General features: G+C 36.2%; 2 protein-coding genes across 2 annotated transcripts; one reads left to right on the top strand and one right to left on the bottom strand.

Moving 5' to 3' along the window:
• Positions 1-3,868: 3,868 nt before the first annotated feature.
• LOC131061378 (taxadien-5-alpha-ol O-acetyltransferase) lies at positions 3,869-5,707 on the top strand. Its single transcript, XM_057995023.2, has 2 exons — positions 3,869-4,453; positions 4,736-5,707. The coding sequence occupies exons 1-2, from the start codon at positions 3,986-3,988 to the stop codon at positions 5,660-5,662; spliced, it is 1,395 nt and encodes a 464-aa protein (XP_057851006.2). The 5' UTR covers positions 3,869-3,985; the 3' UTR covers positions 5,663-5,707.
• Positions 5,708-16,377: 10,670 nt separating this feature from the next.
• Positions 16,378-67,761, bottom strand: LOC131063054 (uncharacterized). Its single transcript, XM_059214770.1, has 3 exons — positions 67,741-67,761; positions 67,297-67,635; positions 16,378-16,767 (listed from the first exon to the last, which is right to left on the bottom strand). Exons 1-3 carry the CDS (start codon positions 67,759-67,761, stop codon positions 16,378-16,380), a joined length of 750 nt encoding a protein of 249 aa, XP_059070753.1.
• Positions 67,762-72,089: the final 4,328 nt, after the last annotated feature.

Below are 72,089 nucleotides of genomic sequence, written 5' to 3'. Positions count from 1 at the left end.
GCTTTCATTGGGGGTCGAGACCCAAAGTGGTCTCTAGGGTAACTCAATGAGAGTTTTTAATCAAGTGATAACCTAATTAATGAACTTGGCTGGGTAGCTAGTTCACATTAATGAAGATAATTCTTTGTTGCCTCTTTTTCCTGCAAATGCTCGTATAGGTTTGGGGTAAGTAGAGAAGGGTCTGGAATTGCTTCCACCAAAGTTGTTTCCATGAAATGTTGGTGTGGTCCACTAGTGTATGTATGGGGGCCGGGGGTTGGGAGAGGTCACCAGGGTAACCCAGGATGGGGGCCAGGACCTTGTGAAGACCTACCAGGGTAACTCATGACAACCTAATGATGACACTCTTCCCTATTGCTACCTAGTGGCAACTTATGTTTTGTTAACCTTCTGTGAGTATTTTTGAACCTCTGGAAGTTGGATGATTTACTTTTGCCTCTATTGTGATGTTACTATTATGAGCCTCATGTGTAATCTATCTTGTTGATTCTTTTGTAAGCCTCATGTGTATTATGTATTATGGATTCTATTATGAGTCTCGTGTGAGTATAGCTTTGTTGATTATTTTGCTAGTCATAATGGTACCCTGGTATGTTTTTCTTCCATCTTGTGGGTTTAGTTGATACCTCATAGCACGGGGGGTGGACCTTATGGTACCACATGGTTGGGTGGAGTGTTATTCACAACCATTGGGTTGTTCTAATCTTGCATCATGAATGAGGAGGCTCGTGAGAAGGTCGAAGACTGTGATTATTGTACTGGATTCATGTATTTGTCCCACCATGGGACTCTTGGAGATTTGTATCTTGAGGATCCATTGTAATGTATTTGATGATCATATGAATATTCTTCAAAAATGTGATATGTATATTGCACCTATGTAATGATGAATGTTGTTATTTGTATAGCAGTTCTTTGTTGGGATTATGGATGATGGGGCCTTTAGGACAGTTGTTAATTGTTTAATGTGTATATTATTTCATCATGTTGTATGTATGTATATGCTTGTGTAAAGTAATATGCTTTTAAAAAAATAAAAATTATTCACATTTTATTGTTCATTATAGTTTTGTCCTTTGGGCCTCATAGCAGGGGTGTTACACTTTATCTTTGTTTGTCTTTTTGTTTTTGTCTTGTGTACCCTTGCATATGTTTGAGTGAGTTAAGATCCTAAGATTGGGGGCTTGATCCCTCAAAATTAATGATGTCTAATACTCCTTGTGATTATTCTCTTCATTGCTCCTCTTCTTCATCTCTTCCTTTTGTCTAATTTGTCATGAGTATCTGCATAGGCTCATACTCTTGCTAAAATGGGGGTTAAATGTAGCATCCTAAATTGTAGTCTCTTACAAATTAGTCCACATTTTGTCCCTCCTCTTAGTGTTCATGTCCCAAAGCCAGACTAGGACCTAATTTTGCCCATATCATTCAATTCTGGCCTCATTTCCACTTTTCACATCACTGGCCCCTTGATTCTCGCACTAAAATGGGGTAGGACTAGGGTGTGACTCCATGGTCCTCATTGGGACTAGGGTGTGGAATCTTGGTCCTTTCAAATAGGACCTTAATTTAGTCCCTCTCAATGGTCACATTGATTTGACTGGAGTGTGATCTCCATGTCGGCATATGTTGGAAAATTAAGGTGTTTTTCAATGGGCAAGTATATAAGGAGGTCCATAGTTCTCATTTGGATATACACACACATTAAGAGGGATCACATAAGAATCACAAGGAAGCTACTCAAGAAATCCATCATTCAAGCTTTGAAACATTCATCGTCAAGCATTTCTAGAGATCTTCAAGGCTGCATATTCTTCATTTATCCACTATGGACCAACATTACATCATTCATATGCAAGAATGTGTGTGTGATTAGGGTTTTGTCATGTTCACGTCATTTCATAACATATGTGGTTACATTCAAGAAGCAACACATCATTATCAGTAATTGTAGAACTGAGGTATATCTTCCTATTATTTATTTCACTATTTGCAACATTTCATTCAAGGTTAATTCCTAAACTAGGGTTTGAGTTAGGAAAATCCTATTCCCAACCTATTTCCCCTTCTTTCTGTGTGCATGAAATAGGTACAAAGTTGTGATCTTCAGAATAAGCATTGTTTATAGTGACAAATCAATCCCCCATTGGAGTACGAATTTTTTTGAAGGACCAGGGCATGGGAAAAATGGTCTTGACATTTTAGGAGCTCTTTTTGGGAATAGGTTTGAATCTGGTTACAATGCTCAAATCCAAGTTCATGGCTCAATCTCACGACTGTAGCTTATTGCTTCCACATTTTACCTTCATTTTCAGCAATTCAACTCACAAAAGAGGTTTATTCATCTAAACCCCCAATCTGATCAAAATTCACACTCCTAATCCTTGTCGGTTTGTGACTAGATCTATTGGATTGTAACCCTCTTTTGAATTTAATGGTCTTAAGTCCTAAAATTAGTGGTTTTCATACATTTAATGGTGGAAACCCTAAATTTTTCACCATTATAATAATATTCACCTTATCTTATATAAATAACATTTAATTAATTTAATAAATTCATATTAATAATAATTATCCTAATAACATAACAAATCTCAATTAAATTAAATCAAATCAAATAGAATAAAAGGACGAGACACAAACACTCACTAACCATTAATAAGACCACACATCTTGAACAAAGACTAAGCCAATGATAATGAAATCAAGATTAAAGATCAAAGCCAAAGACACAAACTAGGGTTAGGTGTGGTAGGGCCTTAGTGTCACCTTCGATCAACTACCATTGGGAAAGGAGACATGCTCAAACTTGTAGAACCGGGTGGAGTTGGTCCCTAATACCTGCACTCTTGCACAAAATCATCAAGGGACAAAGCATGTGCATATATATATGTTGAACATAGTCAAGTGAAAGAAAATGATAACATCACATCTTTCTCATGATGAGTGATGTAATATCATCCCTTTCATACTTGCAAATAATAAAACATCATGATCATAAATATATCATAATCAAACAACTATCATCCATATCCAAATGAGATTATTAGAATTAGGATTAGCACAAGATATAACATCATAAATAGTAAACATAAATCATATCATCTAAGAAATACATTATCACAAGATCCATTAAATATGAAACCCTAACACTATCAAATACCCCTAAATATAAAATCATCATCATAAATATCATAATGTATCCACTGATATGCTTGAAAGTATCTCAAAGCATGAAAGAGCAAAGTAGGAAACAAGAATTATGAAGACATGAAAATAATCCATAAGAATCTATCACAATCATCAAGAATGATGAATCATGGAAGGAAACTACAAAATTAAATTGGAGGGGCACTACAGAATTAAATTGTGGAATGTCGGTGATGAATATGTGGACCAGCCATGGCATTGACAAATACAAAGTTGCATTGAAAAATAGGGTTTAAGGGCGGCATGGAAGGCAGCTCTTAATGTACTCCACGTCGAATGTCATAACTTCAAACGACTTCAAACAAGTATTCAAACAAGTATTGACTTCAATGTATGGCTGGTGCCGTGTTATATTGAAATGCGTTAATAAGTACAAAGTTGGGCACTACAGAATTAAATTGTGGAAAGTCGGTGATGAATATGTGGACCAGCCATGGCATTGACAAATACAAAGTTGCGTTGAAAAATAAGGTTTAAGGGAGGCATGGAAGGCAGCTCTTAATGTACTCCACGTCGAATGTCATAACTTCAAACGACTTCAAACAAGTATTCAAACAAGTATTGACTTCAATGTATGGCTGGTGCCGTGTTATATTGAAATACGTTAATAAGTACAAAGTTGCGTTGAGAAATGGGTTTTAAGGGCGGCACGGAACAGGTTCTGGCTATGGGGCCGATAGAATGCACCGGCTCCATAGACGGCGCCTTCTTAATATACTAGGGATAATGGGAGTTTTACTTTGAGCAAGTTTTCCATTCCACGTCTATAAAAGGCATGGGATGTGAAGTGATGGTGAAGAACACGATGGAGTTGCAACTTCAAGTGAAGTGTGGGGAAGTAGTGATGGTTCGCCCATGCCTTCCCTCGCCTAAAACCACTCTCTATCTTTCTAATTTGGATGACCAGTCCATGTTAAGATTCATGGTTCGTCAAATTCTTCTCTACAAAGTTTACAACAATTCCAATTCCAACTCGTTGGGCAATCCAGCAAAAGTAATTCGTGAGGCTTTGTCCAAAGTATTGGTATATTATTATCCAATGGCAGGGCGTCTGAGAAGCAGCCACAATGGCAAACTTCAAGTGGAGTATAACGCAGAGGGAGTTCCATTCATGGCTGCCACCTCTGACAATAATTTGTCTGTGCTCGGAGATTGTGATGACCTCAAACAGTCATTTCATCAGCTGATTTCTACAATTCCTTTCGGTGCAGAGACTGAGAGCATTTATCCCCTCGTTCTTCAAGTAAATATCCCCTAGCCTCTTTCTTTCTATCTTGATCATTTTAAGTTTTTTGGATGATACCCATGATCATAACTTGTTGGTAACGCTTAAACATTGGAGATGTACAGTTCTTGTCTTGTTATTTGTATTCAAATTTTGGCTAACCTAGCGAAGGGAATGTGCACGTTGCTCACAATATGCTGGTTGTTTATGTGGACAGGTTAATTATTTGATATAAGATTAGAAAGGTTTTGATTTTGTTTTATATTAGTGTAATAAAAATACTTTATGGTTTAAATGTAGGTTACTCAATTCAGTTGTGGAGGGTTTGTTTTAGGATATGGTTCGAATCACAGTATATGTGATGGATTAGGAATGGCACAGTTTCTTAATGGGCTTGGAGAGATGGCGAGGGGAGTTGGTAAGCTCTCAGTGCAACCAATATGGGATAGAGAACTTCTCAAGCCAAGAAATCCACCACAAGTGATGTTTCACCATTCAGAATTAGTTACAGATAGTTTCATATCTTCATTTCAAGAGCATGAGGAATGCGTTCATTATTTTCATTATTTGGATTCCAAGACGATAAAACAAATCAAGCAACGGCTTATGGGAGAGTGTAAAGAAAGCTTCTCTTCATTTGATATTGGGGCAGCGTTGTTTTGGAGGGCAATGACAAAGGCCCATAAAATCCCACATAGCCATAGTGTGAAGCTTGTCTTTGCAATGAATTCAAGGAAATTATTCAAACCGCCACTCCACAACGGATATTATGGTAATTGCTTCTACCCTGTATGTGCAACGGCTAGAGCTGAGGAACTTTACAGTACCTCAATTTTGCAAGTAATCATGATTATAAAGAGATCAAGGCTGTTATTGAGTAATGAGTATTTGAGATCAAGCATCGACTTTGTAGAGATCAATAGGAAGGTAATGAATCAGCATGTGCATGTACCAATGAAGAATGTCGTGTTTATGAGCGATTGGAGATTTCTAGGGCTCAATAGTGTGGATTTTGGATGGGGTGAAACATCAATTCTAAGTCCAATAGAATGGAGTGGATTTTTCCATGCAAATTTTATTGTCTTCATTCAACCTCCAAAGGGTAAGGATGGCATAAAAGTATTGTTATGCATGCCCCAAACAACATTGAAATTGTTTGAGATAGAAATGGAAGTAGGAATTCTTTCCAATTCTATGGAAAAGGATATGCAGCGAAGCTCGCTTTAAGATGTTGATCAAACACAAGAAATACGAAGTTAGAAACTTTGAATTTTGTTCTTGTAAATTTACATTTTAATTGTATTTTTAAAACATTATAAATTGAAGTCTTAATTCTTTGTTCAATGATTAACATATATATTTTTTAATTATTAAAATATCATAATGATCTATCTTAGTAATTTCTTTATCATCATTGATGTCTTTTAAATTGAAACCAATGTTGATAAACTAATTAATAGATCAATAATTTGTGATAAAATTAATCTCATTATTCAACTTAATCAATCTTGCTTAAATTTAAAAAAATTATGTGATTGTGGTATTTTTATTAATGAAAAGAAACACAAATTTAACTTCCTATTTTTTTTTAAATGATGATTGATTGCTAAAAGTAAAAATGAGGTTATCATATATATATTTCATGAGAACCACATCTACCCATATATGATCAAATATAATAATAATAATGAATTGTATGTTTAATTTAAATATATGAGATCACATAACTAATAAAATAATAGAAAAATAAGTATAAGAAATACATTTAGAGGGTTGAAATGGTAGATTATCATGTCTTAAGACCACCTATTGGGTATGCTTGCCATGCATAAGAGTTTCACAACCTTCATACTATTCCTAAACAACCAATGGGATAATAATACCCCAAATTGGTAGTGAACTAAGTCTCCAAGGATAACAATCTTTGTGTAACTAAGTCTCTAGAAAAAAGGTAGACCAAGCATGCTATTACATAATATATGAGGATAAATAATGTCAAGTACAAGTGTACCCACCTATGCAAATTAAAATTTAAGGAATGTTATAAGTCACACCATTAGGAGAAACTTGTCTCATAGTATAGAAGATGAACCCCCAATGTTTAAGCAATTCTTGAAGATGTTGAAAATTCTAGGGTGATTTTTTTGGTTTCAACTTATTGTTGTAAGTATATAGAGAAAGTTCTATATTCACTCGTTTCAAGAAAATATAAATTATAATGAATTTAAAAAACAAAAATAGTTTTATGTATAGAATTTTGTAATTAATAAATAAAAAAATTGAAAATTGAATTTTTTAAATAATAAAATCATGCTAAGGTGTTGTATACATGTAAAAAGTAGTTAAACAAAATAAATTAGAATGAAATAGAAAACTAAAGGAATGAATCCATTTCTACAACTATTTCTCATATATTAAGTTGGGAAAAGGATCTTAGATCCTTACAACTAGGATTATTGAGCATAAGAACAAGTGTAGAGTATATGTTAAAAATTTAAAATTATTGACAAGCTAGACACTTGGATTAGAGACTCTAATATTTCACACCAAAGCAACCACTAATAATAAAGGAACCAAAAAATGAACTATCTCAAGATAATATCTCACCTAAAAAAATAGTTTGAGTCTAAATACCCAAGTGTGAGAATAAGGAAAAGACATATCAATTTTGATTCAACTTATTAAGATCTAGGGAGGAAAGAGGAACAATCCTTTGTAAAATACCTAATGTGTAACAACTATACACTATATAACAATATTTTTTCCAAGATCCCGGAGGGTAAAGCCTTAGTTTCTGATGCATAACATCAATGATAATCTCTATATGAAAATAATGGAGAGAAAATAACATGCAACAAGATGAAATTTTAATTACAACATAGGCCATGGTTCCAATATATAGAAGAGTTCATATATTTGATTGTGCAAATGACTTTTCCTTATAATTTATGACCTTTAACCCAAGAGTTACTACCAAATTATTTTTTGAAGTTGTGATGAAATGGGATAACCATAAGTTATTCCCATTTCTAAATCCACCACGAGCATTATTTAGAAAGGGTTTCAAGATATCAAAAAAAAAAATCCAAATGAAAGAGCTTTGAACCTTTAGTAGTATTTTTTATGAGAAGATGATGAAGATAATTCCTTTCCAAAATATTTCTTAATAAAAGATGATTAAAATATTTAATATAATGTATATGAAGGATATCTTAGAAATATAATCCTTTAATGGCAATGCTATAATCCACTTAGATCATTGCATTGCAATACCTTACCTAAGAACATTAATAGTGATCATGTACCAACTCTATTTTGTGGTGGGTACCAAACATCTTAAGACATAGTGTGAAAGCCACGAGATTGCCTACTATGAACTCCCATTGGAAATATATTATGTGTTTCTCCTTGAATTATAATGAGAATATAACTATATGAAGCCTAAAAAGGTAATAATAGACACGGATGGTATCAATAACTTTGGTATAAATATATAAGGGTATCATATAAGCTAAAGTGGCATGAAAATCCAAATAGAAAGTTTAGTTTTTGTTGATGTGAATAAGGATATTTCCTAACTAGCTCTTGGTTAGCACCTATTCACACCTGTTAATTTTACTTAGGATATCTTAGTTTCCACATGAAACAATTATTTAATATTGTTCATGTTAGTTATAAAGATGAGTCAACATCTTACATTTAATTTTGTAACAAGTTAGCTATAATTACTCCATCCTCACTTGTCTATATAAGAAAGCTCGTTGTACATTTGTAAAACATCTCAATACAATTCATTATTAGAAACATTAATGTCATTGCACTAAAAGATCAACCTATTAATGCCCGATACAACTGTGAGATTTAATGAATTCATGGGAGGCAATTAAGTCATGTCACAAACTCGAGCACTATGCTGCACAACTTAGGGAGAACAAGGGAACACACCTTGCAAAAATCCCCCCAATGCAAGCGAGGTGTTTGAACCTATAACATCGTAAATTGTCATCGGTTCAATTTACACCTCATTTTTGTGCTCCTACTTTAGCGTGTACTATCCCCATTTCCTTTCTAGGTCCGTTTTGTGCCCATTCTTCAGCTTTGAGGCCATGGAAAAACTTTTGTGGGTCCTACCATGGGATACCTACCCTATTTTAGCTCTATTTTGGTCCTGATTATGGTGGCACCAAGGTGTAGAGTGCCCTAGTCTAGACCATGGCACCCCAAAATGCCATGATCCCACTCAATTCAGCCCCAATTTGAAATAGGGTTAGGGCTATATCTCATTGATAAGATTTGATCCCCTAGCTCGACATGACTATTTGAGGTCGACCTAATCTATAATTTACCTAAAACCCCTATATAAAGATATTGTATCAATTTATTTTATATCTAATACTTCATCTATTATCTACCTAAAGTATTGGTGCATCCATGAAACATTCATCAAGTATTTTCAGAGATTTTCAAGGCTACATATTCATCATCAAGCATTATGGAGTAAAGTCATGTTAATTTTTATGCAATTGTGTGTGATTAGGGTTTTGTCATTTCATACATTTGTGATTACATTCAAAGAGAAAACCATCATCATCATAAATAGTTGCACATTTGAGGTATATTTCCTTAACAATTATTTCATTATTTGCAGTATTCAAGGTTAATTCCTTAACTGGAATTTGACTTAGGCAAACCCCTATTACTGACAATTTTCCCCTTCTTTCTATGTGCAGGAAACATGTATAGAGTTGTGTTTAGGAGGATAAACATAATTCACAAAGACGAATAGGTTCACCTTTTGATGGCAAAAAAATTAGAGGACCATGGTGAATTGATACTACTTGGTCTTGAAAAATCAGGGAATTACCTCTAAAAACTATGTACTAACTCTACTTACTTAATATCAAACACTCTTTTTTGTATAACCAATTAAAGTCTTGTAATCTTCTAAATATTATCACTAAAATTTGTATAAGTTTATCCTAATGACCTATGTTTATTTTTCTAATGAGTATGTCCTTGATGATATATGCATAATTTATATTTTCATATTATCATGTATGCTACTTCTTGTTATCTTTTAGTGATTTAAGTGTTTGCTTGAGAGATTTGATAGACAATGGTAGAAATCTAACAATGCACATCTAGTGCAAGAGTGACAAAGGATGATGTGATGCCTACATAGAAGAAATATTATGCATATATGTGTTTAATGTACCTAATCTACATGTACTAAAGCTAGTGATGGATTCATACATATGTACAAATTTTGTATAACTGTAAGGACATATGGAAAATTCCCTTCAAACCCTCAAAAAAGGCCAAAATTGGTTTGAAACCAAAATATAAACTATTTTATATGAAAATAGGGAGTTTCAAGGCATTTTGGACTCAAATGTGATTTTTGTTTAGCCCCAATTATACCCGACAATTTCACTTACTCAAAACACCCTCTAAAATTTGAAGGAGTATTCAAATCTAGAGCTCTAATACAATGTAGGAGTTGATGGTGACTCCTCAAAACCCTCAAGAACCCTACAAGACCAAAATAACTTCCATAAATAGCTTGCTTGATTATTTATGCAAGAATGGATATGAGAATATACATGAGATGCTTTGCTTATAAGGCAATGTGAGAGGTAGGATTAGACAGGATGTTGGCATATGTCTTAATCCTATACAATGAGACTTAGGTAAGTAGAATTAAATAAAACTCATAAAATGAATATATTGTTGGAGAAGCCAAGATCTAAAAGCACAATCTAATCATATCTTCCACTAGTGAAACAATAAACACAAAAGTATGCCTATTATATATTATGAAGAGTGTTTGAAATGTACATAGATTCCTTGCATATATAGGCAAGGTAGATGAGGTAGGAATATAGGACCAAAGCTATGACTCACCCTCCAAAGATGGAACACTTGTAAGCTCACTTGACAAGTGTGTGAGCAAGTTTCAAATATGAATGCAATAGGTGTCTCAAGTGATGAGTAGATTGTTAGAGTAACTGGGTCTTTACTTGATTAATTAAACAATATTTGTTTAATTCTTTAAGTTCCCAATTATCTTTTTACACTTAAGCTAACATTAGGTGTATATAATTAATTATTTTAATTAATTATTATGTGCAAGCCTAGGGTTTTCCCTTTTTAGGGTTTCTTTACCTATTAGAGGTTAATTTTTCTTTTCATTGTATTATCTTTTCACAATACATTTTTGGTGAATTGGAGCTCTCATATTTTGAGAATACTTTTCTGTGTTTTTGTGTGTTCTTCAGATTTTGCTTCATTGCCTCTCCTCGTAACAGGTTATTCAGCTTGCAGAAGATCTTCAGGCTACTATGGGGTTGTATTTCTCAACTCCTATATGGTAGCAGAGCTTCAAATCTACAGTTACCTGTTCTTGTTTTGAGATTTTTGGCTTTGGAAGCAAATCTAGGGTTTAAGGAATTATTTTATGTACTTAGGGTTTGACCTTTTTTTTTTTGAGCACTTTGGGCCTAAACGGACCTCACCATCATGCTCAGAAGGCTCGAAAACCCCTATGGTCATATAAAATTCAACCTATTTTGGTTCCTGAGCCTTTGGGTGAATTTTTTTCTCAGATCTAGACCAGGTTGTAGGGCCCTGGCACGTAAATTGAGAAAAAAAATTTAAAAAAATTATTGTTGGATTTTGCCAAGATCAAGAGGTCAATGAAATGTACAAGATAGAGACATAATATGGGACAAGAATAAACTGTATTCTCATCAATAAAAAAATGATCAACAAATTGTTCAATAGTTGTTGTTACATACAATGTAGATGAGCCTGCTTATATAGGCAAGGCTAGGGATACGTATGAGCACACAAATATGACATGTGGCTCAATAAGAAACAAGGGTAGGTAGGAAATAGGTGTGGGTAGGTAGGAGAAATAATATAATATTCCACATGAGGTGGATCACCCACCGAAGGTGGAATTATCACTCCACAATAAGTGGATATGATAGTGTAATAACAAGATCAACACCATAAGAGGTGGAATTTCTCCTACACACACTATCCCAATGTGGCACAAACACCCAAGTGTCTCATAACCAAACTACTATGAAATGAATTATCCTAAGTAAACTTAAGTAAGTGTAATAATATCCATGATGAATAATTATTTACACCAACACCCCCCCTTAAGTGCAACATAGGGGAATGCACTTAAGTCTACAATGCAACTAAGCAATGCAAGATGGGTCCCGGCTACGAGGCCATGCTAGGTACCCATGAACAAATGCAAATGCATGCAAACCAATGCAATGAAATCTCTCACAAAGTGGGGAAAGAGAGAAAAACCCAATGGGAAAAAACCCTCCCCAAAAAGAGAGATGAAAGCTATACAAGAGAACTCTCAAAGAAGTATGTGAGGAACAAAACCCCATGTGAGGAAAAAGTCCCCCCCATATGAGAGAAGAAGAGAAGTCAAACTGTGATCCTCCCTTAATGAAGAATCTACACCAATGATAGAAGCTCGATGTATGAAGAAACTGCTCCACGAACATCGAACAACATTCCTCCCCTTAGGAAGAAACAAAACCAAAGGTGTATCCATGAAGTCTCCCCAATCATGAAGGGAAGATGTATGAAGAAAACTCATGATGAAAGGAATCTCTGAAAACTGCTCAAGTGTCCCCATGTCGATGCTGAAAGATACCCCCTCCAAAGGTGGTGAACTGCTCCACACTACTGAAAAAGGAACTCCAACATCTAGTGGAGATGGATGTAGAACAATATCCAAAGACTCATGTGTCTCCTCAAAGAATAAAGAGACCTCCTCCAACTGCTGTACATAAGTATCCACAATCATGTCAACCTCGAAAGAATGATCATGTAGAGAATGAACAAGAGGGTCAGAGTGTGCCCTCGCAACAATCGAAGAAGGATCATCTTCATCAAAGAGAAGATGAATGTCATCAATGATGTCTCCCAAATCTGCAATGTAGGATTCCACAAACAAACCTGCAATATCTGTCAAGTAATCATCCCATGAATCTGAAGCTGGAAGACAATGAATATCCTGCTGCACTGAATCACATGAAGGCAAAACTGTCGCACTATCTGCATCATCAAGTGCAATAGGTGGTGTGATATCAATATGAGGAGATGAAATACAAGACTCAAAAATGGGTTCACATGTGAGAATCCCCATGTTCAAGTGTCCAAAGTTCTCCTCAAAATCTGAATCATCACAATAAGTGTGATCATCATGTGTAGAATCATCAAATGTGAAATCATCATCATCAACAAAATCTGAAAAGGTGTATAACCGAGATGCATGATCAACCACCCCAGTCGCAATGATAGCTCTAGTCTCCATGTCTCTAATAAAAACTGAGTCAAGTGTGAACTCCACAACTCTCTTAGTTGCGCCATGTGTGATTTGATAGATAGAAAGGAGATTGTTTGTCAAGTGGGGTACACACAACACATCATTGAAGGAGTTATCCCCAATGTCAATAGATCCTTTCCCAATCACATCCATGTATGTATGATTTCCCATCAAAATCTGTGGCATGGTGCAAGGCTCAAATGTAGAGAACATAGACTGTGAAGATACCATATGATGAGAAGCCCCTGAATCTAGAAGCCATCTCTCTGAATCATGACTGATAGTAGCACATAGAGCTTTTCCTTTTCTTGTTCCAAAAGAGTGAGTTTTTCCACTTGTAGAAGCCATGAATGCTTGCCCTTTTCCTTTTGAGTGTGAGGAAGTGGAAGTTGATGAATCATCCTTCTTGTAGACTTTAGGCAAATCAATGTTATGCTTTTTGATGATGTGTGTAAGCTCATCAATCTTCTTAGTATGGCAACAATGTTCCTCATGACCAATCTTTTTACAATAAGCACAAGTAGGTCTCTCTCTCTTTGGTGAATTATCTTTCTTGGAAGAGGATGAATCTCCTTGTTGTGGAGAAGATGGTGCTTTTTCTTTAGGCTTTGATTGCCATTTCTTCTTGTTTGAGTTGTCCTTTCCTTGATTTCCTTTGTTTCCTTGATTTGCCACTAATGCTTGAGACTTAGAAGAAGCCTTAAGAATGCCCATGCTTATCAACTTAGTTTGTTCCATCATCAACATTTCATTGAAAGCATCAAATGTAGGCATTTTGTAGCTTGAACCCATTGTCATCCTATGAGTTTGGAAACTAGAAACAAATGCTGCATATTCTTGTGGAAGTTTCCCTATCAAGTTGAATATCAATTGAGTATCCTTCTTATCAATGCCACAATCTTTGAGTTGTGCCCTCAACTCATTTGCCTTAGTGACATAATCTTGTATAGTATCAAAGTTCTTGGGATCTAACATGGTGAGATCACTATCAATTTGATATCCCCTAATCTCATCAACTTGACCATACAAGTCTTGAAACTTTTGCCAAGCATCCTTGATTAGAGTACATTTCTCAATATGAAAGATGAGATCCTTTGATACATACTTTCTTAAGGTACCAACTGCCATGATATTTTTAGTGAGCCAATCTAAGTGACCAACTAGATCAGCCTTAGGATCAGCTGGAGCAACAATAGTTCCATCAATGTAATGAGTGAGTCCTTTTTCCATAAGTTTACTCCATGCATCAATTTTCCAAGTAGCATAATTATGTGGAGTTAAGAGAGGAAACTTAGAATAACCCATAGCAGCAAAAAGGAAGGAACACAAGAGAAAAAAAGCACAAGAGACACCCCCCCAAATTCAATCAATCAAATTACCCCCCCTAAAGTGATGATTTTGGCACTTTATACTTAGTGCGATTACAATGAGCCACTTGCAAGACAAGACAAAGTGGACTTATGATGCAAATTTTACAACTTCTCAAATGAGATACAAGAGACTTCAATCAATAGTGCAATGAATCTAACTGAGATTCAAGCAAACATACAAGTACCAAGAGAGCCAAAAATGGCTAAGATCTGAAAGTACAATTTATACTTACAATGACATCAATCTGATAGCATCATGTGAAAGTAGATGAAAAAATACGCACTTTCAAAAAAAATAGCACCTAAAAAGGAGGTCGTATGACCCCAAACGAAGCCTCTGAAGTTGCAAAAACAAGGATTACTCAGGGACAGTCACCAAAAACTGCATTTTCTGAAAAATCCGTGCATCAAAATTAAAAAATTTCTTCACCACTACGGAGAGCACAAAATTCTAGCCCATTTCAAAAAAAATTGCACCCAAAAAGGAGCAAAAATGAGCAAGTTATGGCCATTTGAAGTTGAACTGCAAAATCAAAAAGGCAAATGAGAGGGGGTCCAAAAATTTTCAAACCCTGCTGATGTGGCGTTGATGTCAGCAAGTCACGTGATTAAATTTGACGACCGTATGACCGTCGCAAAAACTTCGCCTCCCTGACTGACTGGGCGTCCGTACTGTACGGACAGACTGCGTGGCGTGCTGACTGTGTGTTCCGTACTGTACGAAATGCTAACTATGTAGGTTGATGTGGCTGCTGATGTGGCAGTCCGTACTAATGATGTGGCGTACGAAAATGATGACAGGGCAAACACATGGCAGATGACTATCTGTGTACGGGTGTACCGCGTGGCGGAGGAGCTGGCCTGTCCGTGTGGCTGTGCTGAAGGCGGAGGGCGCCGCTCGGCGGAGCTGCTGCCGGCGGAGCAGAGGGACGGGCGCCGGAGTCTTTGGCCAGCGGGTGTCTGTGCGTGGTACACTGCGACAGGGAGCGAGGCGGCGGCGTCGTAGACGAGGCGCCGACAGAATCGGACGACCGGAGGACGAGTGGCGGAACAAACAGGTACGTGAGCGGGCTGGTGGCGCTGCAGCAGGTATGGTTGACCTGCAAAACGGGTACGGGTGGGGGTCTGCGGACCCCCCAAAAAACAAATGCCCTTTTTTTTTTTGATTTTTCTATGCTTTTTGAATTTTTTTGATCGAAATTTTTCTGATTTTTTTGATTTTTTTGATTTTTGAAAACAAATTTTAGAAAAATGATTTTTTTTTTTTTTTTTTTTCGAATATTAATAAAATTTTTTTGAAATCCGTACGATATAGGCAAAAATGGAGAAAAAAATTTTCTCACCAAAATAGGCCAACTTTATAACCAAAATTCATGGAAATGGCCTTCCGGATGCAATGGTGAGGTCGGATCTGGTCTAGGACGCCTCCAAATGATGATGCTCCTCAGATCTGCCTCTTGACGTCACAATAATGCCTCTTCAAGACAAATCAATGAAGCCCCAAATAGCTCTGATACCATGTTGGATTTTGCCAAGATCAAGAGGTCAATGAAATGTACAAGATAGAGACATAATATGGGACAAGAATAAACTGTATTCTCATCAATAGAAAAATGATCAACAAATTGTTCAATAGTTGTTGTTACATACAATGTAGATGAGCCTGCTTATATAGGCAAGGCTAGGGATATGTATGAGCACACAAATATGACATGTGGCTCAATAAGAAACAAGGGTAGGTAGGAAATAGGTGTGGGTAGGTAGGAGAAATAATATAATATTCCACATGAGGTGGATCACCCACCGAAGGTGGAATTATCACTCCACAATAAGTGGATATGATAGTGTAATAACAAGATCAACACCATAAGAGGTGGAATTTCTCCTACACACACTATCCCAATGTGGCACAAACACCCAAGTGTCTCATATCCAAACTACTATGAAATGCATTATCCTAAGTAAACTTAAGTAAGTGTAATAATATCCATGATGAATAATTATTTACACCAACAATTATTTTTGCCTTTTTACGGCATGCAGGCTGAAATTTTCTTTTAAAAAAATTCTTTCAAAAAAGCGAAAAAAAAAAAACCAAAATTTTTTTTTTGGGCAAAAAGTTTTTTTTTGGGGGGGTCCCCACGGTACGCAGGGTACCGTGGGGCCCCTGCCTTGTTGTAGTCTTTTCACGTGTCAGTACGTCCCTACCGCTAACCTCCCTCGGGCCTCGTGTCTCCTTCTTTGGACTCCTGCCCCCTACCGGCACCGGCCTCCGGCGGCCCTGCAATCTCCGGCCCCTGCTGTCTCCGGTTCGCAGTGCCTCTCCCCGCTGGCAACGCCTCCTCCGGAGACCGCCCGCCACCGCCTGTCACTGCGGCTCCCACCACCTGCAGCCCTCCACTCCCCGTGCCCCTGGCCTCCACTCCCTGCGGCCCCAGCTCCCCAGCCGCCGCTCGGCCTCTTGCTGCTCGACCGACCCGCCGCTTAGCTCCGCTTGGCCCCGCCGCTCCGCTCTGCCCAGCCCCCGGGGAGGCTCCGTCCTGCCACCGGGCCACCACCCAGCCGCCGCCCAGCCACCGGTCCACCACCGAAGCGCCGCTCTGTGGCCACCAGACCACCCACTGGCCACGAGACCCCCTTTTTTGGCTTTTTCAGGGGGGGTTTGGTTTTTTGGCTCTATCTTGGGCATACAGAGTCATTTTTTTGAAAAAAAATAGGCATCGGAAAGATGGTTCCGAGGCCAACCTCATGGTATTGGTAATTTTTTCCAATTTTTTTGTTTGACTATGTTTTTTTCTAGTCAAAGTGAGGTCTAGTTTTTGCACTCCGGGAGCCATAAAATGCGCATCTGACCTCCGTTTTTCAAAAATATTATATTTTTGGAAAGCGTGTGCTATGTAATTTCCATCCATCTAAGTTTTATTTTCAGATTCTTCTTCATGCATATTTTATTCAGTTTTTTTCTTTTCAGCACTTTGGTGGATATCGTAGTTGTTTCAGGTCCTGGGATCTCTTCTTTGAGTAGGATGTCTAGTTTTTGGTTCACGTTTCTATTTCCAATCTTCTTATCATTGTAGCATTGTATATATGAAAATGCATTGAGATAAAGTGCCATCATGCATTGTTTACTTGAAATCTTGCATATCTTGTGTCTTGTTGTACATGCACTGTTGATCAAGTGCCATGAGAGGGTTGATGTTTGCCTGTTGTTTGCCATCTTCCTTTGTCAAGTGAGTGTTCCTTCCATGAAATTCACCTCATGATGATGTGTCTCAGCACCTTTGATGTTCTTGGTTCTTCATCATGCAGTTGTTTTTGGCTGTCCTTTTCACTGTTCCTGTCCCTCTCCCACTTTCGCATTATGGAGAGGTTTACCCTGTTGGTTCTAATGCTTCCGTGGTTCAATTGATCAACACTTCAAGCTTTGGTTTCTCATGCCATCTGCATCTTCGATTTCAGTTGTTTTTGCCTTGTTTGCCTCCTGATTCGAGTAGTGTCATTTGAGGGCACTCATGCAGATTACAGTCTTCTCTACCTAGTCATGTTCTAGTTCAGTGGATGTTCTTCAGATCAGCAGTTATTCTTCGACAAAGTTTGCAGGTTCTTCATGCTTCAGTGATATTCTTTTCCATCTCTTTTTGGAGTAGAGTTTTGTTCCCATGTGGTTTTCTCTATTTCTCCAGTTTATAGAGATTTCATTGTATTTGGGTACCTGATCAAGCCTTGTTGCCAGGACCCATCTTTCATGCTTTCAGTAGTTGTTCTAGGTTTTAGCTTCTCCCTAAGTCTAGCTTAAGGGGGGGTGTTAGAGTAATTGGGTCTTTACTTGATTAATTAAACAATATTTGTTTAAGTTTTTAAGTTCCTAGTTATATTTTTACACTTAAGCTAACATTAGGTGCATATAATTAATTATTTTAATTAATTATTATGTGCAAGCCTAGGGTTTTCCCTTTTTAGGGTTTCTTGACCTATTAGAGGTTAATTTTTCTTTTCATTGTATTATCTTTTCACAATACATTTTTGGTGAATTGGAGCTCTCATATTTTGAGAATACTTTTCTGTGTTTTTGTGTGTTCTTCAGATTTTGCTTCATTGCTTCTCCTCGTAACAAGTTATTCGGCTTGCAGAAGATCTTCAGGCTACTGTGGGGTTGTATTTATCAACTCCTATATACATATGTCTCAAACCTATGAAGTGAGACAAAACCATAAAATAGCATAAGTAAACTTAAGCAAGATGTGAATAGTTCACTAACTAGAAAGGTGATTGGCTAACTAGTTTGACTATGACACTATTTACACTAACATATGTGATAAAATTTTATCTAGACAACTAAGACTTGTAGGATACCTAGAACCTAAGTAAGCTTAAATCATGTGAATAATTCCCCTAATAGGAACTAGCTAAGTATAGCACATTACTAGGTACAAAACCTTCTTTACACCAACATTAGGTAGTGGAGAAACCATATCAAATCCAAGAAGTCTTTAAATAAAAAATTTAGTTCAAATCAAGCAAAAGATTAAAATCAGAAACAAAATTTGCAAGATTTTTAACAAGAAACTCAATCATTATTGTTGACTCAAGGTAGTTCTCGAGTGCTTGAAAAGATCAAAATAGAAACATAATTGATGCCTAATTGAGTTGTAAGATCAAGCCAAAAATCATTGTCAAAGACCTTTTGAAGAGTAGTTTAAGACCATAGTGGAGTGGCTTGACCTTACTATGTGCTTTCTTGTGTATTTTGAAGAATTTATATTACTTTTGGCTAAAGAGTCTACAAATTTTGTATGAAGGTTTGGGCTTTGTCTTCCTCTTTCTAAATATGCATAGTTATTGGAAAGGGAAAAGCTAAAGACAACTCATATGAAGCCAAAGGTTGAAAACCAAGACATACCTTAAAAGGTGAGTGACCTATAGATGAGTTAACTACTTGCTTGTATGTGTACTCAAAGAAATTGTATGTGTACTCAAAGTGGGTTAGACCCACTTGGAAAGAGAACTATATAAATTTTTATGATATCATCATTCACAACATTGATCCCACCATTTGATTGAGGGTGAAAAGTGGCGAGGTTAAAGAAAACTCCTATATCATTAGAGATTACCCACAAAACATGAGTTGTGATAAATAAAAAATGCTAATTAGTAAAACTTGAGCTAAGTCACACGTAGAACTTGTTTTGCTACATGGAATAAACTTAGCCATCTTGCTAAACCAATTGAATACCACAAAATAAAATATCATTGCAACAAAATAGTCAATGCAAAACCACTAATCAAATCATTGGAAATGCTCTGCAAGTGATAAGAATGAATAGGAAAAAGAATACTCAATTCCAATGTTTTGTTTGTTGGTTTGGAATGACAACAAATTACAATTTCTTGAGAAAATAGAGAACATTTCACCACATATTAATCCAATAGAAGAGCCATTGCATATGATGAAGTGTTTTTTTTCTTGCTAAAATGACCACCAATGACCATAAAGAGTAGAATGTGCCTACTTGAGTAGAGAAGTTTGTTAATCTCAAGGGACACAAACTTTATCCAATTTATACAACAACCCTTCCTTGATATGAGAATCTTGAAAAGGTGTCAAATTCAAAGCTAAAGGATCTTGAAGACTTTTGAGGACTATGCTAATATTAGAATCCTAAGCATATTGGGAATATTGTACCTAAAATCCAAAATTACAAGTGGTCATAATAGCTTAAGCATGTGTTTTAAGATGATGAATCAAACTAAAAACATTTTTTGTGCTCCCCTTCTTTTAAATGATGACCAAGTGAAATTGTTCTAAATGCAAATCCCACTTCATATACCTAGCTTATTCAATATAGTTTAGAGATTGAAAAATCCGTTGACACGAGTAATCAATTCCCTCAGTCTATTTAAAATCCCCAGAAAGTTTGCAGAGGCAATTGAAAGAATTCAAAAAAAATTCTTATGGCCAGGAATGGAAGATAAAAATAGAATCCCCCTTATTGCTTGGAATAATAGTTGTACTCCTAAGGCGTATGGGGGTTTGGGACTAAGGAATATCATAACTATGAACAATGCCTTGTTAGCTAAACAAATTTGGAGAATGAAAGGGGAGGAAAGAGAATGGAATTTAATTTGGAAAAAGAAATACCTTTACATGCAACCATCTGAGGATGAATTTATGGAAAATGCTTTCTTTGTTGAAGGATCTGCAATTTGGAATGCAGTTCAAACGGCTAAAGATTGGGCAGCAGCTGGAAGAATGTGGAAATTGGGGAATGGGAGAATTATTAGATTTTGGGAAGATAGATGGCTTATGGATAAACCGCTGGAGGAAATTCCTATCCTTAAGGACTGGAAAGACTGGTTCAAAAGTAGTTATGGAGTCTTTGTTAGAGACTACTGGAGAAATGGGAAGTGGATTGAGCTCAACGAGCTTTGTCCGGGATTAGAATTTCTAGAGATTCTGCTTTCTTCTAAAAAAATTATGGACAACATTGAGGATTGTCTGATTTGGAGGGAAACTTTGGATGGGAAATATTCTATGTCTTCAGCAGTGTCTATCCACAACAAAGTTCCATACGAGATCCCTTTGTGGGTTAAAGTGTGGATAAAGAAGTTGATGCCCAAAATTAATATCTTCTTTTGGATTTTTATCCAAAATAAGGTGTTAACTCTTGATAATCTCTATAAGAGTGGATTTGTTTTTCCTAATAGGTGTTCTCTTTGTTGCACAGAGGAGGAGTCGGCTTGTCATATCCTCTTCCATTGTATTTTCAGTCAGGAAATCTGGAATGTTATTTTAAGTAGGTGGAAGTTGAGCTGGGTTTTCCTGAACTCTTTGGAAGAGTTCTGGCAGCAATGGTATTGTCCTTCTTCTAATTCTAAGAATGTTGAGCTTTAGAAACTTACTCTCCCTAATATAATATATGGAATATTTGGAAGGAGCATAACAACAGGTTTTTTAGGGATAAAAGTGCTAACCTTGAAGTGGTGGTGGATAAAATCTATAGGGGGATTTTTGAATGTCTAAATGGAACTGATCATGGTTTAGCTACTAAAGAAGATTTTAAGGAAAGATGGAATTTATCCATTAACAGAATCTATGTGGATAAGGGTAGGGATGGTCTTGTATGATGCTCTCCTTCTCAGGGATGGATTAAGGCCAATTTTGATGGGGCATCTAAGGGAAAGCTGGAGAAAGCTGGTTATGGGACATTGTCAGGAATTTTGCTAGTTTTGCCTTGTGGCAGTTGTTGGCCCTTTGGGTAATCAAACAAGTCATTATGCTAAAGCATCAGGGGATTTGAACACTTTTATTATTGAAAAATATCTTAATCATAATAATCTATGGTTGGAAGGAGACTCACTTAACATAATTAAATGCCTCAAGGGTGAAATTGATCCTTCTGGACTATAGAAAATATTATTTTTAAAGCTAGAGAAATAATTGCTATCTTTAAATCTATTATTATAGAACATGCCTTTAGAGAAAAAAATGGGGTTGCAGATGGGTTAGCGAACCTTGGCGTAAATTCTGAAGCTCAATGTATATGGAATGGGGAAGTTAATATGGATATTAATATTAAAGAACTTATCAGAAAGGACAGATTCATAGGGAAAGAGGGATCACGTGATTAATCATGAATATTGTAATGAGTAATATTCAAATATTTAATAAGGTAATGATGATACATCAGAAGGGCAGAGTCCTAATCAAGAATATTAATTCTCCGCACACTTTGTGGGTATGCATTTTCAAAAATTCGAGTGTCATTGGGAAGAAAGCTCTGAAGTTGCAGAAGAAGAGAAATTGTAAGTCTAAAATAGGGGGGGATCTAAGAAGAGAGGAACCTAATAATATTTTTACATGGAAGGAAATGCCTAAGGTTTGGGCAAAGCTGGAGAAAGGATTCATGATGAATTTTATGGAAAAGGTGGTTGACTATGATAAAGGCAGAGTTAACCTAGCGGTAACCAAAGTCATTGAAAACTGGATAAATGACTCCTTCAAAATTCATGGTGTTAGGTTTAAGTTGGATGCGGATCTCATTGCGACGGTTACAAGTATGCCCCACTATGCTCTTAACTTCTTTAGAGACCTAAAAGTGTCTAATAATGTAGTTAAGCTTTTTCCGCATAAAGAGAAGGAGAGAGCAAAAATAGGAAAAGCTACGGGAGGTATTATGATGCTTGCAATATTAAAAAAATCTGGGGTTGTGTGATTAGTGCAATTATGGAATATATTACTGTGGAGGGTCCTTTTACCAGGCTCCACACATACCATTTTGTGCTTTTAAATCATTTTAGACATGAGAAGAGGATTTCTTTGCCCTATTACCTCTTTAGGTCTCTGTCGGGGTCTCTGAATAAGCACATCAAGAACCCTTCTTCACCTATGCTTCATTGCGGCCTTATTCTACTCATTTATGAGCATTGCAAGATTCTGGCTATCTAGGAAAATAAGAGATTGTCGGTGTTATCGGGGAAAGGAAAGAGGAAGCTGGAGGAAGGCGGGTCTAGCAAGGATGAGGGGACATAGAGCAAAAAAGGTTAAAAAGCTACCATGGAGAAAATTCAAGAGGACAAGGGTTCAGAGGACATTGAAAAATATGGCAATGAGATGGAGACTAGTGAGTCTGAAGGAGAGTAGAGCTAGAAGGAAGAGGAAGTAGGGGAAGAGGAAGGAGGAGCTGAGGAATTCTCTGATCAAAATAGTCCGACCCACAGTGTGAGCATTGGAATTGTTAATAGCCAGCCTATGGAGGAACATGACAAGATTAATGAGGAAAGGGAAATGGAAATTGAGCAGGAGAAGGACAAGGAAACCGAGCAGGAGAAGGACAAGGAGAATTTGAGAAGGGATTAGGATAAATCTAGAGAGGGGATAATTTTGGATAAACTCAGAAACCAGTTTGAGGCTCGTATGGGTTTTGACAGGTGGGTTTATGAAGGAATAAAGAATCTGGAAAAAACTGATAAGCAGTAGGAAGAGAAAGGGAAGAAAGCTGAGATAAACCAGGAACAGTGGAATAAAGGAATGGAGGAAAAAGTGGAGAAGATGGAAGCTCAAATTGGTAATCTAGAGGAAGGAAAAACAACTATGAAAAACTTTCTGCTAATGATTCCGGATATTCTTTCCTCTGTGACTAAGAATTTAGAGGAAATTACCAAGTTCCTCGATGGTTCCAGCACCCCTAAACTTGTCATGGATCTAGACATTGATGAGGATGCTATCAAGGTAGGAACAGTGGAAAGTACTCCTAGTGGTGTGGCAAAAAGAACAAGGGCAAGCATGAAAAAATCCGTTGTGGCCTCCTCCAACGAAATCCCTAAGCTTAGGGATAATATTAAAGATTTGCAAGGGATTAGTGGAAATTTGGGTAATGCCCTAAAAAACATTAAGTTTACAATTTATTTTTTGTCTCTTTTCTGTTATGGTTGGATGTGGCTAGTTTTGTTGGGCTTTTTTGCTGATTTTTGCTCATAACTGTGCTGGTTTTTTGGCAGTTTGTCTTTTCTTGTTGCTTAATGCTATTATCTTTTAGGAATATTTTGTAAAGGGTTTCATGATCCCTTCAAAACCTGCTTTTCCCATAATAAAAAACATGGACAATTGTTTATTTTCCAAAAGATACTGTCTCTCATACCTAATCACTTGGACCAATATGTGTAATTCCTTATCATATGTGGAGTCATTATGTTTAGCAATACAAAAAAAAATTGAATAATAGGCAAAGGGATGAATGTTTTTCTTAAGAACAACCCCAAGTGCATACTATGAGGCATCTATCCCAAATTTAAAATGTTGTGAGAGATTTGGTGAAACAAGAAAAGTTGTCAAACATAATATTTTTTTAATGTGTTGAAAACATGACAATGGTTTATTATCCTCTAAAATTAAATCTTGGTCTTTTTCAATTGCTATAAAGGTGTCTAAGGATGAACTTGTAGTAGAATTCGACAAGACTAAGAAAACTCTTCAATTTAATCATATTTGAAGGAGTGGGCCAATTGAGAATAACTTCCACTTTCATACAATCTATTTAAATTTCATGTGCATCAAGGACAAATCTGGGATAAGAGATGGATGTCTAACCAAAATAACACTTAGGAAAGTTGGCATATAAGTTGTTATGTTGAAGAGTACAAAGAACATGTTTCAAATGCTGAAGATGAAATTCCAAGCATGGGAAAAGAAAACAATATCATCTAAGTAGTCAATAAATTTTTTTTCTAAACAATCATAAATACCTTATGCATCAATCTCATGAAAGTGGCAAGAGCATTAGTAGACCAATTGGCATAGCAAGACACTTATATTGATCTATTGTAGTCTTGAAAGTTGTCTTTTATGTGTCCTCTATATTAATTCTAAACTAATGAATGGGAACTTTCTAGATCAATATTGGAAAGGAATTTTCCACATTGAAGTTGATCAAAAAGGTCATCAATGCATGGAAGTGGATATCAATTTGTTTATGGTGATCTTGTTTGATGCTCAAAAATTTATACAAAGTGTTATGTGACTTATTCTCCAAGAGAAGCTAAAGTGATTAAACAACCCTTTTAGAATTAAAAAGGGGGATAAAAATAAAGGATATTATAATCGTTTGGTTTAAAGAAAGGTTAATGAAGAATGTTTATGAAAAACGCTCTTAAAAGAGAGTTATAATTATATTTGTTAAAGGGTAAATAAAGGTTGTTGGATATTTCTACTGCTAGGATATATTGTTGTCATTTATGTCAACATATGTCTGCTCTGGTGATTGCAAATTGGTTCATTGTGATTATGGTTTGCTGGTGTTGGTGAACCAAGAAGCTTAATTGATCATACCATATGATCCAGTTTTGTAGTTTGTTTATCTAATCAGTGCTTTGCAGAGTTTATTATTTCCACCAGTATATTATGGTGTGATCAGATCTTGATCTGAGATTTTGGTATATTGTTTAGGATGGTCTTGTGTATCTTCTTTTTACATGGCTTGTGATTTGGTGGTCCGCAAGTTATCTTTTCTTTGTGACAGTTGTTGTTGTTTGAGTGTTCTTGATTTTCAGATGTTGATCGATGAGGATTTGATAAGTAGTGTTGGTACAATTGTTGCTGATGATTGTAACATGCTTGATGGTGTTTCCTAATTGTGTGCTATTTTTTTTAATGATCCGCATTGATCGTTGTGCGAGTTGTTGGTGATTTTGATGAATCGGTGATGTTCTTCATGTTATGCGGTTTTCTCGGTGGTGTAGCATGTTGCAGTTGATCTTGGCGTGATTTCTGATGGTGTTGCATGTTTGGAGATTTGGTTTAGGTCCATGTTATGTCATGTAAATCATTATATTGGTCTGATGGTTGATCTTTGTATCGTGTGATGTAATTTTATAATTCTGAGTTGACGGTTTAGTCGACCTTGTTGTCAAGGTTGACGAATTGTATAAATAGGTGATATTGTCATGCAATTTAGGTGTCAAGGTTGTGTCTACATTATCAAAGAGTGGTGTATGTGCGAACAAGGATTCATCCTTTGGTATTGTGATTGATCAGATTTTGGTGTTGCAGAGCAGACATTATGCTTAACCGGAACTGTCATCGAGCATTTGGAGATGTTATTATTGTAGTTCATTCCTTCTGGAATGTAGTTTGAATCTTGTTGTAAGTCATTGAGACTACCCTAAGGGTTGTAGCTTTCCAAGTCATTATGTTTTGACCAGTAAGCTCTAAGAAGTGTGCCTGAATGCATGTGCATTCCCCATTGTAATATTTTCACATACTACTATAGAGTATCATCTTATTGTGGGTAGGTTCCCACCATGTTTTTTCCCTTAACTGGGTTTTCCACGTCAAACTCTTGGTGTTGTGTGTTGTGTTATCATCTTGCTTATCTTTTTTATTGTTGTAGTTTATCAGATCTATTTTTGTGATTAAGTTTGTAGATCTGGTGAAAACTTATTCACGGCCCTCTTAGTTTTCCCTCATTGTTGTTGCCAACAATTGGTATCAGAGCTAGATCCTTCGGAAGAAGCTTAACCACTCGAGGAGATTCAAGATGGCAACTAGAACTGGAGGTGTTATCTTTAAGAAGGAGAGTCCCAGATTTGAAGGTAGTAACTATGTTATATGGAAGAACTAGATGGAAGTGCACTTGAGATGTCTTCGAGAAGATTACTGGAAGATTACAAAGAATGCCTATTATTCTCCTTTGAGTGGACCGGTTACTGCTGATGAGATCAAGGAAGCTGAACATAATATTAGAGCGAAGGAAGCATTGTTGAGTGCCTTGACTGATTCAGAGATGAAAGATGTAATGAGACTTCAGACCACACATGAGATTTGGGAGAAGATTGAGACCCTATATGAAGCAGATAAACAAGTGAAAGTTGCTAAGTTGCAGAGTTTGAAAGGGAAATATGAGATGTTGAAGATGGGAGAAGATGAGAACATAAATACCTTTATGGCTAAGGTGAATGACCTTGTCCTAGGTATTAGATGTGTTGGTGGAACCCTTGAAGAAGATGAAATTGTTGCTAAGGTATTGAGATCTTTGCCTCCTGCTTATAAACATAAGGTAGCTGCTATTAATGAGATCTGGAGTGTGACTACTGTGACAAGAGATATGTTGGTTGGAAAGATTGATGCTTTTGAGCTAAGCAAATTTGGTGAATCACGTGGAAAGTCTGAGACAACATTTAGAGCATCTGTATCCGGTAAGAAGTAAAAACCTAAAGAATGCAGAATATCTAGATATGAAAGAGAAAGGAGAGATATGGAAGAGCAAGAAAGAGAACTGGATGATCTTGTAGCATTGATTTCCCAGAGATTTCCTAAGGGATCCAGTAAGTATGATGGAAAATTGTCAATGAAATGTTTATCTTGCAATAAGGCAAGACATTTCGCTTCTAGGTGCCTAGAGAGAATGGCTAAGTATGATAGGCATGATAAATTTGATAAGCATAACATAAATGATAGATATGAGAAGCATGAGAAGTAAAATACACCTTACAAATCTAACCGGAAGTATAGGAATCAGAAGGAGATGAAGTTTTATTTCTTTCCATTAAGGAAGATGGACTGGTACTTGTGGATCCCACTAGCTGCACTATTGAGGAAAAAGCTTTAGCTGCTAAGGTTGAGGAAAGAGATGAATGGGTAATTGACAATGGTTGTTCACATCATATGACCGGTGATAAAATAAAATTTGTGAGTATGGAAAGGTATGATGGTGGAATAGTAAGATTTGGAGATGACAAAGCCTGTGTGATCTGTGGTAGAGGTTCTATATCATTTGATGGTAAGCATAATACTGATGATGGTCTATATGTTGAAGGTTTGAAGCATAATCTATTGAGTGTTGGACAAATGGTTGACAAAGGTTATGATTTACAATTCAAGAATGGTAAATGTAATAACCTAAATATCTCTGATATAGAGATTGCATCTGGAACTAAGACTGAAGGTAATATTTTTCATTTGAATGTTGGTGAGAAAAAAAGTTTGATTTCTTAGATTGATGAAAGTTGGTCGTGGCGTAGGAGAATGTGTCATGCTAACTTTAATTCAATGATTAAGATCATTTCTATCCAAGTTGTTAGAGATGTTTTGCCTAATATTGTTAAGCCTGCTAATCCAGTATGTAAGGAATGTCAATTGGGTAAGCAAACAAGAATTTCTTTCAAGAGAAAATGGTATACACCTGGTGGATTTTTATTATCTTATGATGGAAACATGGTATGTAAACAGAAGAAATATCTTTATGGATTGAAACAAGCCCCTAGGACCTGGTATGCTAGATTGGATAAGTATTTGCTAAAATTGGGATTATTTAAGGGGATCGTTGATAGTAATCTATACTTTAAGCTCGAAAATGATAACATCTTAATTGTTGAAGTCTTTGTTGATGATATTATCTTTAGAGGTGATGTGCCAAAGGAATTTGAGATGTCTATGATAGGTGAGATGAAATTTTTCTTAGGTTTGCAAATTTCACATACTGGAAAAGGTATTTTAATATCTCAAACTAAATATGTGAAGGAATTGTTGAAGAAGTTTGGGTTAGATGACTCCAAACTGGTTGGAACTCCTATGGTGACTGGCTGCAAATTATCTAAGAATGATGAATCTTCAAAAGATAAATAGAGTTTGTATAGGTCTATGGTTGGTGGACTATTATATCTTACTCAGACTAGGTCGGATATTATGCATGTTGTGTGCATGCCTGCTAGATATCAAGATGATCTGAAAGAGAGTCATGTCACTGTTGTTAAGCAAATATTTAGATACTTGAAGGGAACTGTGGATTATGGTTTGTGGTATCCGGGGAATGATGATTTCATGTTATGTGCTTACATTGATGTTGATTGGGCTAGTGATGTTGATGACCAAAAGAGTAATTCGTTGGTGCTTTCTTTTTGGGTAAGAAATTGTTTTCATGGGCTAGTAAGAAACAAGATTCAGTGTCCTTATCTACTGTTGAAGGTAAGTACATTGTTGTTGTTGGTAGTTGCACTCAGGTGGTTTGGATGAAGCAAATGTTGAAGGATATCAGAGTTATCTATGATGAGCCTATTGTTACTGTGATAACTCTAGTGCTATCAACATGCCAAAGAATCGAGTGCAACATTCAAAGGCTAAACATGTGTCAATCAAATATCATTACTTGAGGGAGAAAGTCAGTGAAGAGGAAGTTAAGTTGGAGTATGTATCTACAAAGGAATAGATTGTTGATATTTTCACTAAGCCTTTGCCTACAGATACATTTGTCTATTTGAGAGACAAGTTAGGGTTTTCTACCCCTCTTGATGAGAACTAGATGCATTAAGTTGCATCAATCTGGTGGACTCACAGTCTTATCTCTTTATCAAGATTGATGAGTTGGTACTTCTCCTCTGGTGGAGTAGTCTGGTTATGTGTTTTGGGGGAGAGATACATGAGGATGTGTTTAAGGGAGAGTAGCATAATCTGTATTTTGTCTTTGGCATTGTTGTCAAATGGGGAGAGAAGCATGTGAAAAATTGTTTTATCTGCCTGATCTTAGGGGGTGTTTGTTGGAGATGTTTTCTTTCTTTGCATTGATTGTTTTTCACATTCATATATTATCATCAATGCCAAAGGGGGAGATTGTTGGACATTGATGCTGCTAGGATATGTTGTTGTCATTGATGTCAACATATTCCCGCTCCTATGTTTGTAGATTGGTTCATTGTGATTATGGTTTGCTGGTGTTGGTGAACTGGGAAGCTTAATTGATCATATCATATGATCTGGTTTTATAGTTTGTTTATCTGATCAAAGTTTTGTAGAGTTCAGTATTTCCTCTTGTATATTCTGGTGTGATTAGATCTTGATCTGATATTTTGAGATATTGTTTGGGATGGTCTTGTGTGCCTTCATTTTAGATGGCTCATAATTTGGTGCTCCACGAGTTATCTTTTCTTCATGACAGTTGTTATTGTTTGAGTTTTCTTGAGTTTCAGATGTGGATCGATGAAGATTTGATAAGTGGTTTTGATACAGTTGTTGCTGATGATTCTAATGTGCTTGTTGGTGTTTCCTAATTGTGTCCTATTTTTTGTGACGATCTGCATTGATCGTTGTGTGATTTGTTGGTGATTTTGATGAATCGGTGATGTTCTTCATGTTATGCCGTTTTCCTAGTGGTGTAGCGTGTTGTAGTTGATCTTGGCATCATTTCTAGTGGTATTGCATGTTTGGAGATTTGGTTTAGGTCCATGTTTTGTCATGTAAATCATTATATTGGTTCGATGGTCGATCTTTGTATCGTGTGATGTAATTTTGTAATTGTGAGTTGAGGGTTTAGTCGACCTTGTTGTCAAGGTTGATGAATTGTATAAATAGGTGATATTGTCATGTAATTTAGTTGCCAAGGTTGTGTCTAAACTATCAAAGAGTGATGTATGTGTGATCAAGGATTCATCCTTTGGTATTGTGATTGAGTAGAGTTTGGTGTTGCAGAGCAGACATTGTGCTTAACCGAAAATGTCATCGGGCATTTGGAGATGTTATTATTGCAGTTCATTCCTTTCGGATCGTAGTCTGAATCTTGTTGTAAGTCACTGAGACTTCCCTAAGGGTTGTAGCTTTCTGGGTCATTATCTTTTGAGAAATGAGCTCTAGACAGTGTGCCTGAATGCATGTGCATTCCCCATTGTAATATTTTCACATACTACTGCAGAGTGTCATCTTATTGTGGGTAGGTTCCCACCGTGGTTTTCCCTTAACCAAGTTTTCCATGTCAAAATCTTGGTGTTGTGTATTGTGTTATCATCTTGCTTATCTTTGTTATTGTTGTAGTTTATCATATCTATTTTTATGATTAAGTTTGTAGATCCGATGAAAACTGATTCACCCCCCACCCCCTCTCAGTTTTCCCTCATTGTTGTTTCCAACAAAGGTGACCTTTTTGAAAGGGTGTGATGGTTTGGAAACCACCCCTAAAAAGGTTATATAAGTTATTTGCGTGAGACTTGGAAGAGGGCATGGAGATTACTCAAGGAAGAAGAAGAAGGTCACTTGGTAGGCTATGGGCATGGGAGAAAATATAGGAATTCAGAGGGCATAAAAGAATGAAGTTTAGGGTCATTAGTTGGTATGGGTATTGGAGAAGGGGTAGACAATATGTGTCCAATTTGGGGTACAATGTACACTTGGGTGTGTCCTAGCTAGGGCTGTGTTTATTTCATATCATGAAGGCATGTGAGATTCCATGTAAGAACATGTCCTCCTTGAGTGCTTACTTGTTGTAAAAGAGCCTAGTCCTTTGACTATTCTTTTGAATTCTAGATAATATGGTTGGTTCTGTGTAAGAACTAGTTCCTCTAAGAAGTGCACCCCAGCAGTAAGGGCCAATACTACTAGAATCTCCTTGGAGTGAGAGTGACCTTTCCAAGCCTCATGATATAGATAAGTACTTGAAACCTTTGATGATAAAGGATAACGAGAATATAATGATTTTAATGATAATATGTGGCTATGTTATTTCATCTATTGCATTATCGATTGACTTTATAATTATTTTAAATTATTACATTGGTTATTCACATCTAATATAGTCTTATTACATTTAATAATTGATCTTAACATTAATATTTCATCTATTAATTTTGTTGCAATTAATTAATTATGTCTTGGTGAAAACTTGTGTCATTACATTTTGATATAAGAGCCTAATGTTTAGGCCTTCCTAGCTATGAATTTTTTTTATATTTGAAATTTCATATTAAGTAGTCTTTAAGATGCTCCTTGTATATGTCCATCATTATATTCTTGAACTAGCCTTTGAGTCATTAGACTTGATTATATAAGAACAAACTTATAAACTATGTCCATATGCTAAATTTTGTTTCTCTATTGTTCGTAACATTTTTGAACACCCTAAATCTTATATGAATATACATATTCATATTCTAAAATTAATAACTTTTGATAATTTCCTATTTACACCTAGATTCAACTTAAGACATCATATTTATCAATAAGATTTTACTTGTATTGAATTAAGTTACTAACCTATAAACACATAATATTTTATTTAATTAAAATAAATCAACAATATTTTTTAAAATATAGAAATCTTAATACTAAATTTAAACCTATCCTTCACTCCCTATATATCCCTATCATCTTCATTAAACATTAAAGATATCTCCTTTACAACCTCTCTATTCACATTCTAGTATATATTATTTGGTCATCAATCTCTTTTGTAGACTACCTTAGATTATGAACCATCCACACTTATACGCTTACTAATATTTCTAAGAGTATATAGAATATGGGACCCTCGTTGAAACCACATGAATCTAAAGGTTGAGACCTTTTATATCAAGGCTCATGTCTCAAAAAGACATCCTATTTACGCGTTATTACATATCCTATAAAACAGGGTGTAAAACTTCTATTTCATGGTGGCAAATATATTTTCCAACTATGACATCTAGTGAAAATATGCATGTGCATCCAACCATTGTCATTTTAAGTATCTAATGTTGATGCAAGATAGAATAACAATAATTTTCATTTCCAACTATGATATCTAACATAGATCTGCCCCTCACTATACACTGATAAACGTCCAAATCTGCTTGAACAAATCCATTATGCACACTCCTGGAAATTGTTTTCATTATGTTTGTATATGCACAGTTTTTAGCGTATCATATGGAACTGAAGTAGGAAAGAAATTCTATTATGGGAAGATAATGGAAAAACGACATTTAAGATGGAAAAAAATCAAAGCGTATGTGTTTTTCTTAGTGTCACTCCCCAACCAAACCATGATAGAAACCCCTTGTTCATAAAATAATCAGATTTTGCTTGCATTTTCTGATTGGAAACTTTCCACTGTACTTAGGTTCAAGATCTCTGGTTACAACCTTCGTATGCCTTTCAAAAGTATTTGAGAGGCAAATTGAATGATTTTGTGCTTTGAATAGTTCTTTCTAGCATCACGACTTCTCTTTAAAATAGTCAAAACGAACACCTCTGTACATTTTACCGAGTTTCTTTCCTTTGTAATTTCTTATTGAATTCTCCTGAAATTGTTTCACCATGAATATTCTAAACTTCCTACTTCTCATTTAGTTTGATAATCGAATAGTTGATGGAGTGAAATTTTATTTAATTTGAAAACAAGTGTTCTTCATATTATGAAATATGTGGTTTTAGAGAGAAACTTGGGATACTCTATCTGTAATGGGGCACGTCATTTTGTGAGTAGTGAACACCATGATCACCTTGGTTACCTCCAACATGCACGACCATTCATCATTCAACCTAATTTCACTTTGAAAGGCTACATTCTTCATTTCAAAGGACATGATTTACATTAACAATTACCCTTTCGAACACATTTTTTATGATTGGACACTTTGTATGGAAAGGCATGAGTCATGCCTCGGATGCACTATTTCAAGGGGTCACATTGCAAACAATAAATCTATCCATTTCTAGAGTCAACGGCTTAAATCACACACATTAACCTTTGACTTCTAGATTTAAAAGTGTTAAATACTGAGAGTTGACTGATATTCTCAAGACTTAATATATTGCTTAGTGTGTGTTGTTTGAAGTTGACCATTTTGGAGAGATCCTCATGGGGAGGAGAGATTTCACCCTCCTCAATTCCTATACCATTTGATAAATATAGTGAGAATAAGTAGCTATTTTGTTGCATAGGTTTGAAGACAAAGGTAAAGGAATTTCTTTTCATCAAGAGACATTCTTGCGAGAAGAAAGTCTTGAACGGTTCTCTTGTGTTGATGCCATGCCTCAAGATGTATAGATTGACATCGTGATACTTTCAAGTATAATTCTTCTTCTAGTAATGGGTGTAAATCACCTTCTTCCTCCATTGCTTGACTAGCACTTTGATCATCATTTGCCACTACTTGAGCATTCTCAATTGTTTCTTCAACTTGCATTCTGACATATTCCTCTTTAGGTGCAAGGTGTAGAGAGCTATCATTCACCGCTTTGCATTGATCATCAAGTTGATTTGCGTCTTGACTTCATATTTAAATGATGTAGCAATATCTTGTTCACATGTTCTTCTAAATTCAGCTGGGGTGTGCACTCCAAGATCTATTCACAATACACTCTTCCTTGGATAAGGCTGGCAATCCAAACTGATATTTGACTTGATTGATAGCCATTTTGCACAGTGATTAATTAAATTCGGAGTGGGGTGCATTGTGAATTCTACACCACAGTGGTAGCAAGATTTTATCTAAATTTAATTCACCATTCAAAATAAGCTGATTTTCAATCATCCCTAAAAAGCTTGAAAAATGATTACTACTCATTGGGACACTGAAATTGTCTCCTTCTGCTTCCGACTTAGGAATATCCCAAAAGAAGATCTTTCCTTGTGCTGCCAATTCCATCCTTGACAAGTATGTGAAGCAATGCATCTCATTATGTTCATTTGTCTCATGGATTCTACACTGCCCACACGATGCAAACTTAGACAAGCAACGTGGGTATAGTTGTGCATTCAATATCCACCAAAGTTGAGGAATTCCGTCTTGTTGCTAATCTTGATGTTGTTGTCGCTCCATTTGAGAAATCTCCTTTTTGAATTTTCTGATTTTTTGGTTTTTAACTTTTTTTTTGGATTTTCCGGAATAAGATAGATCTTGCAAATCTCAAATTTAGCTTTGAAAGCTCAATTGGTTCCAGCCTCCTTTACGAATCCACTTGATAATCCAGCGATCACCTTCTTTCTTTGTACAAATTTTGTTAAGCATTGCTTCAAAATATGACTTGATAAGTTCCAACATCAACTGCTTCATTCATGTATCCACAATCATGCCTTCTGCTTCAATTCTATTGAGTGCAAAGAGGAGGATGTGATTCTAGAAGATTTGAGGTAGCTTCTCCACTGATATTCCTTGCAAATATGAATTGATATGATCTGAAGTTCAACTGTTCAGGAATTCATCACGATCATGCCCTTGTTCTAGCACCAATTTTGTTGATGTGTTTTTCATGCACATGCAAACATAGAATAAAATACCCAAAAGTATCTTATCCTCTCTTGATCAAAGTCTCTCAAGTGCTGAAGATTCGCATAAGGATCACTTCAGATAACTCTAAGGTTCTTCTATGTCAGGCCACAACGTGTTGATAAGCTCAATGGTTGATGTGATTGCTGGTAAATCAAGGGGACTTATGTTGTATATGAATGCTTGAATTCTTGGAACTTAGATCCTAACTACTTTCTTGGAAAATATATAAAAAAGAGCAAAAGAGATGGGTTTAGGAAAACTGCACTACTCCTAATAATGTAGGAATGATGGACAATCTTTGGTGAAACTCTACTAAGCCTTGTTTGACATGTAAAGTAACAACTCCACAAAGCTTAGTGTGATCTCATAAGCTAAGCACATGAAGTTCAAATCACTATCAACAACAAGGATACCATCAAGGTGATGCATATCAAGGTACGAATAGCAATTGAAGCTAAGCTCATTTAAGAATTCCAGTTGACCACACAAGGCAAACTTACAATCAACGAATTGCTAGTGGTATGGATAAATGAATTTCACCATTAATCATTCACAACTCCTATCATTCATCTAATAAACATGGAAACAAATGAATTGAGAAGTGGATACCATGCAACTTGTTGAAATGACACATTAATTCACCATAACTTCAATGAAATCATATGTTCTTTACAACAAGATCTTCACAACAATCTTTGCCTTCTCCTAATCTAACTTTTATTCTAATTGCCAACTAGCTATTATCTATTGATCAACTACTAACTATTCTCTATTATTAACCTCTACAAATGAAGGGCTTGAGCTTTATATAGAGATTTGATTACAATGAGTGGCTAGGATCAATTTGAGATCAATGGCCAAGATTTTACAATGAAACCCTAATTGGGTTTTGTTACAACAAACTCTATTCTGGCCAATGAAATAATTACAACATTTGGAAACGTCCTCTTTAGAATATTTGACCAATAAATAGTGGGGGTAGGTACATTGGAGTTTGTTTCTTCATGCGTGAGCTTGGTTCATTGAATCAGGACCTGTTGATGTGGAACCTTTTGATTGTTGGGATGGTGACGAGGATGCCACCTTAATCTATATTTGTAACTTTGATTCATCATGAAGAAATATTGAGCAATATCTCTTGATACTCAACATTATCCAATTTGTTCAATGTGATGACGATGGGAAGCAAACTTTGATTAACTCTTCTAAAACTATCTGCTTCCTTGATCTTGTTTGATATAAACTATGTGATGACCTTGATTGATACTCCCTAATACACTTGATAAATGATGCACTTGGTTAGATTAGACTTCCTCAATGTAGTGACTTTGATTCTTGGATTCCCAAAGGGAATTCAAGATTGTAAAACTTTCTTTCATCATTATGTAAGTTATCTTTCTTTCACGTTCCAATGCCCCAATTTCCTCGTATTGCGATGATTGATATGTTTGAAGTCCTTTCATCTTTGCAATGTCTTGAATCTTCTTCCATGCTTTTGAATTGTTCTTGATGTTGTTTGCAGTTCGTATCTTCATCTTTTGTCACCTGCAAAATAAACAAAAATGGTATTAAAGTTTTAAACACACATGGATAGGTTTCACAAACCTAAAATTTGGTATATCTTCAAAACGATGATGAAATGGTGATTCTATCTTTCATTCCCATATCTTATTTTGAAGTGCTCCAAGGTCCGAGTCACATGTTTGAAGATGTCATTCCACCTTTTGAGGTCTAACTTTATGCCTTAGATATAATTTTACGCATGTGAGGTTTGATAATGCACAAGATTTCACCACGTTTTGCTTCTTGTTTGCTCCAAATTGAACTAAAAATGCTAATAAGTCAGAATAAAACTCTTCAATTCTATATTTCCTTTGCTTGAGAATGAATTTTGATTAATGAAATAATCAAAATCTACTATCAAAATCGCCAATATAGGTGAATTCACCCCTCTTACAAATGTGCTTTGATCAATGTAATGATCAAACCTTCTGTCGAAATCGTAGATGTAGACAAATTTGCCTTCAAAATCATGATTTTAGAGATGAAAATCTGAATGTTGATCTTCAAATTGATGTCTCCTTCCTTATCATCACAAACGCTAATGTAGAGAGAATTCGCCCTTCTTATTGCTATAAATCAGAAAATTTTCCATTTAGAGTTTGTTGATCTCCCTGAATTGTAGAGCCGATTGTTGTTATTTGGTTTGAATGAGAATCACCACTCTCTTATATAGGCGTTGGGGTTTAGAGGTGTGTCTATTTCAAGTCCCCCTAGGCCAACTTGCACCTTTTTTTTTTAACATTTTAAATTTGCCTTTTGTATGATGAGCTCTCACCTCAAGAGAGTCGACTTCATACTTTGCTCTTGTTTTTTTTATCTTTGATCTTTATAACTTTTGCGGTTTTTTAAAGGGTCTTTTCAAGTTTGATGTAGTGGCAACATTTTGGGGCACCATTGCAATCACGCCTTGGATCGGCATTTAGAGATAGCATTGAAAATTCATCATGAAGGTGGCTTTTTGACTTACCTTTGCAATCACACCTTAGGCAGCTTTTTGAGAGGTCATTGCAATCTTTGATCTTAGGTGGCTTTTTGAAGTAGCTTTGTATGTTTTGCCTAGAGGAAGCATTTAAGGATACCTTTGCAATTTTTGCTAGTGGCAGCATTTTGCTGGAGCAGTGCAAGTTGACATCAAGTCGACATTTTTGGGGACCATTGCAACTCATTTCTTCGATCAGCTTTAGCACACACCTTTGCAAGTCTTCCTCACTTGGCAGCTTTTGGAGATAGCTTTGCACTTTGAAACTCACCTTTGCAATTCAACATAGGCAAGATTTTGAGCTACCTTCGCAGGATTTGCTTCGTGGCGTAAATTTGAGTGATCTTTGCAACGTTGAACTAGGGCATATTTTTGGAAGACCATTGCAACATTGATCCAAGGCGACTTATTGAGCTACCATTGCAAGATTAGCATCAAGTCGATATTTCAAGAGACCTTTGCAATTGTTGATCAAGGCGACTTTTGAGAGCACCTTTGCAACTCAAGCACCAAGTCAAAATTTTAAGGAGACCTTTTTGCAAGATTTGCTTGAAGACGAAAATTCAAGGCACCTTTGCAACTTCATTCCTTAGTCGGCCAATTCAAAGACCTTTGTCACTTGGTGGTTGGATCAACCAATTTTCCTAGCTTTGCAATCCATTTGCATTCCATAGTTTTGTCAAGATTTTGAGACTAAGTTTACCGAGTTTTCATCTCTAAGGCAAATCATGACTCAAAACTTCATCCTTTGTCAAAACCTTCTTCACCAAATCGACTGTCTTAGGTTGCTTTGCACTAAGTGTTGACATTTCAATGCAAATTAGACAAACCTTCATTCACGTTCCTCATGCTCTCTTCAAACCCTAATTGACCTAAGCTAGAAGATTTTGATAATTTCAATCTTTCCTACATATCTCTCAACTTATGTATTTCATCCTTAGTCATGGCGATTGGAATTGCTCTAAGACAAAGGGAATCTTCACCTTAGAGTCCAATCTTAGAATGTTAACCACTAGAAGCTTTGGAGGGAAAAGATAGTGATGTACCTCACTTCATCCTAAAGGGAGAGACTTGATCAACCCTCGAACAACTACATCTCTTCCTACCCAGGTACTCCATGTTAGTATCTCCAACTTTCTTCCATTTGGAAGATATCTGCAACTCCGGATAGTATCTTTCAAGCACATTATTCAACCGAGTCTTCCTTGCAGCTATCCCCACCTTTGACATGGTACCTATACGAAGCTAGAAGTCAATAAATTTAACAATTAGTTTTCCAAGATTGACTTATGTTTCGATATTAAATAATTTCAGACTTGTGAGCTTTTTTAAATCAGAAATTAAAAATTATGCAACATAATTCTAGAAAATACAAGGAACCTGATCAAAATCTGGAATATCTGACCTCAAGAAACGTGATTTTCAGACTTAGGATAGGTCTGATTTTGATGCTTAAGGTCTAAAAAACACCCTTCAAAACTCAAAAAATGAATGGAATTTAAATCAAATTCGCTATTTCAGGTCTGATTTTTGAGTTTCAATATCTGAAAACACCTCTGAAAACTGTGTTTTAATGATTGGAAGTGATCCTCTTGGCGCAATTCATATATTTGATGTGATTTGTGTTTGTTGCAGCTGGAAATGATACGTTTTAGCTTGAACAACGACGTTTTTCCTTTGGGAATGATGGCTGGAAATGTTGTCTCAGCTAGCAATGACATCTTCAACCAGCAATGGCGCCTCCCTTCAATGCTGCAAATATCTCCAATGGTGGCACAATTCATGCCCTAAGCAAAAATCGCACCCCATTCAACCTAGGCAATCTTCAATTCTCCTTCTTTGAACTCACTAAGAGTTCATTCAGTCACTTGATAATATGATAATGCTTGTTGGCCTGGGTTTTTATTCAGCACTTTGCCTTTCACTTTCACCACACAATGAATGTGGGATAAAAAAAAAACATGTTAACTAGCTAGATGGAAAATCAATTTGAATTGGGACATTAAAACTTTACCTTATCTTCCTTCTTACTTGTCGACCAAATGCAATGGTGGAAAATCGATCCCCATTGGGACTGATTTGTCCCCAAAAATTCTCAAGTAATGTTGATTTCCAGCCCCTTGGTGGAAAATTGATGGTCGTATGGACATTATTTTCATCATTAATTCACTTTCCTTTACATATTTTCTCCCAAGTGGAAATTCACCTTGCATCAGAACCGATTGTCCTTTCAAAATCCTCACAAAATTTAGTCCAATACCTCCTGGTGGAAAATCTATGGTCATCTGGACATTATTTTTCAATCAAATCTTTGCAAATTAACCCCAAGTGGAAAATCGATCTCCATCATGACTCATAAATTTAGTTGTTTTTGCATTACTTAGTCATTTTCCCTTCAAGTGGAAAATCAAACCTCATCACAACATTTAAATTTCACCTTACCTTGGTCATTTTATCATCAAGTGGAAAAATGTGGGTCATCGGGACTTAGTTTCCTTATGCATTTCACTCTTGTAATCTTGGTGGAAAAACAACCTCCATCGGGACTCACTTTGTCCTTTGTGTTGTCCTCAATGGAAATTCTCTAGTCATCGGGACTTTCCACAATTTCACTTGTAAACTTAGTCCCGGAGTGCAAATTCAACATCCATCAGGACTTTCATGATCCTTAATATTAATTTGGTACCTTCATGCTCAAAATGGAGTGGAAAAATGACCTCCATCATAACTTTGTCCATTTTCATTCTTATTGTTTAATGGAAAAACGACTCCCATTAGGACTTTGTATTTTATGCCTTAACTGCTCAGTGGAAAAACATTTTCCATCGAGACTAAGTTGATTTTCACACTTTAAAAGTCCACACTTACCCAATTTCATCAATTTATGCAGTGGAAATCCTATTTCCAAAGAGACTTTTAACATTTTCCCAAGATTTGAAGGATGGAAAATAGAAGCCCATTGGGACTTTGTGCATTTTTTACTCATTTCACCTCCTAGGAGTGGAAACAATGACTCCTATAGGGACTTTTAGCACTTTTGCACAAAATTCACATCAATTTGCAACATTTTCATCATTTTTCGCTTGAATTTTAAGGCAAGTTGCAACTTCAACACTTAGAAATAAAATAACATTTAGGATCATTTAAACATTTTAACATATTTTCAACATAATAATCCAAATGACTTCAAAACTTAGAGATTTAACATTATTTGCATCGTGAAGACCTAAGAATGTGACCATATCCAAGAACGAGAATCGAACATTTAAAGCTCAAAATTGTCACTTGACTGCCAAAACACTAAACTAACAAAACTGGAAAGCAGGAAAGAGGGGGTCCCTGTTCGCAATGGGGAAATGTGTGAAAAGGTGACAACAGCTTACAAGGTAATCAACTGTAGAGTGTTTGCAAGAAATGATTTCAGACTTATGATTAGGAACACTTTTTCTTCTTCGAGGAACTATAATGTTATCTGTTATAAATGTAATAACTTTGGTCACACTACAAAAGTTTGTAGAAGTGGTATGGCAAATTTCTCTAAGCAGAACAAGAAGGTTGAAAAAGAGGATAAAATAAAGGAGATTACTAAGGTTTGGAGGAAGAAGGAGAAATAAGTTTTAGTGGAATCCCTGATTGTGCAAATAGCCTTTCATGCACAACATGAAAAAGACATGGTATATAGACAATGGTTGTTTTAGGCATATGACTGGAGACAAGAGAAAGTTTCTCACTCACAAAAGGACTAATAAAGATAAGGTAGGATTTGGTGGTGATACATCTACAAAAATAAAAGGTAAAGGTACACTTGTTTTGGATGATGGTGAGACCAAAGTTGAGAATGTTTTATACATAGAAGGTTTGAACCACAATATATTAAGTGTGAGTCAATTTGTGATCAAGGACACACTTTAGTTTTCAATTCAAATTGTTGTGAAATCAATAAAGACAATAAACATATTGTTGATGCAAGTAGGGCTGCTAACAATCTATAAATTCTTGATGATATCAAAAGTGCGAAATTGGTGGTGATTCCACTCCATCTTTGAATTGCTGTTTTAACTCGGGGGGGTTTCATTGTCATTCTTTCAGCCCCATTTCAGTTATGTAGGTTGGTTTCAATCACTGATGTCAACGGGAGAGTAGTGAGTTAAGGGGAGTAGCATTTTTTTCCGAGCAGTTTCAGTTTCAAATGGAGCTGCCATCAGTGACAAAGGGGGAGATCGTTGAATAGGTTGTCATTGATGTCAAAGCTAGTCAACTATTTTCTTAATTAGTGCCAATTTTATTTTGGTGAAATAAATATCATCTACTAGACATGGTAATTTAGAGAGGCAATATGGTATTATTCTTAGTGTATGACGGTTGTCGGTGTCTGTATACTCTGGTAGTTTCAAACTTTGATTCTTGGTGGTGCATTAATTTATTTATGCTTCTTGAGTGATGGTAAATTCTTCGTTTGACTATGAGTGGGATGTCTTATTCCTGACAACAATTGTGTAATGTTAGCATTAAAAAGGGAATTTTTTGGAATTTTGAAGTAATTGATAAATGCCTTGGCCATTCCTTCCTTGTTTAAAATTTATAGAGACAAGCATGTATGTTGCATGTTAAGCTTTTCAAGATTATTTTTCTATTGTTAATTGTTGTCTTCATTTTTGAAGTGGGATATAATTTGGTTGTCTTTTCTACTTGTTGCAGGTTCAGCGGGATGTGTGTAATTTTTGTATGGTAATTGAAGTGCTCAATGTATATTATGAAAAGTGTTAATAAGTTTAAGTGCATTCGAGTTTGTGTGAAAACTGAAATTGGTGCTTCAACTGAACGAAGCTAGTGCTTTGAGGAGAGCTGGTGCTCACTTATGTAATCTAGGTTGGTGCCCAATTCATGAAATGAAAGCTATTAATATGCCATGGTTTTTTACCTGAAAGGGTTTTCCATGTGAAATCTGGTGTTCTCCTTGCTTTGTTTTGTTTATGTAGTTTCATGTATTTAAAAGTTCAACATATTGATTCAACCTCAAGATGTTCTTCTTGTGTTGCTGATTTATGGTTCCTTATTGCTTCTATTTTATGATGAAATAATGTTCATTTCATTGATGTTTTAAGTTCATCTAAGATGGATTTATCAAGCATGTTAAGTGGTAGTTTGTGGCATAACAAAGATGGTGGATATCTCCATGGTTTTCTGTATAGAGACAACTTAATTTTCAGATTTGCATACAATCACAGATTTTCATTGGGTGTAATCTAAGATTTGAATCTCATCAATTGCTTTATTGGATTAGAGATCTCATCAATGGTTTTATTGGATTAATGATTGGATAAATTTCCAACAATTCTAGCAAATTTTCAACACATTAGACACTTATAAAACACATTTGCGACATAGAATTAGAACAGAAGAATCTATTAATTTATAGTAGCAAAAATGGTTGTGTAGTTTGTAAGCCATGAATCCAAGGTAATTACATGAGAAGCAAGAAGAATAACACAGATCAGTATTTAATTTATTAAGACAAAATATTAGAGCAGTTTGAATTAATAAACAACTAGCCTAGGACATATATTAAATATCAATACAGGCCACGATCTGAAAATCCAATTACAGACTGTCAAACCAAGTAGCTCAGCAACATCCAACACAAACATGATACCTTGTGTACACACTCATCTAAAGGATGGCTTAAATTTTGAAACATATAAATAGGCCAAAAAGCTCTAGCACCTCCACCACAACAGTTATTCACCAAATATTCAAAAACCAAGTGTTCAGAAAGCCCTAGGGCACAAACCAACAGGAGTATATAACAACATATTTCCAGCACGCATTATGCACAGTTCCAACGGGGGAATCAAGCTTATATTAGCATCTTCATTAGCTTTACAGCAACTAAAATATGATATGCAGATGCCTTTGGAGTTTATTACAGGCTACTCATTGTTTGATTGTTATCACAAAGAATAACTGCATGTTCTTCAAGTGTTATCAACACCATTGACAACATATTCCTATTTGTATTTCACTTGGAAGTGGACTTTCAGTAGTCCCTAAAGAGAATCAGTTTGTAAGTTGTCATTTGTGAGCAGTTTTGATGCAGGTACATTAGTATCTTTCAGTGGAGTCTCAGTCACTGCAAAAGAAATACATAGTTGTTTGGTAAGACACTTAAGAGTTTTACCATTTCCTTCACTCTTCATCCAAGGTGTTTCATAATTTATGGTCTGATTTTCATCAAAGGAGGTCACATGGAGGCAACTATACCTCAGGATTCCCACAATATCAAGTTGGGGATTGGTTTCATACAGTTAGCAGTCAAATTCAGTTTTTCATAGCTTGTAACAACACCTAAGGCTTTGCAATAAAGTGGCCGCCAAGTAATGCTTAAGGATGGATTATCAAGGTTTCATCCATGACAAGGTATAGGGTTTCAAGACATTGGATTTTCAAAGATTCTAGAGATGAAAAAGAAATCAGATACAAGTCACCAAAATTGTTCAGTGATTTTTCAATAATCATTAGGGTTTTAAATTATCAAATGTCTATTATTGTCGGGATTTTTAATGAGGAGTTGATCAACATCAGATTACTTGATTTTAGCCATTGCTATTTTAGAGGATTACTATTCGAATTGTTGGGAATTAAGTATCTCAACCTTAGCAACTCTAGATTACTTATTTATTATTATTTTACAATTTCTCATTTTATTTGGCATTTAAACTATTAAATAATTGTGCTCCATCATAAGGGGCATGGGCCTTATGAGTTGGCACTTTTACCACATGTTAGTGCCTTTAAAAACAAGTTATTAGTTGTCAAAAGATGCCCATCAAATGTTATAACATGGAAAGCCTATTTTTAAGGATGTTATTGCTAGCATATGCACACTCCAATGAGACATTGTAGGTGATTGAAGGTTTTGTCATTGATGACAACCTTACAATCCTATGACACCGGCAAGGTATTCCACTGGCACTAACAAGATCAGACTCTACACCGACACTCACATCACCGACACCGACAGTCAAAGGAAGCATACCGACACAGAGGCCAACAAGATTTTTATTGTTTATATATTTTGTTTATTATTTATAAAATCATTGTAAGCTGACTTGGCAAGTTGTAAAATGACTCTTATATAAGAGAGATCATTGTAGAACATTTGTATGTAGAAGAAGATTGTAATTAGGTGAAATAAGGAAGACCTATTATGCGAATTATAGGTTAAGGGTTTATGTAAGAAGCAGAGCAGAAACCAGTACTGGATCTGGCATTATAGATGCTATTTTGAAGTAGTACAAGACACTAGATTTATATAATCTATTTTTGTAAGTTAGTGAGACTTCCTATTTTGTATTTGAGCAGTGAGCTCTAGGCAGTTGGCCTTCCTACATGTGCAAGCCCCTCTTGTAGTAGTAATATTCTCTTATTGGCCAGTAAGTGAATATTGTGGGTCACAAATCCCACCGAGGTTTTTCCCACACCAGGTTTCCTCATTAAATCCTTGTGTTATGGTGTGTTTTTCATGTGGTTATTTTTATCTCTATTCATTGCATTACTTTCTGTTTACCGGTACACAGTAATAATATGCTCTACATGTTTTAAGTTTAGAAAATCTTATAACCGGTTAGATACTGATTCACCCCCCCTCTCAGTATCTGTGGGAATTCTAACAATTGGTATCAGAGCTTGGTCCTCTATTTTCAGAAGCCTAACAGCTTGAGGAAGATCTTGACACTGGTAGAGATGGAAAATTTGATGAAGCAACTTGAAGGAGCTCTCTCAGACTATGGCGCAGAAAAATTGAAAAATATCAAACTTGAAGATGATCTAAAGGCTGCTCAGGATATTATTCAAACACTTCAAGAGAATCTTACTATTTCAAGAAACAAGAGAAGAGAACTTTATGAAAAGAGGCAAAATGAGAATGATGATAAAAAAACTCTTAATGATATGATAAACAAGCTGAAACAAGAGAACATGACAACAAAGAATGAGATGCAGGATATGACTATGAGATTTTGTAAAGAAATTGAAGATAGAAAGAAGAATGAAGAAGATTTGACTAGAAGACTAAGTGATGCTGCAAATGAGAACACAAGACTTAGCTATGAAAATGATTTGTTGAAGACAGATTTGATGCACACTCAGAATGACTCCAATGAACTGATAAGACATAAAGAAGTCTTAGAAAGAGAACTAAATACTACAAATCAGCATAAAGAGAAATTCAAGAAAAGCTCATAGGAACTTGGTAGCTTGTTGAAGAATAAAAAACCTAAAGGTGACACTTCTGGAATTGGCTTTGAAGTTGGTGAAAGCTCTGGTACTGCAAACACACAAGATCATAGAAAATCGATAAGACAACCTACTGCTTATAAATTTAATGGCAAATGCTTTAACTATAATAAGTATGGTCATAGAGAAAATGAATGTAGATCTAGAAATTATCAGAATACCAATACACCCACTGGTCAATGTTCTAAATGCAACAGTGTTGGTCATAACTCTGAGAAGTGCAGAATGAATGTGAGATGTTATGTTTGTGGAAGAATTGGACACTTATCTAATCAATGCAGAACACAAACCAGAATAGGTTATGGAAAGGCTATTCAGAAAAATAATGTGACTTGTTATGCATGTAACAAAATTGGGCATATTGCTAAATTTTGTAGAAGCAAGTCCTCACCGGCAGACAACAAAGATCCTAGTTTGAAAGGTAAAGAAAAAGTTGAAGAAGTTAAGCAATAATTCTCAAAACAATGGATCAAGAAATCAGAACTGAATGTGGATAGGAATACTTCTCCACCGGTAGAACCAAGCAACACTTCACCGGCAGGACAAAGTAGAACTCCGCCGGCAGAAGTCTCTTCATCAAGTTGAAGAAATTTCTTTGAGGGTTTGGCAATCAATGAGACATATGCTATTATTCCCTCGGTTGATCGTAAGAAGTTGAAATTACTTCTATACCAGCAGTTATGTTAAGTGATTACTTAACTGATAGTCATTAAATGTGGTAGTTGGCAGTTTGACATTATAAATTAATGTTTTTGGCTCCATTTCACTTCACCGAGCATTCAAACATTCGAAGAGCGTGAAATTTCCAGAGCTAAGGCATTTCGAGCAAAGAGGCAAAGCATTTCAGCGATCAATCCTTCCAAAGGTAAAAAAAGGTATTTATAATCATGGCATCCTCTTCTGTACCTGAATTCATAGCAAACCCTACTGTGGTCGAGGTAATAAAATGCCCTAGGCCCATATTTCAGCTAGTTCTCGAGATAGCTAAAAAGGATGACAATGTAGGTGCTTTTTCCCAAATTTACAAAGGAGTTTATGCAGAAGACCCTAGAATTTATATCCATTGCCATATAGAAGAATTAGGAGATGAAGAAATCAAGAACATGTACAAATCTGTTATCTATGATGATTCTGGTAAAGTAAAACCTAAACACCAAATTATTGAAACCCTAGGATTCACAGAAATTCTCAGCATTCCAGATTTCCCCAAGGAAGTTATTAGGATAGTATTGAGAAGGGTACATGGTGCATTCTTTTGGCTAGATTCAATTCATAAAATTACCAAAGAAGTTGTGAAAGTTGTAACAGGGTTACCCTCCACCGGTAGTAGACTAGAAAAAATAAAGAAGGTCTCAAATGACTTGGTAATGAACTTAACTGGTGCAACATCCGACAGAAGGTTTCTAAGGGTTAATGATTTGACTAATACAAATGTGAGATTTGTTAGCATGATTTTAGGATACAAAGCAGCACATGCAAACCGACTTAACTCAGTTTCCAGTTTATGCATAAAAAGTGAATATGATATGGTAAAAGAAAATGTGAAAATTGATGTATGTGAATGGCTAAAGGATGAATTGATTGACAGTTTAGGGAAAATCAAGAAAGATAAGAAAGGAACATTTAGATCTGGTAACTTACTTGTATGCTTAATGCTACATATAACCAAACAGGTGCCCGATATAGGTAACAAGAACCTTGGATTTGACATACCGGTAGGTAAGCAATTATCAGACTTATTCAACAACATGGGTGAAAACAAGGAAAAGAATATCAATGAGTATTTTCAAGCACTAAAGGCCAAAATGAACAAAAGAATCAGACTGTCACAGGAAATTTTTAACAAATATAAGGATGAGATCTAGATGGAAGCAGTTATCCCAAGAACAATTTAGGATACTGAGATGGGTTATGAGACTGATGACCACATCATTGAAACATATGCTAAAGCACTTCTGGAAGCACCAAATGAACCTAAGGAAGAAATATTTGGTAGTGCTGAGACCATTGAAAGCCAAATTCAATCTAAGAAGAGAGTTAAGAAAGTAGAAGCAACAATGAGGAGAGGTTCAAGGCAGACTAAGGCTATAAAAGAAGATGTACTGAAACAAACCGGTATCACTGAAGACGAGTTACAGGCACAACAACCAAAAATTCACCTTTCACTAGTAGCAACTTCTTCAGAGAGTGACATGCCAGCTGAATTTAAAAGAGTTGTAAGGAAAAGACAACCTTCACCGGTATCCACACCCTTGCCTAGAAGAACTAGACAAAAACAACAGGTAGTGAGGTCTCCGGTAAAGAAAACAACCCCAAAGAAAAAGCTAACACCTAAGAAGAAAAGGACTCAACAAAATATTTATCCAATTGACAGACTGTTGGATGAAATCACAGAAGAAGGAAAACTCAAGAACATAGAAAAATTATATGATACGCTATCAACAGATGAGAAAGAGCAAGTTGAAAACAATGTTATTTTACACCTGGATATCTATAAGAAATTTTTGATGGAAGTTGTAGATGAACTACCAGATGAATTATTCAAGAGACTAGAAGCAAGAAGACAATCTATTGTAGAACTTGACAAGAAAATCAAAATTGAAAAATTACTTATTGTCTACCCAGTCAACTCTCCAAAAGAAATAGATAATCTAATTGCAAAAGCCAACCAGTCAGTATTCTCTACTGCACACTGACATATTGCACTAATGGCAGGAAGAGTAAAAGAGGTAACAGAAGAAACAAAAAATGGATGGGATATATTCCTTGTGGAGAAGGAAAAGCAGGAAGAGTACAGGAACCCCAAGCCTATCAAATTCTATCAAAAGGACAAAGACAAGGGTAAAGTAGAGGTTGGTGGACCTCCTAGTATCAAAGTAAAAGATAACTTATCCCCACCACCTCCGATTACTACACCGATAACAACAACAAAAGACCAACCAATAGATGACAGTATGGATGTATCACAAAAGGATACTAATCCTAATTCTAAGGTACTATACACAGTGGATGTTGATATTCAAAAGGTCAACATTGTGATAGACAAGGACACAACTGGTAAGACTAACATGGCTAGTGAGCCACCGACAACTGACAACATTGATAACACTGAAGGAAAAGTGGAAGATGATAGCACAGGGAAATGGACAGAGACTCGAACAGATCAACAAACAGAGAGACAAACAGAGCAACAGGCTCCGTAACAAGAACAGGTTCATGTGGAAATAGTGCCACCGACAACAGGAGAGAAACAAAAACCCTTGCTTAAGGAAATGGAAACATAGACTGACCTACCAAAGGTCACTACAAGCATGGTTACTTCCTCCACCAGTGAAATTCAGAATGTTGGTTTCTCCTCAGTAGATTACAAATCAACCAATGTAACTGAAGTTCTTTTAGATTCTTTGAATAAAATAACTGATTGTAGTTCACAAGCTTATAAAGCTATAGATGACACAATCCCAATTTTGAGGATGATAGCTCCTAAATGCAACATAGATAATAAGGATTCCTTGAGTCAACTCAACTCTTTGTTGAAGTATATTACTAACAACATAGTGACAGTTGAACAGATAAAGGAATAGGCATTCAAAGATAGGTTGGAAATTGAAAAATAGAAATTCTTTGAGGATCATATAAAGAAATGTACTAGAGAATTTGACACACTTCTACTAGAACTATGTAACATATTGAAGGAATTTAAAACTCTGTACAAAGATACTTGCAAGACAAACTTTTTGACAGTGGACATAGATAAGAAAATGAGCAAGGCACAAGAAGAAATTAATAAACTTGCTGACAATTTTGTTAATTCACCTGATACATTATCAGTTTTTGAGTAAAAGATAACAGGCTTTGAGGAAGAGTTACTAAAGCTAGAGAGAGAAAAGGAGAGAATAATAAACAAGGCTAAGAATCTGAGACTAACACTAAATCTAAGACTGGACTATCTAGCATCCCTGAGAAAGGAAATATCTGAGGCATTAGTACAAGGACAGAAAACACTGGCAGAGCATATGCAACAACTCACCAGTACAGTACAAAGAACAGAGGCAGCAATAAAAGATAGTAAGAAGTTTATGGATAGCATAAATTTGGTTTTAGCAGATCTTTTTCAAATTGTAACCACCCAGTTACAAGGTTGAGACAGAAAAACTACAACTCTATTAACACCTTGACAACCTTTGTCATTGATGCCAAAGGGGGAGTAGTAGTATGAGAAAATAATCGACAAAAGACTTATCTGCTCAGGGGGAGCTCACATATTTTTGGTACACAATTTTGGATTAAAAGTTTTGGAATTTTCTCATGAGTGTTGCCATCAATGCCAAAGGGAGAGATTGTTGGCATATGCACACTCCAATGAGACATTGTAGGTGATTGAAGGTTTTGTCATTGATGGCAACCTTACAATCCTATGACCAGCAAGGCATTCCATCAGAACTAACAAGATTAGACTCTACACCAGTATCGACAGTGAAAGGAAGCATACCGATACAGAGGCCGACGGGATTTTTATTGTTTATATATTTTGTTTATTATTTATAAAATCATTGTAAGCCGACTTGGCAAGTTGTAAAATGACTCTTATATAAGAGAGATCATTGTAGAACATTTGTATGTAGAAGAAGATTGTAATTAGGCGAAATAAGGCAGACCTATTATGCGAATTATAGGTTAAGGGTTTATGTAAGAAGCAGAGCAGAAACCGGTATTGGATCTGGCATTATAGATGCTATTTTAAAGCAGTACAAGACACTAGATTTATATAATCCATCTTTGTAAGTTAGTGAGACTTCCTATTTTGTATTTGAGCAGTGAGCTCTAGGCAGTTGTCCTTCCTGCATGTGCAAGCCCCTCTTGTAGCAGTAATATTCTCTTATTGGCCAGTAAGTGAATATTGTGGGTCACAAATCCCACCGAGGTTTTTCCCACAGCGGGTTTCCTCATTAAATCCTTGTGTTATGGTGTGTTTTTCATGTGGTTGTTTTTATCTCTATTCATTGCATTACTTTCTGTTTACCAGTACACAATATTAATATGCTCTACATGTTTTAAGTTTAGAAAATCTTATAACCGGTTAGATACTGATTCACCCCCCCTTCTCAGTATCTGTGGGAATCCTAATAGTTATGATGGATTGTATAGCAACTATAAGGTCTAAAAATGGAGTGGATCATTTTGGCATGAGAATTAATTTTAATGACACGGGTAAGAATACCCTTACATAGGTTATTGATAGTCTGTGACGCATGTAAAAGTATTTTGGGGGGATTCTTATGAAAACTTGAAAGGTATAATGTCATGTAAGAGACTATATTTGGCATGTAGGGGTCATACAGATTTTTACCATGGTATTTTGGAACCTTTTTTGGCCCATGGTAATGTTTTATGGTGGTATCTTGAGCCCCCATGAGTCTATATATTGAGGGGTTGAGTTGGAGAAAATATGAGTTTTTTAAAGTTTTGTTTTGTAGGGGTTATGCTACCGAATTGAAGACAAGAGTGGAGTTTGAGAGTCATATTATAATTTCATATTGCTGATAATGCAGGTCTTTCATCTCTTCTTGGTGGATATTTTTGCCGAACGGGTTTCTCCATGTGATTCCAATGTTATGTGTTTAGTATTCTATGGTGTTATCTTTCAATTTTATAGCTAATTTTTTCATATGATAAACATTGTTAAATCTGATTTACAGTAAATTTGAAGCTACATATATTGTTGTTTACCTCTTTTTCTTTATCACTAATGACCTTCTAGAAGGTTAATCTTAGAATGTAATATATTTAATCAACATCTATTTGATGGTCTCTTATCTTTAGATAAATTTGTATTTAAGATTTTCTTTGTGTGCAAGAAAACTACTAATCATAGAAACTTAAATATATTATTATTTATTTATAAAGAAAAATATTGTAAATACTTATGATTGAGTGCTTTATGCACTTTAAAAACTTGATAGCAATTTTATGCCTTGTGAGGCCCTACCCCGACCCATCCTAGCATTGCAATGATTTTCATGTTGGAACTATTATGGATGTTTTATTTTTATGCATTATGGATATAGAACTTTATATGATCCCAGGATGGGATTGATGAATACTAAGAGGGGGGGGGGGAATGAATTAGTATATAAAAAAAAACCAAACTTAAACACTTAAACGGTTTAGCAGTAAACCGAGATAACAATTTTACTAATAAACCAATTAACACAAATGCAAACCAAACAACAAATAAGGCATTCATCCACAGAAGCAAAATCACCATAACACAAGAGATTTTGACATGGAAACCCAAATGGGAAAAACCACGATGAGATGAAACTCACAAGTAACTTTGTGCAGAATAGTAACCAGACCGGTTAAGGTTAGACTGGTTAAGGTCATACAATGTTCTTTACCAGAATAGATCATGTTAGGAATCTCAATCTCTGTTAGGAGATAAGTCCGATTAAAGACTGCCTTGTGAGAGGATTTTAGATCCATAGTTGTGAACCACCTTGTCAGAGGATTTACAAAGGCTTTGCCAAGCCTACCAGTTTAAGGGTTACAGACTTGTCAAAGATGTGAGTAATCAACAAGTGAATGGTCTAGTAAATAGCATAGTCATCTTGATTGGATCCATGATAGCTCATTGCTAATTCATTTCAGCATTCCTTCAGTCTTCAGTAAATCTGCACTCTGTTACTGCACATAGACTTGATCTTCTCTTTTAAGATCACACATACATAAACTTCATCAACCACACAAAACCCTAACACTGCCTAAAACCCTAGACATGGTGTCCTTATAAAGGAGTCTGATTTCATGTCAGTCCAATAGGATTACATTGCAAGTTCCTAGGTTCAGTGCATTTGGACACATTTGGTAACACAACACAAAATCACCACCAAAGTGTTGGTGGATGATAACTCATCACAAAAATAATACCGGTTGGTAACTCATCACAGAGTGATACCGGTTCATACATTTACCTGTTACTGGTTCACATATTTTACCGATTACCGGTTTACCAAAATGAAGAGTGGGAAAAATGATAATTGTCACTTCAGTTCCTTCATACCACTTGAGATCCTTGAACCGCTTGAGGTCTTCATACCACTTGGGATCAGTAGACACTTTCTGCAAAAACCGATAGCCTAAAGGCTATAATACATAATACCAGTTTGGAACAAATACCGGTTGAGAATAACTCATACATACAAAAAGTGATCTCAAAGCAAGTGTGTGTCCATCAATGATAATCACAACATCATAAAAAATTTCAACAATCTCCCCCTTTGGCATTGATGGCAACACTTAGGAAAATTTTTGACATCTAAGTGTTTACAACAAAAATATGTCATAATCAAAATTACTCCCCCTAAGCATATACACTACCCCTTTTGCAGAAAAACAAATGTATACTACTCTCTTACAAAGATTAACATGAAAGTATACATAACATGCATCAAAATTTTAAATATAGAATACTACTCCCCCTTTGCCAACAATGACAAAGTACAGCTAAATAACCCTTGTTTCCATTATCATTAAAATAATAAGTGTTTATGACAATAAAGAGTGAAACTTGTCAAAAAATAATTTAAAGTCCTGCATAAATGTCTTCATGGATAAACACCATGACTCAATCAATGAGGTAGCAACCTCACTTTCTGTTTGCATCTGGAAGACTTGTTCCTTCATGGCATCCAAGGTACTCATCTCTTGAGTGACCATTAAGGCATCCAAATTGAGATAGCATTTCTGAAGTTTTTGTAGTCTTGGTAGTAGAACCAGTTGAAGTTCCTACAAATCTCGTGTCCGGTTCTTGATCTCTAACTCTATTCTTGCAGTCTGGAGTTGAAACCAGTGAACAATTTGCCCAAATATGGTGAAAGAATCATAGGGCATCTTGAAGGTGCTTATATATGCCTGCAAATCAGATTGCAGTTTGTCTTTCTGAGCAAGCACATCATCACAGAATAGATGGGGTTGGCTTATCTTACTTAGTAGTAATTTCCCCTTATGCATAGCATCTCTTATGTCCTTCTGTGCCTTCTAAAGTTCAGACCAGAGATCATTTAACTTCTTCACTAAGGTAGTGTTTAGTGCCTTGTTATGCTTCTTTTGAGCATTGGCTTCAACAACATCTTCTAGGCATTGCACCTGGTCCTCTACAACTGTGCATAAGAGTTTCAGTTGAGCTAGAGAGGAATCGGTAGTTGGGAGGTTCGTACCGGGAATCAAACTGGTAAGAGTTTCCATAGTAGTTTGAATAACATCTTTGTCCTTCCTCCTTAGTGCTTCCAGTCGCTCTTGGGCAAGCTTAATGCTTTGCAGCAGCTCCATTTCATTTGCAGATTGGAGGTCAATGGGACAGGTAATATTAGTTGGTTTGGCTTCACTACCAGTTGCCTTTGGGGTCTCCACTTGTACGCTCTTTGTCGCTTCCTCCTTGTCCTTGGATTTTTGCTTTTCTTCTTCTGCCTTCTTTTTCTCCTATGATTCTTTCTTTCTTTTCTCTTCTTCCTTCTTCCTTTCTTCTTCTTTCTGCTTCTCTTCTTCCTTCTTCTTCTTCTCCTCTTCTTTTCTCTTCTCCTCTTCCTTCTTCTTCTCCTCTTCTTTTCTCTTCTCCTCTTCCTGTTTCTTTTCTTCTTCCTTCTTCTTCTCCTCTTCCTCTTTGCTCTTTTTCTCCTCTTTTGTTTGTTTCCTCTTCTCTTCCTGTTTTCTCTTTTCCTCATCTTGTTTCTTTTTCTCATTCTTCGCTTTCTCTCTGTCAGCCTTTTCTTTGTCCTATTTCTCCTTGTCCACTTTCTCTTTGTCATCTTTGTCCTTTGCTATATCCGAGGTGACATTTTCACCATCCAAAGCATCAATGTCAATAGGGTCCATGTGTTCGGTGACCAGTTCTCCTACACTATCATACACCTCATCCAGTTTTTCAATTTCCAGTTCTTGTTCAGCTTTCTTGTTGGCTTCGAACACTTGGTGCAACCTCAGAGCGACTTTGGAATGAGAGTGGGTATCTTTTACCACTTCAGGGACTTTCCCTTCTAGCAACAAGAGTCTCCTTCTCATGAAGAAGAGGCCTTTATATTTTTCCATAACTTCATAAAGTTCTGAATTAGACACATCAAGGAAACATTGAGCAAATATTTGCTCTCTTATTTCTTGTTCCTTTTCTATGCCAATGCACCATTTGTTATCTAAATAATTGTGTAAAGAATCCGGTGTCACAGATTTAATTTTTGATGGTGACCGATCATTAATACATAAATATTGAATGACTTCCTGTTCTACTGCCTCTTTCTCATTGTCATTGAAATCATCAAAACAATCTACTAAATCACTTAGCACTTTTCTCCTAATATTATTGATAGTTCTTTGACAATGTGTCAAAGGTTTGTAAGAGGAAATATCAATATTTACCGATGTTGATGATGTCGGTTCATTGCTGGTTGTCTTTGTCTTCTTCCTTGTTTGCCTAGTCTTTTTAGATTGTTCTTTAGAGTCTGTGTCCTCTGAGTCCGGTGTGTTGCATTTTGTCTTCCACTTCCTCTCAAATACCTTGGTGGGTGCAACTTTCGGTTTCTTCTTTGTCGGTGATCGCTTGGTCACTTTAGGACTTGCTGAAGTAACTGGTGCCGATACAGATGGTACTGCCTTTCCCTTCTTTACTAAAGGCTCTTCAACTGGTGTAACCCTTTCCAGATAGGTGTCGGTTCTCTTCTTCTTAGGATCAAGCGGTGAGGCAAGTAGGGTAGAAGCATACCCGTCTATCATATCATGCATTACCTCATATCCCATAGGTTCCACCTTTTCTTTTCTAGGCTCAACCGCCTCCATTATACACTCATCTACTCTGATGGTGAAGCAAATGTCCTCTTCATACTTCTTGACAATATCACTAGATATTATCACCCTTTGGCTCATCTTGCATCTGAACTCATCAAAATATTTGTTAAAGACTTCAGGATAACCGGTTCCAACCGCTTGAAGACTTTCTCTGATTTTCTTGGTAACCGGTTGGTCATTAGACCACAAAATATCACCGACTCCTAGGAAGTAGCCTTGGAAGTAGAAGAACAATCCGATCAATAGTTGTCGAGATTTAAATTTCAAGGCATTGTCCTATTTAATTGACTTCAAATTCACCAGAAGTTGCCTTTGCATACAGGTGCATAAATCAAATGAGGCATCTTCCATGATCATCCTATAGGCGACATTTACCGCTGCAATAGAGACAGAGTTAATTTTGCTAGCATGGAATGTCCGATAACCTATTGTTGACATTTCAATAGAAGGAGATTGTTGATATTCATTAAAGATATTGAGAAGGTTGTTGGAGATTATTGATATAACTGAAAAGGGATGATAACTATCTTTATAACATTATCTTGTCATTGATGTCAAGAAATTGATTTTTTGATTCAATGTGATGTTGCCATATCTTGAGGAGATTTATTTGAAGAGAATTAAGTGGTCGGTAAAAGACACAGAAAGAATGTGATAAGAAAGGGGAGAAATAAGTTATTCAATGGGCAACTATTACCAAGTTAGACAATGATGAGATCATGATGTTTAGATTGTTTTGATATCCTACAAATGTTGTTGATTGTAAGGTTAATACTATACTATGTCACCGAGCAAAGAACCTAGTCAGTAAACCCTAAGGAACCTAGTCGGTAAACCCTAAGGTTATCGATATCGGTTAATGAAGGCGGAATGTCTACCGAGTAAAGTTTATTATTTACCGAGTTGCAACCGAGTTATGACAAATCGCATTGGATGGATAAAAGCATTATTTAATGAAGGATGCTGATGAGCTAGAGATGTATAAATGATTGGTATGTCGCACATGAAGTTTGTTAAGGATCTATGGCAATGGAAGATCAACAGGAAAGATCTATAGTGCAGATTGAACCGCAACAACCTTGTGCAAGTTCCAAGAAAGGAATGCAAGTCCCTAGGCAAGGTAAAATGTTTTTAGATCGAAGGATACATTGAACCTAGTCAAGATTGATGATCTGATGGCTAAGATTGATCATGGGAAATGTGATCAAGGAGATTCAACGGTTAGCAAATTGTTTATAAATAAGAAATTATTGATGAACAATGTATGCGGGCAAGTGTAAGCATAGGGATGCTACATAGTGATTACCAAGCACAGAAGCTTGAAGACATATTTGAATAACAGAGTAGGGAGCCCAACAGAGGGACAAGATAAGTCCTATGACAAGATTGTTTTGAGAAAATAAGAATCTTCTTTAGCATTTTAGATGTGAAGTTGCAGATATATTTTATTACTGTTATTTTGTAAGTGACATAAAATCTCTTAACCAAATGGACTTAACAGTCTTATTTGTAAACCCTCTAGCAAGGTAACATTCTAAAGGAGTGTTTGAAATCCTTTGACAAGGTCACTTCTAACAAAGTGAAGATCCTAACAGAACTGAGGGAAATCCCTTAACAAGGTCACATCTAGAAATGTGTTTGTAATCTTTAACAGGATTTGCTTTTAACCGAGCATACTCTAGAAGAGTATATTTCTTAGTGGGTCCGAAATCCCACTGTGGTTTTTCCCTATTTGGGTTTCCACGTTAAATCTGGTGTTATATGTGTTATGATGACTATGTGTTTATGAGTTTGCATGTTTAGCAGTTTTTGGTTATATTGCTGAAGTTTAAGTTACCGAGGTTGAATATGTTGATTTTATGGAAGATTAAGTTTGTATGATTCACCTCCCCCCCTCTCATCTTGTTAGCTATTGGCATCAGAACTTTACACCTATCACCATGCAGACATATTTGACCAGATCGTCCTTGATGGTATTGACGGTCATTCCCCGTTGGTCGCTCACAGAACTGGTGAGCTTGGTCATTTCCGTCTTAATGACTTTCCTTAGGGTAGGCACATCTCCAACATTACAAAAACTGATGACAACATGAATCGCTTCCGGTGTGATGTCATGTGTCCGCTCTAAATACATTTTGTCACCGTGCACTCTGCTTAGAATGATGCATATGTGATCATTTGTAAATTATTCAAGGAAATAGACCGCATTGTGAAGCTTCTTCTTTTCCAATATGTTGTATTCTGGTTTGATCTTCTTGTCCTTCCCGCAGAATAGGCTTAACCGAGAATGGATCACTAGAGATCCTAGGTCTTCAATTTTATAGTCAATATAATCCGAAATCCCTTCCTCAACTATAACGCCAGCAGGTATTTGGGATAGGGCATTATATTTTGCCTTTCGTTGGATGAAATCAACTGAATCAATGGGTGCACTAGAACTAGAGTGCGATGCAGAAGCCATGATAAATAGAGAAACTCAAAAAATACCTTTGCACGTCGAGATTTAGGGCTTGCAAATTCCACTTCGCCACACACTACTTTGGTTGTTGGATTACCGCTTTGAGTTCTACACTTGACTGATTGATGTTATCTTCTGATTCTTCTTCAAAGTTTTGAAATCTCTCTGAATCACAAGACAAATTGCCTTTTGTTGCTCTGCACTTGAAAACTTCTTCACTCATAAATTGATAAGTGAAAATGACTTGAAAATCCCTTTTAAATGAATTCTTCACCTACCATAATAAATGCTCCACCTTTAGGGCGTAAACCCTAATTTACCTTTTACTATTTCCAGTCTTCTGCCAATTGACATGTATCACATACCGGTTAAGGTCTTTTACCAGTGTAAACTAGGGGTTTGAAACATTTCATTGATTTGTTTCCCCCTAAGCTTTTCTATAGCTTAGTTTGTCAGCTTAGAGATTTCCACACTAGGTCTAGAAACCGGTTCTTCTTGTGTCACTTCTTTTGGCTTCTTTTTCCAAGTTTTCTTCATATCTGCTTGAACAGATTCAACATCAATCTTTCCTTCCAGAGTGATCGGTATATCATCCGATATATTCTTTCTCATTTTGCAGAATCTTGTTGAGTGACTCGGTTTGTTGCAATGATAGCAAACCATTCCAGGTGCACTCCAAGGTCCATTATTCATGTTTCCATTCTTCCTTCTACATGTTGCAGCAATGTGACCATTTCCATGATAGATCAAACAGGTTGCTCTCCATCCGGTTGCCGCTTGATAGCCACCGCTACCTGACTGATGATTACAGGTATTAAACCGGTTTGGATTTCGGTTCCCAGAAGGTTCAGGAAAAACTCCTTGACTCCTTTGATGATACCTTCTAGTTTTGTGCATGACAGACCAACATTCAAATGCTCTATGCCCAAACTTGTTGCATGCATAACAATTTCCATTGAATCTATTGGATCTAGGCTTATTGTTTAGAAAGTAAGGAAAGTTATTGTAAGCCTTATTTCTACATACATTAGCAGTATGTCCTTCCTTGAGACAATTAAAGCAAATAGGTTTGAAATTTTTCTTACCTTTATCCTTTGATGTCGGTTGCTTCTTTGATGCTACATCTTTTTCTCCAGAGGTCTCACCTTTCTCATACCTAGAGAAACCAAGTCCATTAGTATTATTTACCAGTTTAGTTGATTCAAGCTTTTGTTCTAACTTAGCAGCACTCTGATTGAATTTGGCAAGTATCTCTTTTGATTTAGTGAGTTCCTTGGTAATAGCAGCATTGGAATCCTTCAAGGTTGCATTCTCAGAAATAGCCAAGTTTAGTTCACCTTGCATTTCTTCTTTTTCCACTTTACTCTCTTCGAGATGAGGAGTAAGTGCACTGATTTCTTGCTTTAGCTTGGAGATCTCATGATTTTTGTCTTTTACCAGATCTTCAGCTTTTCTCCAATTCTCAAGCTCTTGACACATCTTGATAGTCAGTCCTTCAAGTTCCCTTCTTAGGTTGGCATTAGACTCATTCAGTTTTTCAACTTCTTCAACTAGGGCTTCCATGTCCGCTTCATCAGAGGAACTATTTTCAGTTAGTTCCATCAGTTTTTCAGCATGCTCTCTTCTTTTTTCTAGAGAGGCTTTATATTTGACTTTAAGTTCATCATAGGATTTCTCAGTCTGAGTGAGCTGATGAGTAAGTTCCCTCACAGTGTATTCCCTCATATCTCTTTCCAAGTGGTTAAACTTATAGAAAGGTTGGCTCTGATACCAATTGATGAATACTAAGAGGGGGGGGATGAATTAGTATACCAAAAAAATACTGAACTTAAACACTTAAATAGTTTAGTAGTAAACCGGTATAACAGTTTTACTAATAAATTGGTTAACAAAAATGCAAACCAAATAGCAAATAAGGCATTCACCCATAGAAGCAAAATCACCATAACATAAGAGATTTTGACGTGGAAACCCAAATGGGAAAAACCATGGTGAGAAGAAACCCACAAGTAACTATCTGCAGAATAGTAACCAGACCGGTTAAGGTCATACAATGTTCTTTAACAGAACAGATCTTGTTAGGAATCTCAATCTCTGTTAGGAGATAAGTCCAATTATAGACTACCTTGTGAGAGGATTTCAGATCCATAATTTTGAACCACCTTGTTAGAGGATTTACAAAGGCTTTGCGAGGACTACTCGGTTAAGGGTTACAAACTTGTCGAAGATGTGAATAATCAACAAGTGAATGATCTAGCAAATATCACAGTCATCTTGATTAGATCCATGATATCTCATTGCTAATGCATTTCAACATTACTTCAGTGTTCAGTAAATCCACACTCTATTATTGCACACAAACTTGATCTTCTCTTTTAAGATCGCACATACAGAAACTTCATCAACCACACAAAATCTGTAACACTGCCTAAAACCCTAGACATGATGTCCTTATAAAGGAATCTGATTTCACGTCGGTCCAATAGGATTACATTGCAAGTTCCTAGGTTTAGTGCATCTGGACACATTTGGTAACACGACACAGAATCACTGCCAAAGTGTCGGTGGATGATAACTCATCACAAAAATAATACCGGTTGGTAACTCATCACAGAGTGATACTGGTTCATACATTTACTTATTACTGGTTCACATATTTTACTAATAACCGGTTTGCCAAAATGAAGACTGGGAAAAATGATAACTGCCACTTCAGTTCCTTCGTACCGCTTGAGATCCTCAAACCACTTGAGGTCTTCATACCGCTCGGGATCGGTAGACACTTTCTGCAAAAACTAATAGCCTAAAGGCTATAATACATAATACTGGTTTGGAACAAATACCTGTTGAGCATAACTCATACATACAAAAAAGTTATCTCAAAGCAAGTGTGTGTCCATCAATGACAATCACAACAACATCATCAAAAATGCCAATAGGGATAACATTGATATATTGATGCTTCATTTCTATGCATTATGGATATAGAATTTTATATGATTCTAGGATAGGATAACATTGAAATGGTGTATGTCATTTATTTGATTTGCAGGACTTTATTATGATGCTAGAAATATGATTGCATATCTTATGAATGGATTAAATTTATGAGGATTATGATAAATTGCTTATGTGAATTGCTTTGATATATGGTAAATTGATTTGTATGATGTCAATTTTATGCAGAGTGATTGATTTGTATTCTTATTTATGTGTTTAATATTATATGAGGCTATTTGGGAATTACTAATGTGTAATTGAGATGCGCGGGAAAATTATCCATGTGACCATGGAAACATTATGGAGAATCAAGCCTAGACCTATGTAAGTTTGTAAAACCAGGGGTTGTCTATTTGGAGAGATAACACCCCATATCTATCGTATTTTATTCGTAAACATAATAGTTTTTTTTTAATAATAAAAGTGGAAAATCCACTAAACTTATATATTAATTGTAGTCACATAAATCTGTCCACTTAATTAAATGAATATTTAGTATTTATTTGATTATTTAACCATCAATCAATAATTAATTAAATTAATATATTTAATTACTTCATCTTAACCCTCTTCTCCTATTAATTAAATAAATTATTCAATTTATTTGATTTAATTCACTTAACCAAATTTAGACCATTAATTAAATAAATAAATCATATTTATTTAATTAAATTTTCTCTCACATTTAAATAAATTAATATTTATTTAAATTCCCCCAAAATCCCACCTCTCACATTTAAATAAATTAACATTTATTTAAATCACCTTTATCCTCTACCCACTTGTATTTTCCTACAAATGCAAGTTGCACAACTATTTAAAATAAATTATTTATTTAAATCACCTTTATCCTCCACCCACTTGCATTTTTCTACAAATGCAAGTTGCACAACTATTTTAAATAAATTATTTATTTAAAATCCTATTTAACCTCACCCACTTGAAACCTTTAATGATTTCCTTTAAAGTCTTCAAACTTAATGGCTTCCTTCTAGAGTCTTCTTAAGCCTTTAATGGTTTCCCTTAAAGTCTTCAAACTTAATGACTTCCTTCTAGAGTCTTCTTAAGCCTTTAATGGTTTCCCTCAAAGTCTTCAAGCATTTAATGTTTTATCTTCTTTTTCTCATGTAAATAAATTAATATTTATTTAAATATTTATCCAAATGCAAATTACACCATTTAATTGAAATAAATAATTTTATTTTAATTGAAAATACCAAAATTCCTCCCACTTGCATTTTCCTACAAAATCCACTTGCATGCCTAAACCCCTTCTAGATTCTTCTAAACCCTTCCTAATTAACCTAATCCATCCCCTAAATATTGTCACATTCCTAAGCAAATTGAAGTCACTTCTCAAAGACTCCAAAGTCTTTGAAAAGCAATTAATGCTTTGTGTGTTCAACAAATTAACTTCTAAAGTCTTCCAAACCACTTATGGCTCTTACATGACCATTAATGGTTAATTCCACTTGCACCCATGGTTAAGGACTTTGACCCCTAACTTAACCCTCATGTAACCCATTTGTCTCTTCAAAGCATTTATTTCTTTGACTAGGGTAACTATCATGTCCCCTCAAGCATTTAATGCTCCTTATCTCTCCTCTCAAGCCTCCTCATGGTGACACTTGTCAACATGGGATTGGGTTGAAAGCCCTCACATGGATTTGAAATCATTCAATCCTGACCCTTGTTGAGATTACTCAATCTCAACCATTCATTGCTCCATTTTTCCTATAAATAGAGCCCATTTCTTCATAATCCAGATCCTAAAAAACTTGTATGCATTTAACCTATAGGAATTTTAGAGAGCATTTAGCATAGAAAACTAAAATCTTGTTATTTTGGTTAAAATCAATCATTTTAATAGCATCTAGTATTTTAGCTTTTCATTTTACATTTGGAGCAAATACTCAAATCTCAATCCTCCATAAGCATCCATAGTGCAAAAAGCTGCTGAGAGCTACATTATTTTGGAACTTGGAGAGGAGAGGAACAAGGGAGAAGGAGCTAAGAGCATGCTAAGAGGCATTTGGAGATGCCTTATTATCTTTGTTTCATTTGTTAGATATATTAGCATGATTTTAGTATCTCTTTTGATATGCCTGTTTAGATTAGCTTTTGGTTAACTAACACTAATGATTTCTTGTGTCTTGTGTTGTTTGTCATTTGCTAACCTTGTCCATTTTGCAGAGCATCATTAATAATAAAGTGTTTACATCGGGTTCAAAAGGCATACCGGTAGGAAAGAACCCACAAGAAAACCTCTGGTTGTAGCCTTCAAAAAGATAAAAATAGGCACTACCTTTACATCATATGTTCTGTCCATTCAGACCCCCCACCCTCCTATCTCTATAAAAAATTTACAATTTTTACAAGGGTCCCATGGGACAATTCCAAAAACCAGACTATCACCAAATGAAGAGTAGATCAAAATTTCCATGAAGGACGGCCAGGAATGTTAAATTGTATTTATTAATTTGTGTAAATCCTACAAGAGACAATTGTCATGTGTGTATTTGTGATGTGGAATTCTTTTGTAGTGTCACTTGACACATATGTTGTATGTTGTGTTGGCATTGTCATGTCACCTTTTGAGAGATTTATTTTTTTACCAATGATATATTTCCAAATTATCCTTAAAGGTCCCAAGAAATCTAGGATAGTGAGCCATTAGGAGGGTCAACTCAGAGTTGACCCGTAGTTAAACTTTGGGTGGACTTTCAAAGGGTTAAACAACCTCCTAGAGTAAGTTTTGGAGCATTTTTAGTGGGCTCTATGGGGTACCTATGGATGAGGGCCAAATTTGGCCATGTGTCCACTCCCTGGGGCTTGTTTAACCTCCCCAAAAAGTGGATTTCTCAAGATAGCCGAATTTCATCTTTAGGAGTGTTATCCTTGGTTAGATAACCTTCTTGGTATGTGTCCTTCCTCTTCCCCATTCCATTCATCTTCTTGAGGTGCCTTGGTTAGGGAGTGTGTAAGACTTAGGGAAGACTAGCCAATGGGAGCTCTCACTCTATCCAAGAGGTTAGAAGGAGTGAGAGAAGCCTTCTCAGGCAAGGGATTGAGACTTAGGAAGTTAATCACCCCTCTCCATATTTGGAGATGAGATCTTGTAGTTTTGAAACCAGTTTAGAATAGAATTTTTAGCATAATTAGTTTTATTAGGTTGTTCAAAAAAAAAATTGTTGTTCCATTTTTGCTCAAAAGTTTGGGCATGACATTTTGGTATCAGAGCAACGTTTCCAACATTAGGAACCTTTCTCCATTACGTTTCACTTTAATTATTTAATTAATTAAATTGTTTCTTCAAAAATTATTTATTTATTTCATTTTATTTTATTTTCTCATAAGGATGCCTTTGACTACGCAACAAGCTTGCAAGCGTGGTAGGGGTCCTAGGCGTGCGCGTATGGCATGCGAAGATGTTGATAGGGAGGAACCAGTTCCGGAAGAAAACTCAGAGGCCCCTCCCGAATAACTGGTTGACCCAAACCGAGATATCTTATTAACACTTTAGAACTTGATTAGGATAGTATATGATAGGCTTCCAGCAGTTGACCATCATGCAGAAAACCAGAATTCAGGGAGCCATAGATCAGCAGTTAGGGAACGAAGTAGGAGTCCACCTCCTAATCCCTTAGAGGACCAGGCTGAGCATGAGCCTGAGTCCACTCATCTACCTGGACCACCTCCAGTAGCAGCACTTGTATATTTTGGTCTAAATATTTATTTTTTTATCTTACTAACATTCTTGCTTTTCTACTTCATAATATTTCCATTATACTTTTTGCCTTTTTTTTTTAATAAATGATAGAGATAAATAAATGGCAACATCATAATATAGTCTAGAAAACACATAGAAATATTTAAAAATGCAGAACTATTATTCCTCTAATATCCATTTAACCATCTTTTGCAATGTCAACTTAAAAAAAAATGCATTTTTTATAAGAATAATTTTTAATACAATTTGTCAACTTTTACAAATGGGTGAAATACCCAACTAGTCTCTCATTCCTAATAAATGAGGACTTAAATAACTAAATACATTTCTTTTTTTTGCAACTCAAATAAATAATATTGCAGCAACTCCTAGCTTTCCTTATTCTTCTTTTCCAAACAAACCTGCATTACAAAATCTTAAGGTTGTCACCATAGAGGGCTCACCTCCCAACCTAGGCTTACTAGAAGCCACCCTCGAGTTTGGAGAGCCAAGACCTGGATGGGTTACACTCAAGCAAACACAAACAAGCATAGAGACTCACAACAAAACACATTCTCATCCCAAGGCTAAACATCATCACATAATGTGATTTTTACATGGGTGGAAGTGGACCAAGTACCTTGAGGAGAACTGCAAGATAGTAGATCACAAGCCATCTCATGACAACCAAGAACACATCACAAATCCATCTTGACCCAACATCCTTATGACCCCCAAGGCATACATGCCATAATATCTCCCTCTTATGACCCCCAAATGCATAAAAAAAACTATGCAGCAAGGGTCACATAAACAAACCCTTGCGATCACTCTCTTAAAGAGAGTCTCTCACTCTAAGGTTGTCAAACACCTTCCACCCCCAAGACCATTTTGCCCTCCCAAGGGTAAGATGGCCTTGGATACTCCCAAAACACAAGAAAATGCATTCCAAAAATAAGAGAAAGATCACATAAATATCTTCACAAAGAAAATACAAGGGGAGCAAACAACTACATTCAAGCAATCTTTCAAAACAAATTTTCAACATACAAAGTAAGAGAATAAACCAACCTTGAATCTGTCAAGGGTTTACTAGGGATAGTTGGAGAAGAGCAGTCCAAATCCACACTTCTTTTCTTCAACACTTAGCCAAAAATTCTGCTTTAATGTTCTTATGAAAAATCTATTGTATTCTAATCAAAAAACTTTTTACTTTAAACCTATTTAAAGAAATATAAAAAAAGATAACTATTGCATTGTTGTTTAATTTTGTCTTTTGACAGTCACTATTTTTATGATATCCCTGCATATTGAAAAGTTAGAGAAACATTACATTCATTTAAATAAGCATATTGAAACATATAGACATACAATATATATATGTGTGTGTGTGTGTGTGTGTGTGTGTGTGTGTGTGTGTGTGTACATATACATGCATTATTTCTCCTATCTCCAAGTTAAGTAAATAAAAAGAAAAAAAAAAGGGAATGAAATGTATATCTCCTTATATACTGTCATTATTTTATTATTCCCTGCATGTTAAAAAAAAAAAGAAAAAATAAGAAGGGTAATATAACCCTATATATCTCTTTGAGAGTATTATATATATATATATATCATATAAAAAAAAAATGTAAAAAAAATTCATTTTGGGCTGAAACCCTTACCTGAGGGTTCTCTCGGAGCCAAGGCTCCCGCAGGCCCCCGAGTGGCACGGCCCCTTGGTGGGCCACGACCCACAGAGGCTTCGAGGTGCCACTATGGACCGAGGCTCACAGGGGCGCCATGGCACCGCTGCGGGCCGTGACCTACAGTGGCGCCACCCTCTCCCGCGGCCTCTCCCCTTCGAACACATAGCCCCTGCGTACCCCAAACCACTGTCTTCACCCCGTGTTGCCTGTGTTTAATGAAATTTGTGGCCACTGTGAAATAAATCCATCGCCATTGCTGTTGGTGTAAATAATTATTCATCTTGGATATTATTACACTTACTTAAGTTTACTTAGGATAATGCATTTCATAGTAGTTTGGGTATGAGACACTTGGGTGTTTGTGCCACATTGGGATAGTATGTGTAGGAGAAATCTCACCTTTTATGGTGTTGATCTTGTTGTTACACTCCACATTCAGTGGGTGATCCACCTCATGTGGACTATTATATTATTTCTCCTACCTACCCTTGTTTCTTATTGAGCCACATGTCATGTTTGTGTGCTCACATATCCCTAGCCTTGCCTATATAAGCAGGCTCATCTACATTGTATGTAACTATTGAATCATATTGTTGATCATTTCTATTGATGAGAATACAGTTTATTCTTGTCTCATATTATGTCTCTATTTTGTACATTTCATTGAGCTCTTGATCTTGGTAAAATCCAACATGGTATCAGAGCCATTGGGGCTTCATTGATTCGTCTTGAAGAGGCATTATTGTGACGTCAAGAGGTAGATCTGAGGAGCAACATCTTTTGGAGGCATCCTAGACCAGATCCGACCTCGCCATTGCGTCCAGAAGGCCGTTTCCATGAATTTTGGTTATAAAGTCGGCCTATTTTGGTGAGAAAATTTTTTTCTCCAATTTTGCTAGTATTGTACGGATTTCGGAAATTTTTATTATTTTTCAAAAAAAAAAACAAATTTGTTTTTCTGAAATATTTTGTCAAAAAAAAAAAAAAAAAAATTGAAAAATTCTGAAAGCAAAAAAAATTGAAAAATCAATCAAAAAAAAAAAAGAAGAAAAAATCAAAATTTTGGGGGTCCACAGACCCTCCTCGTACCTGCACGTTGCAGGTTTGTAGGTCTGTGTCATGTACTTGCCACTGCCGGCCGTTTCCATTCCCGCTGGCAACTCTGTCCCGCGCCGGCCGTCCCATCCTCGCTGGTTTCTGCCTCCCGGCAGCAGCTCCGCTCGCGCCCGCGCCGCTGCCGTCCTCGCTCCCACCACCGCCTGCTTTTCTCTCCCGCCGGCAGCCTCTGCTGCTGGCCGCCGCCGTCGCTATCTCCCTTCGACCTCCTTCCTGCACGCCGTCGGTAGCTCCCGCTTCGCCGACGACCACGAAGACTGGAGGACCCGCGCCCGCCACGTGGCAGGCGGCCACTGGCCCGCGGGTACAAACCTTATCCAGTCAGCTTTTCTATACACACAGTCAGATTCCGTACAGACTGCCACATCATCTGCCACGTGGGTCATCTAGTTAGCAAATCCATATGGTACGGAATACACAATCACCTAGCCGCGTCATCTGTCCGTACAGTACAGACGCCCAGTCAACAGGGGCGAAGTTTTGTGACGATCATACAGCCGTCAAATTTAACCCAGCGACTTGCTGACATCAACGCCACATCAGCAGGGTTTGAAAATTTTGGACCCCCCTCTCATTTGCATTTTTGATTTTGCAGGTCAACTTCAAATGGCCATAACTTGCTCATTTTTGCTCCTTTTTGGATGCAATTTTTTTTGAAATGGGCTAGAATTTCATGCTCTCCGCAGTGGTGAAGAAATTTTTTGATTTTAATGTATGGATTGTTCAAAAAATGCAGTTTTTGATGACTGTACCTAAGTAATCCTAGTTTTTGCAACTTCAGAGGCTTCGTTTAGGGTCATACGACCTCCTTTTTAGGTGCCATTTTTTTTGAAAGTGCATATTTTTTTGTATACTTTCACATGATGCTATCAGATTGATGTCATTGTAAGTAGAAATTCTACTTTCATATTTTGGTCATTTTTGGCTCTTTTGGTACTTGTATATTTGCTTGAATCTCAATTAGATTCATTGCACTATTGATTGAAGTCTCTTGTATCTCATTTGAGAAGTTGTAAAATTTGCATCATAAGTCCACTTTGCCTTGGTTTGCAAGTGGCTCATTGTAATCGCACTAAGTATAAAGTGCCAAAATCATCACTTTGGGGGGGTACTTTGATTGAGTGAATTTGGGGTGGTGTCTCTTGTGCTTTTGTGCTCTTGTGTTCCTTCCTTTTTTCTGCTATGGGTTCTTCTAAGTTTCCTCTCTTAACTCCTCATAATTATGCTACTTGAAAAATTGATGCATGGAGTAAACTTATGGAAAAAGGACTCACTCATTACATTGATGGAACTATTGTTGCTCCAGCTGATCCTAAGGCTGATCTAGTTGGTCACTTAGATTGGCTCACTAAAAATATCATGGCAATTGGTACCTTAAGAAAGTATGTATCAAAGGATCTCATTTTTCATATTGAGAAATGTACTCTAATCAATGATGCTTGGCAAAAATTTCAAGACTTGTATGGTCAAGTTGATGAGATTAGGGGATATCAAATTGATAGTGATCTCACCATGTTAGATCCCAAAAAATTTGATACTATACAAGATTATGTCACTAAGGCAAATGAGTTGAGGGCACAACTCAAAGATTGTGGCATTGATAAGAAGGATACTCAATTGATATTCAACTTGATAGGCAAGCTTCCATAAGAATATGCAGCATTTGTTTCTAGTTTCCAAACCCATAGGATGACAATGGGTTCAAGCTACACAATGCCTACATTTGATGCTTTCAATGAAACGTTGATGATGGAACAAACTGAGTTGATAAGCATGGGCATTCTTAAGGCTTCTAAGTCTCAAGCATTAGTGGCAAATCAAGGAAACAAAGGAAATCAAGGAAAGGACAACTCAAACAAGAAGAAATGGCAATCAAAGCCTAAAGACAAAGCACCATCTTCTCCAAAACAAGGAGATTCATCCTCTTTCAAGAGAGAAAATTCACCAAAGAGGGAGAGACCTACTTGTGCTTATTGTAAAAAGATTGGTCATGAGGAGCATCGTTGCTATTCTAAGAAGATTGATGAGCTCACACATATCATCAAAAAGCATAACATTGATTTGCCTAAAGTTTACAAGAAGGATGATTCATCAACTTCCACTTCCTCACATTCAAAAGGAAAAGGGCAAGCATTCATGGCTTCTACAAGTGGGAAGACTCACTCTTTTGGAACAAGAAAAGGAAAAGCTCTATGTGCTACTATCAGTCATGATTCAGAGAGATGGCTTCTAGATTCAGGGGCTTCTCATCATATGGCATCTTCACAGTCTATGTTCTCTACATTTGAGCCTTGCACCATTCCACAGATTTTGATGGGCAATCATACATACATGGATGTGATTGGGAAAGGATCTATTGACATTGGGGAAAACTCCTTCAATGATGTGTTGTGTATACCCCACTTGACAAACAATCTCCTTTCTATTTATCAAATCACACATGGCGCAACTAAGAGAGTTGTGGAGTTCACACCTGACTCAGTTTTCATTAGAGACATGGAGACTAAAGCTATTATTGCAACTGGGGTGGTTGATCATGCATCTCGGTTATACTCCTTTTCAGATTTTGTTGATGATGATGGTTTCACATTTGATGATTCTACACTTGATGATCACACTTCTTGTGATGGTTCAGATTTTGAGGAGAACTTTGGACACTTGAACATGGGGATTCTCACATGTGACCCCATTCTTGAGTCTTGTATTTCATCTCCTCATATTGATATCACATCACCTATTGCACCTGATGATGCAGATAGTGCGACAGTTTTGCCTTCATGTGATTCAGTGCAGCAGGATATTCATTGTCTTCCAGCTTCAGATTCATGGGATGATTACGTGACAGACATTGCAGGTTTGTTTGTGGAATCCTACATTGCAGATTTGGGAGACATCATTGATGACATTCATCTTCTCTTTGATGAAGATGATCCTTCTTCGATTGTTGCGAGGGCACACTCTGACCCTCTTGTTCATTCTCAACATGATCATTCTTTCGAGGTTGACATGATTGTGGATACTTATGTACAGCAGTTGGAGGAGGTCTCTTTATTCTTTGAGGAGACACATGAGTCTTTGGATATTGTTCTACATCCATCTCCACTAGATGTTGGAGTTCCTTTTTCAGTAGTGTGGAGCAGTTCACCACCTTTGGAGGGGGTATCTTTCAGCATCGACATGGGGACACTTGAGCAGTTTTCAGAGATTCCTTTCATCATGAGTTTTCTTCATACATCTTCCCTTCATGATTGGGGAGACTTCATGGATACACCTTTGGTTTTGTTTCTTCCTAAGGGGAGGAATGTTGTTCGACGTTCATGGAGCAGTTTCTTCATACATCGAGCTTCTATCATTAGTGCAGATTCTCCATTGAGGGGGGCTCACAGTTTGACTTCTCTTCTTCTCTCATATGAGGGGGACTTTTTCCTCACATGGGGTTTTGTTCCTCACATTCTTCTATGAGAGTTCTCTTGTATGTTTTCATCTCTCTTTTGGGGGAGGGTTTTTTCCCATTAGGTTTTTCTCTCTTTCCCCACTTTGTGAGCATTTTCATTGCATTGGTTTGCATGCATTTGCATTTGTACATGGGTACCTAACATGGCCTCATAGCCGGGACCCATCTTGCATTGCTTAGTTGCATTGTAGACTTAAGTGCATTCCCCTAAGTTGCACTTAAGGGGGGGTGTTGGTGTAAATAATTATTCATCTTGGATATTATTACACTTACTTAAGTTTACTTAGGATAATGCATTTCATAGTAGTTTGGGTATGAGACACTTGGGTGTTTGTGCCACATTGGGATAGTGTGTGTAGGAGAAATTTCACCTTTTATGGTGTTGATCTTGTTGTTACACTCTACATTCAGTGGGTGATCCACCTCATGTGGACTATTATATTATTTCTCCTACCTACCCACACCTATTTCCTACCTACCCTTGTTTCTTATTGAGCCACATGTCATGTTTGTGTGCTCACATATCCCTAGCCTTGCCTATATATGCAGGCTCATCTACATTGTATGTAACTATTGAATCATATTGTTGATCATTTCTATTGATGAGAATATAGTTTATTCTTGTCCCATATTATGTCTCTATTTTGTACATTTCATTGAGCTCTTGATCTTGGCAAAATCCAACAATTGCTTCATCCCAACCCCTGCATAACACATAAAACCCTAACCCGATTCGGGTTAGGGTAGAAATTTGGGGTAAACAAAGAGGAAAGATAAATAGGTAAAAGGGTAGGTAGTTTAATAGAATTTTATTTAGGCTAGTTTAACTTTTTAATATATTTTAGTAAATATAGAGTTGGGGGGGGGGAAACTTATTCGAAATTTGAATAGGGTAACCCCATTCATGCTTAGAGTTCATGAAATTTTCATTTATGAGTTATGGTTAATTATTTTTAAGAAAGGGGGTTATTTAGTTTATTTCCATCTTATAATTTAACTTATATATTTCTTCTTTTAATTATTCCTATGCCATATATATATATATATATATATATATATATATATATATATATATATATATATATATATATATATATATATATATATATAAAGTTAAATCTTTTTTTGGAAAAACTGTTTCTATGGGGTTTATTAAAAGATTATTTTAAAATATTTGGCCTTGGGGGATTATTCGTTTGGCTGACATAAAATAAATTTGATAGGGCAACTTATATTATGAATTTACTTAACCCTTTAGTCAAATTTGAGACACATTATATTTATTGTTCAATTGATTATTAAATTTCAATAA

This window comes from Cryptomeria japonica, chromosome 11, assembly GCF_030272615.1.
Source record: "Cryptomeria japonica chromosome 11, Sugi_1.0, whole genome shotgun sequence".
Classification (NCBI taxonomy): domain Eukaryota; kingdom Viridiplantae; phylum Streptophyta; class Pinopsida; order Cupressales; family Cupressaceae; genus Cryptomeria; species Cryptomeria japonica.
This window is presented reverse-complemented; position numbering and strand designations above follow the sequence as displayed.

What these genes read in the sequence shown, in the direction of transcription:
- LOC131063054 (XM_059214770.1), bottom strand. Translation starts at nt 67,761, where the DNA reads ATGACGCGGCTAGGTGATTGT. An exon ending in TGACGCGGCTAGGTGATTGT is followed by an intron (nt 67,636 to 67,740) that starts GTATTCCGTACC and finishes TGACTGGATAAG; the next exon opens with GTTTGTACCCGCGGGCCAGT. An exon ending in TACAAACCTGCAACGTGCAG is followed by an intron (nt 16,768 to 67,296) that starts GTACGAGGAGGG and finishes TGGTGGCCACAG; the next exon opens with AGCGGCGCTTCGGTGGTGGA.
- LOC131061378 (XM_057995023.2), top strand. Translation starts at nt 3,986, where the DNA reads ATGGGATGTGAAGTGATGGTGAAGAACACGATGGAGTTGCAACTTCAA. An exon ending in TTTATCCCCTCGTTCTTCAA is followed by an intron (nt 4,454 to 4,735) that starts GTAAATATCCCC and finishes GTTTAAATGTAG; the next exon opens with GTTACTCAATTCAGTTGTGG.